Below are 53,351 nucleotides of genomic sequence, written 5' to 3' on the forward strand. Positions count from 1 at the left end.
ATGCGCACGTAGATAACTCTCTAGTGCGTTGCTAGTTGTTGCTGTATCTGAAAATCTGGAGTTTTTTGAAGAGGTCCAATAAACCAAATTTTTAGTTTTGCCTCGGTTTTTGCTTTTGGGTGCCCCTGACTCAAGGTGGTTTCAAAAACTGGACATTTGGTTTATTGGACCTTTTAAAAAAAAAAAACTCCAGAAATGTTGTTTGAATAGCGAAAAACAGTTACTGCAAAAGTGATGGAAATAGGTCAAAAGGCTCAGTGTGACGAAAATGGGTTTTGTTTTTGTGTGCTCGTTTTGATATGGATATTTCGACTTTCGAGTGCATTCGCAGAAGAAGGTGTGCCGCCGCCACAAGTTTTAGATCACTTTCAAAGTGACAGCTCAGGCATCACACCACCCAACAAATCGCCGCCCACCCGCCCACGCACCCCACTTTTAATCGATTGCTCTCTCTCACTAAGCTCTCTGCCTACTAGTAGTCTTGTATTAGTGGTTCAGTTTTCTTGACAGGTGCTTATGCTGCAACATCTCGCCATCGTCGTCTTTCATTCGCTGTGTAATTCACGGGAGGAAACCATCAATTAAGGTCAGGCTCAAAGTGTGATAAAAAGTGCTTGTGCTGGTTGGATAATCGAACTTTTGTTCTAATCAATTGCAGTGCGAAGCCAGAAAGATGTCGTTCAAGAAGGATGTGATCCTTCTCATCAAGCCCTACTATTGGGTCAACATTTTGATGTCGATTTCGTACATCTTGGCCAAACGTGCTCCGATGATTTGCAACTATTTATGGACTTATCTGTTCAACCAGGCGGACCAGTGCGAGCTGGATGGGCGCGAAACGGAGATTCTGTTCTTCCTGCTGATTGTCGTGATGATCCGGACCCGGAAGACGGGCAGCGTTACGATGATCAACTATCTGACATCCAGCTTTACGTACACGAAAATTGCAAATCTCGGGTTGTGGTTCTACAGTGACATTCGTCTCGGGTTGATCTACGGAGTGCTGTTCATCCTGGTGGCCCTGCTACTGCCGGAACCGACCTATTCCGGACCGGAGAACGTCGTGTACTTCCGGACGGAAAATGGCCTCGACGAGGAGCTGGAAAGGACAAGAACGTCAACTGGTTGGTCACGTTCTACACGGTTTGGAATCCAGCTTGCGTCAATTTTGCGCCGATCTACTCGGAACTGTCCGCCGAGTACAATCTGCCTAATCTGAAGTTTGGCAAGGTGGACATCGGACGGTTCCCGAGCGTCGGCAAGAAGCACCACGTTTCGGACAGTTCGTTCAGCCGGCAGCTGCCCACCGTGATACTGTTCCGCAACGGGAAGGAGTCGGTCCGCCGGCCTTACGCCGACGCCAAGGGCAAACTGGTCAAGTTCTTCTTCTCGGCGGACAACTTCAAAGCTGCTTTCGATCTGAACAACCTGTACAAGGAGTGCAAGGATAACCCGCTGAAGGTCCCAAAGGCGATCTCGGCCGCCGAAAAGAAGAAGAAGAATTAAGCCCCCGCGAATCAACCGGGACACGGCGTAGTCATCGTTAGTGCAGCATTTACCAGTATAAGAAACAGCACTTATCTTATCATCCTATCCCGATTGGCACACGCTCTAAAGCGAAATCGATCAAAAGTTATTATCTCATCTTCACAAGTGCAGTGTCGTTTTTTAATGTCGCAACAGAGCCGGGTCGTCTTTCTGTTTTAGTTAGCGTGATAGTGTTAAGAACTTGTGAAACGTGCGCGTCATTCGTCTTGTCTCTTTGTTTTAAGGTGTTTTTAGTTTGATTAGGCGCGATTCGTCCAGTTTTGTGTTGCACGCGTTATGAGTATGGTTTAGAAAAGACAGAAGCACGCAAAAGCAGCCTGCGCAGAGAATACACATTAGGAAATCCAAAAAAGTGAATTACCAAAAGCAACGCGGTATAGTCAATAAATTTAGCAAAGGATTTGAATCCGTGGGTGTTTGAAAGTGCCCGATTACTGATCCGAAAAGCCGTGGATTCTGGAGCAACATTTGGCGCATAAGCATTTTGACAGCTGCGACTATTTTGTACCAGCCTAATCATTTTTAGCTAGATTTAACCAGCCCAAACCAAAATATATAGTTTTTGAAAATTACTTTCTTTCTTTATAGAAACAGATCTGTATTAGATTATGAATGTAGAATTTTATTCATTTGTAATAAGTTTTTCTTTCTTTTCATCCTGTGGTCAGATTGTGTTTATACTAAAATATTTTTACTTTATTTTTGCTTTTCAAATTTAGCTACACATAATATTTTGCTTTACTGCCTTTCGTTCCCTCCCTAATTTTTCTCTATATAACGCCCAGCTAAGTTGAAGATAAGCTCCATGTGTGTGTGTGTGTGTCCTCTGGTTCCTTTAAATTTAAACTCACTTTAAATCGACACACAACACAACACACGAAGCCGTTTGCGCAGTTTTGCGGTACAAATTCAGTCGAACAAACGCGTACAAAACGTAAGCAATGAATTACACTAAGTTGGGTTTTCGTTATGTTGGATAAGTTTTTGTAGTAACTTTTATCTTATCAGAAACTGAGCAGAAGATGTACATTTAAGTTTTCTATTTGTTTTGCCGTTATAAAATTGATACAAAAGGAATCACACTGTCTGAAGACGATCACCGTTTTTTTTTCTCTAACACAAAAACAAACTTCAAAATATGCTCAGACCATTAAAAATTAGAAAAAAAACCATCGATTAATTTGTGCTCGCATCGTCTCAGAGGCTGTGGAAGATGTTGGATCATTGCTTGGCAATGAAATTAGGCTGTTTTCTGTTTCTTGGTCTGGAAAAAGAAGAGCAAAAATCGATCAGTGTGGGGTGGATAGGAATACTGCAACTATTGGATTCAACTAAACGTAGCTCTACTGTCGTAAATGCGGATGTGCGATTGTGTGTGTGTGTGTATGTTTTAAACAAGCGAGCCTTTCGTCACTAAATGAATATTCTAAAGACCTGATCAGATTAAAACAAGCTCCTCTTCAAGCATGCAGAATGGTTTTTTGTTTTGTTTTGTTTTGTAAAACGTTCTTTCTGTTGCAAAAGTTCCAGTTAGCACTTTTCACACGCAAACACTCAGTTATCAGTTAATCAAAGGGTCTCTTTTACTTTACCAAAATTTATATAAGAAATTCCAACACATAAAGCAGCACAAACATCAGTCTTTTTCATCGTACATATCCAAAATTTCTTCTAACAAACACGTGACTCGCGCCAACAGAGTGTCTCCCCTTTATCTTTGTAGTAACAATAAATGCAACATATCGTTAATTAATCTTTAGCAAACCTACCTACTCCTAATAGAATTCGTAAACGTTTTAAATGATTAACTACAATAAATTCCGAACTCAGAAGTCACCCCTCTTACTCGGGAGCTTAAAATAGTCGCGTAAACTTCGTAAGTAAAGACTATTTGTTTAAACACACTACAAGATAACAGGCATAGATAGTTAGATCGTCGATAAAAACAAAACTTAGACTAACAATACAGAACAGATAAAATAACATTTTTGATAACACTACTTAAAAAACCCAAGTAATTAGAGTGCCTTTTAATCAGACGCGGATTGATGCAAAAGCTAACGGATTGATACCAAATTATCACATGACATAAAACGAAAATTGAGGAAAAATAACGCTACACTATAATATAGGAAACGCAAAACAATACATAGAAAGTAACATAAGAAAATAAAACTCTGAACAATCTTCGCAGAACGCTGACTTTCCGCCTCGAAAGGTCCTACACTTTTTGAAACTGCGCGGCGACGGTCCTACTCTTTATCGCACTTGCAGAACACAGTATACCTATATAGGCAAACAACACTTCTATTTACAATTTAAACAGAGAAAAAAGACATTTAATACTGTAGGAGTGCACACACACGCGTATATGATTGCAACGAAAAGCTGCTGTTGATGGTCAAACCAGATTATTTTGTTTGTGTCTTTCCGATAAGTAAATTACAACTCATGCTTAAACTAGAGAGCAAAACACAGAAAAGTTACACAGAGAAATAAACAAAATGCGAATTATTGTAGTGTAACGTGTAGAAAATAGTCCGAATAATCGTAATTTATTGAAACCCAGCAGAATTTAACACACGAAGAGAAATGTAAGGAAAAAGCCTATGCTCAAGAATTGAAATAAATCTTGTCTGATGAATATCGAAGCGGTTATTTTGTTGTTGATGGAACATAAAAGAAATTTCAAGAAAAAATATAATGCACATCCACAGATTTTTTCAAATTTGGATTCCGTTTTCATCTTAAGGGGTTACATACACGTAGAAAATCACAAAATTTCATATACAGCCATCCCTCATATTCGGAACAGTTTACAGATCGGTCAGTGTTCAAAAAATCATATCAAATCGATAATTGAACATAATGATTTGCTTTTACCTTCATGTGAAAGCTTTTCTTGAGATCTTTCGAATGCTGTATCGAACATCTGCAAATTTTAACTTTTTATCACGTTTTTTGAAAAAATACTTTGACCCTTGAAATCCACAAATTCGGAACACTTTTTTCTTACGGATGTAAACAAACTTTGGTTCTCTCCATGAGTACATATTTTTTACAAAATAATGACTTCACGCGCTGAAACCAATGAAATTCAAGCTAAGATATGTTTTATGAATAGTCTGATAATTTTTTGTGTGAAAATATCAGTTAAATTCAGGTGTTCCATAATTGTGAGAGGCACAATAACACCCATCCGGCAGCTATTTGTATTGATTTGACGTTTGCTGAGGGTGCGGAAAAGTTTGGTTATGTTCTGCTTGAAAAGACAATGATACAACCAAATGTCTTCAAATTTGTTTTGTCAATAGATGAAAATGTTTATTTTAATGTCTTCAAAACAGATTTAACAAAAATTTTGAAGTGTGTGCTCATACCGACCTATGACTCTTTTGCCGATTTACATGTATGTAACCCTTAACCCTTTCAAGCCTGATGGGTCATATATGACCCAAAATCAAAATTTTCAAAAGTTGCCTATAATTTTCGTATGGTCCTCAGAACCATTTTCCCATCACTAACTTAAAAAATATTTTTTTGAAAATTCAGGCTTGAAAGGGTTAAAGCGTTATAAACACATCGGAAGGAACCGGTCAAGAGAGCTTTATGACGTTTCGCGTACACACACTAGCGCACCATTTGATTTTGCTGGCCGGACAAAATTTAACCTCAATCTTTTTTGTGTACGTACACGCAATACATGCGCACGTAGATAACTCTAGAAAAAATTCAAATGGGCAGCAGCGGTAGCGAAAGCAAGCCAGAGAGAGAGTGAAGAAAAGCCCGAAGAAATCATTAGGTCTATTCCCGTACCTGCAGAATTGCAGAATTTCTGCAACTTCTGCAGAATTCTGCAGCCAGCATAAGTCATTTTTAGCAGCACGTTCCCGTACTTTTCAGCTCGCTCTCTTCATCTCTCTCTTTTGCAGAAGTTCTGCAAGGAGAGAAGCCACAAAACTTTTGCCTGGGTAGCGCGTTCCAGTACTTTTCTGCAATATTGTACACAGTTGAGTGGATTTACTCCAATTGGGTATTAAAGTTTTTATTATTTAAAAAAGGGATTGACAAAATTGTAATTTGTAATGGAAATAAGTGTACCTCTAGAACGGTGACTTATTTTTTATGCAACTCAACATTTTATTTTAAAGATGCTTATGATTAGGTAGACATTTAACATTACAAACAATTATTTTTTTTACATCAGGTTAAAAATAGAAATGAGAGTGGCAAAAATGACAAACAAAGGTTTAATTTAGAAGAGATCATAAATACTTGTTTTGATAGTAGAGCATTTGAAGGTTGTTTTTTTAAATTCAGGACATAACATAACAAAATTATGGATGTCACATGGAAGAACAATGGTGACGCAGCAAAATTGAAAAATATTAGAAAGTAATTGAATCAAAGCTCAAAAATATGGTAACACATAGATTACGAAATCATAACTAAAAATATATTAAAAAAAAACTAATATTTTTAAATTGAGTAACTAAAAAAATCAGGTACTTGAGAAATTTAAAATGCAAATATTTATAGAAAAATAAAAACATAAATTCAACGCTTCAAAACTTCAAATAATTAAAAATTAAGTAATTCAAAATGTTTAAAGTTTAAATAAACTTAATATCAAAACTTAAAATTAAAAAATTAAGGTTGAAAAATACAAAAGCTCAGACCCAAAAATTCAAATATTTGGAATTCGAAATAAAAAAAATCAAAAGTTTGAACTTCAAAAACTCAAAATCCACAGTTAAAAATTTCAAAGAAATTATAATTTAAAAAACGTAAAATTTAAAAAATAGTGAATAAAAAAAATATTATAATTGAGTTTCAATTATATAAAATAGAAACAGTTTGTACTCTATTATCCGACGACCTCTTCAAAATTTCTAATCTCTAAATCTTCTAAATATGCGTTTCTAACCTAGAATATGACTGATATGTGTATTTTTTATGATTTAAGATGGCGGCATTTAAGAATTTAAGAATTGTGGTGTAGAGTTTACCGTATAATTTTTAATAAAATTTATATCAATTTTAAATAATATAAAATATGATGTGTTAACAACGTAACTTATGTTCCAGCAATAATTTTATGGTCATCAATTATATATTCAATTATATTGATTATTTGTTTGGTATAGTCTTATACCTTTTTTTGATTCCTTCATTGAAAGTTCAACAAAATACTTTTAATATTTTGGTTTAGTAGCACCGTCACAGGTACAATTTATAATTTGTCAATTAGATTTACCTATTATTTTAACACACATATTTAGTCTGTTCTAAAACAACTGAAGATCAATAATCAATCCTTAAACAAATATTTATTTGGAATTTATTCAACTCAAAAGCAATGTGTCTTTTAATAGTTTTTAAAAACAATTTGTTTTTATGAAACAAATTGTTTGATGAGTTATTAGCCGTGCTGTAATACTGGATTAACTTAACAACTTTTGATCAGGTAAAAATACTAACACTGAAAAAGTAATAAATTTGCTATACCATTACATTCATGAACTAAGCCTGAAATTGTTAACATAAAATATCGTACTCAATAAAACCAGACATTAAAAAAATATCCCAAAAACCATCAATTTCAAATATACAAACGTCCCTTCAAAAAGACTACCTAAATTTAGTAATAATACAACATCAAATTTATTGCAACTACATAATAATAGGATGCTTGATTTAACCCAACTTGCAAATTTTATGTAAGCGTGTACTCACACCAACTTGCAGTTACTTTTCAACACGAAAGAGAAGAGAGAGCTTGCAGAAAAGTACGGGAACGGTTTTGCTGCAACTTCTACCTCTCTCATTGCAGAAGTTCTGTCTGAGAGAAAAGTTACTTTTGTTGCAGAAAAATACGGGAACGCTCTGCTGCCAATTTCGTGCAGAATTGCAGAATTCTGCAGTACGGGAATAGACCTATTGACTCTCCTTTGTGCTGCTGTCCACAAAGGCATTTATTGCCACTTTTCTTGGGAGGTGCGTATGGAGTTATCTATGCGCGCATGTATTGCGTGTACGTACACGAAAAAGATTGAGGTTAAATTGTGTACCTTCTAGCAAAACAAATGGTCCGCTAGTGTGCGTGAGAACGGGCTTAGATAACTCTATAGAGTTATCTAAGCCCGTTCTCACGCACACTAGCACGCCATTTGTTTTGCTGGACGGTACAAAATTTAACCTCAATATTTTTCGTGTACGTACACGCAATACATGCGCACGTAGATAACTCTCTAGTGCGTTGCTAGTTGTTGCTGTATCTGAAAATCTGGAGTTTTTTTTGAAGAGGTCCAATAAACCAAATTTTTAGTTTTTGCCTCGGTTTTTGCTTTTTGGGTGCCCCTGACTCAAGGTGGTTTCAAAAACTGGACATTTGGTTTATTGGACCTTTTAAAAAAAAAAAACTCCAGAAATGTTGTTTGAATAGCGAAAAACAGTTACTGCAAAAGTGATGGAAATAGGTCAAAAGGCTCAGTGTGACGAAAATGGGTTTTGTTTTTGTGTGCTCGTTTTGATATGGATATTTCGACTTTCGAGTGCATTCGCAGAAGAAGGTGTGCCGCCGCCACAAGTTTTAGATCACTTTCAAAGTGACAGCTCAGGCATCACACCACCCAACAAATCGCCGCCCACCCGCCCACGCACCCCACTTTTAATCGATTGCTCTCTCTCACTAAGCTCTCTGCCTACTAGTAGTCTTGTATTAGTGGTTCAGTTTTCTTGACAGGTGCTTATGCTGCAACATCTCGCCATCGTCGTCTTTCATTCGCTGTGTAATTCACGGGAGGAAACCATCAATTAAGGTCAGGCTCAAAGTGTGATAAAAAGTGCTTGTGCTGGTTGGATAATCGAACTTTTTTGTTCTAATCAATTGCAGTGCGAAGCCAGAAAGATGTCGTTCAAGAAGGATGTGATCCTTCTCATCAAGCCCTACTATTGGGTCAACATTTTGATGTCGATTTCGTACATCTTGGCCAAACGTGCTCCGATGATTTGCAACTATTTATGGACTTATCTGTTCAACCAGGCGGACCAGTGCGAGCTGGATGGGCGCGAAACGGAGATTCTGTTCTTCCTGCTGATTGTCGTGATGATCCGGACCCGGAAGACGGGCAGCGTTACGATGATCAACTATCTGACATCCAGCTTTACGTACACGAAAATTGCAAATCTCGGGTTGTGGTTCTACAGTGACATTCGTCTCGGGTTGATCTACGGAGTGCTGTTCATCCTGGTGGCCCTGCTACTGCCGGAACCGACCTATTCCGGACCGGAGAACGTCGTGTACTTCCGGACGGAAAATGGCCTCGACGAGGAGCTGGAAAAGGACAAGAACGTCAACTGGTTGGTCACGTTCTACACGGTTTGGAATCCAGCTTGCGTCAATTTTGCGCCGATCTACTCGGAACTGTCCGCCGAGTACAATCTGCCTAATCTGAAGTTTGGCAAGGTGGACATCGGACGGTTCCCGAGCGTCGGCAAGAAGCACCACGTTTCGGACAGTTCGTTCAGCCGGCAGCTGCCCACCGTGATACTGTTCCGCAACGGGAAGGAGTCGGTCCGCCGGCCTTACGCCGACGCCAAGGGCAAACTGGTCAAGTTCTTCTTCTCGGCGGACAACTTCAAAGCTGCTTTCGATCTGAACAACCTGTACAAGGAGTGCAAGGATAACCCGCTGAAGGTCCCAAAGGCGATCTCGGCCGCCGAAAAGAAGAAGAAGAATTAAGCCCCGCGAATCAACCGGGACACGGCGTAGTCATCGTTAGTGCAGCATTTACCAGTATAAGAAACAGCACTTATCTTATCATCCTATCCCGATTGGCACACGCTCTAAAGCGAAATCGATCAAAAGTTATTATCTCATCTTCACAAGTGCAGTGTCGTTTTTTAATGTCGCAACAGAGCCGGGTCGTCTTTCTGTTTTAGTTAGCGTGATAGTGTTAAGAACTTGTGAAACGTGCGCGTCATTCGTCTTGTCTCTTTGTTTTAAGGTGTTTTTAGTTTGATTAGGCGCGATTCGTCCAGTTTTGTGTTGCACGCGTTATGAGTATGGTTTAGAAAAGACAGAAGCACGCAAAAGCAGCCTGCGCAGAGAATACACATTAGGAAATCCAAAAAAGTGAATTACCAAAAGCAACGCGGTATAGTCAATAAATTTAGCAAAGGATTTGAATCCGTGGGTGTTTGAAAGTGCCTGATTACTGATCCGAAAAGCCGTGGATTCTGGAGCAACATTTGGCGCATAAGCATTTTGACAGCTGCGACTATTTTGTACCAGCCTAATCATTTTTAGCTAGATTTAACCAGCCCAAACCAAAATATATAGTTTTTGAAAATTACTTTCTTTCTTTATAGAAACAGATCTGTATTAGATTATGAATGTAGAATTTTATTCATTTGTAATAAGTTTTTCTTTCTTTTCATCCTGTGGTCAGATTGTGTTTATACTAAAATATTTTTACTTTATTTTTTGCTTTTCAAATTTAGCTACACATAATATTTTGCTTTACTGCCTTTCGTTCCCTCCCTAATTTTTCTCTATATAACGCCCAGCTAAGTTGAAGATAAGCTCCATGTGTGTGTGTGTGTGTGTCCTCTGGTTCCTTTAAATTTAAACTCACTTTAAATCGACACACAACACAACACACGAAGCCGTTTGCGCAGTTTTGCGGTACAAATTCAGTCGAACAAACGCGTACAAAACGTAAGCAATGAATTACACTAAGTTGGGTTTTCGTTATGTTGGATAAGTTTTTGTAGTAACTTTTATCTTATCAGAAACTGAGCAGAAGATGTACATTTAAGTTTTCTATTTGTTTTGCCGTTATAAAATTGATACAAAAGGAATCACACTGTCTGAAGACGATCACCGTTTTTTTTTCTCTAACACAAAAACAAACTTCAAAATATGCTCAGACCATTAAAAATTAGAAAAAAAACCATCGATTAATTTGTGCTCGCATCGTCTCAGAGGCTGTGGAAGATGTTGGATCATTGCTTGGCAATGAAATTAGGCTGTTTTCTGTTTCTTGGTCTGGAAAAAGAAGAGCAAAAATCGATCAGTGTGGGGTGGATAGGAATACTGCAACTATTGGATTCAACTAAACGTAGCTCTACTGTCGTAAATGCGGATGTGCGATTGTGTGTGTGTGTGTATGTTTTAAACAAGCGAGCCTTTCGTCACTAAATGAATATTCTAAAGACCTGATCAGATTAAAACAAGCTCCTCTTCAAGCATGCAGAATGGTTTTTTGTTTTGTTTTGTTTTGTAAAACGTTCTTTCTGTTGCAAAAGTTCCAGTTAGCACTTTTCACACGCAAACACTCAGTTATCAGTTAATCAAAGGGTCTCTTTTCTTTTTGCTTTCTCAATTTGTTTGAATTTGTCTGGTTGTTTTGTTTTGCACAAAATTGCAAGCCTCCCGCCGCCGTCTATTTTACTTTTTTAGAGTCCTTCTTCTTGGTTTCCTTTTTCGTCTTGGTGGAGGCGGCGGCGCTGGTGCTGGACTCATCGCCGGAAGACTTTTCCGATTTTTTGGCATCCTTGGTCTTGTCCTCGGGGTGGTCCTCGTAACTGGAAGAATATAGAAGATTTTTTCAAGTTAAAATAATAATTTAGGTTTTTTCAGAATTTTCATTTTTCACAACTCTGCACTGCCGTTCTCCGCATAATTGTCCCATGTCATTTTTGGTCGAGTCTGACGTTTTGTCATTTTTATGTTTAGTTTGTCGTATACTTTAAGAAAAACACATAAAATCTAGTACTTTGTTCTGAAAGTCATTAAAAACAACATCCAGTCTGTTTGTCCCATCATGACACTTCTACGCATAATTGTTCCACTAAGTATTTTCTTTCACGAAGTCATTAGTTTAACTGAGTACTATATCTTGTTTACCTATTTTATAGCAAGAGGATCACAACTAAGAGTGATAAACTACTAACTGGGGCGATTAGGACAAATCGGGACCTCCGGGACCATTTTTGCATAGAAACACAGAAATCGATCAAAAAATTTCAACCGCGTTTTTCTCAGTTGCACATTTTTTCAACATGGGACAATTATGCGTAGAACGGCAGTGCGGTCAACTGTAACTTTTCATTCCTAAAATAGTCTGAAGAGTTTTCAATAAAAACAGTTTTCTAAAGCTCGCCTGACTTCATCAGAAATATCATCATGAAACTTTCAGGAGTGATTGAAAATAATTTTTCAAACGTATTTTTTAAATTTTCTGCTTGTTTGTAACCCCTTAAATACTTAAATATAATTTAAAACATTTTTTTTTATTCAAATGTTAAAACTATGGCTCATTGTTTCAATTGTTATACATTTTTTTCCGTTGTCTTATTTTTGACAGTTGAGTACTCTGAAGTGATTTAGAATTTTCAAATCCTAGATGACGGCCAAAATGGCGGTGATAAAATATTGAAAAAATGCATTTATGTATTTTTTTATTTGACTAAAATAAGGGCGCAGAATTCCAATTTTAGTAGGAAAATAAAGTAAAACAAAAAAAAATGTTGGTGATTCGATTATCCAAGTCCTATAAATATAAACTATCGGATAATTGAAACACTGTCTTAGGAGATTTCATTCATAGGTCCAAAATTTCATTAATTTAAACGATTTTTTAAAAGAAATATCCTAGAAATGAAATATTTCGATTCTTCCCCTAAAGCAGGCCTGCCCAACGTCCGGCCCGTGAAGCCATTTCATCCGGCCCGCGACGGCTTTTCAAAAATATTCTATAACCGGCTCTCACTAACATTCTTCTAGTGCGTCCATCCCGGGAATTCCCGGGACAAAAATCCCGGGATTTTTCCTAAACCGGGAATTCCCGAATCCCGGGACTTTCTATAATTTGTCCCGGGAATTCCCGAAATTGAAAAAAAAAATCATATTTTGGTCTGGAAATTCAGATTTGGTTGTGAAAATAGTAGAACAATAAAATGAATTAAAATTTGTATTCAGCAAATCTCAGCATTTAATTGGCATTTAAGGAAAAAATATTATAATTTGAATTACCAGGTCCGCAAAATGCCTAGTGCTTTACATTTTTTCTCTTTTTTTTTTTTTTTTGAAAAACTGGTTATATTTACGTATATTTTCGATTTAAAATAAAAAAAAAAATCTCATATCAAATTATTTATAATCAAACACCGGCATCTAGGGCAAATACGTACAAATGTAACGAATAAATACAGCTATTAAAGCAAAAAATATTTGCATGACGTTTTGGACTACTTCGGTTGAAACAGTAATAGAACAAAACAATTTATACTTCCAAATGTATTGCTCTAAAATCTCCTGTACCTATTTAGACTGTAATTCTGATTTTCCCTCGGTTGGCGGTAGTAACTTGAAGATAATTTGTAAAATATGTTTTATATAAAACAATGAATTCAAAACTTATCTAAAATTTTACATTGACTGGTATCATTTTATTTATTGTCGTTGTTTGTTTCCTAGCTGTTTTAGTCATGTCATATAAAATATGTATAAAAGAAAAAAAAATATGAAAGAATTCCAATGTTTTTTTTGAATAGGTCCTATAAACATATGGAAAACAAAAGCTTATTGGACCTTTTCAAAAAAAAAAACTCAAGAATTATGTAATTTGATTCGCAAATAAAAAAATGATTAATCATACTGGAATCAAAAATAGTAGTTGATATAAAATTCTAAACACCACAAAGACATATATAGACCTTATGTCTATATATCAATATTTGTAATTGTCTGCTCTACAACTTTGTAGAACATTGTTACACTCTAAAAAATAACCCTGCAAAGTTAGAAAAAACACAAAATTTTAAAATGAAAAATTTTGTTCTAAATGAAAAAATTACCCTTCTGGGTCAAAAAAGATTCGAAAAGTACATTAAATTTCCCATAAAATGACATGTTCCAAAAATTTTTACAGTCGAGTAACGGAAAATGGGAGAATTTTTAAAACTTTTTTTGTGTTTTTTTCGATGAAAAATACGTTTTTTCGGAATTCTGAGTACGCCATCAAATCGGGCGTCTAATTTTACATAAAAGTCTCTTTGACACCAAATTTCTATCTCATCACCGTTTCAGGCTGCAAATTATTGAAAAACACCTCTTTTTTCGCATGTTAAAAAATGGAAGGGGTCGTACCGCCCCTCCGTCACAAGATATCAAAAAACGGACCTCGGATTAATGATCAGGGACAAAAGTTACCGCTTAGGACAAAGTTTCACGCAAATCGAAGAGGGGTCGGGGCAACTTTTCCCGATTTCATGTGAGTTGGTAGAGAATTACCCATGTATGTAACCCCTTAAATCATGAAATATCTTCATGAAACTTTCAGGAGTTATTGAAATTCATATTTTAAGTGGATTTAATCAATTTCCTGTTATTTTTTTTTGATTTTCTACATGTTTGTAACCCCTTAAAAAACAACTAGTTAAATATGAATGTTTATGCCTTAATTTTTTACTAATTTTTAGATTAATTATATCAGGGTATTCAATAGCAATCAAAAAAAAAGTTATGATTCTTATTGGCAACACTAGATCATTCATTTGATTACATGAAAAGTACGTCATCTGGGGCGAATCGGGACTACAGTCTAAATAGGGACAGCAGTGTTTAGAGCACTTAAAGATTTAAATTTAGAAATGGATGTACACATTTTGTTGGTCTGAGTCTGTTCTATCTGAAACCAACCAGAAAAATCAAAATATTGTGCTCTAACATAGTAAAAACTGCTGTCCCAATTCGCCCCAGTTGACGGTACCTAATAAGAATAATTTTTTGAAAATAAAAGTTTGCTTTTTAATTGTTTTATCAAACACTGGTTCCGGCCCGTCACTGCTTCAGAAAAAGCAGACCTGGCCCGCAGGGCCAAAAGGTTGGGCACCCCTGCCCTTAAGTGTTGGGAAAGAGCCCCTCTTTAACCCTCTCCCGCCCATGGTTACTCCAGAGCACCAAAACTTTGAACTCAAATATCTCGGAACTGACACAACTTTTCATGGTGCTTTAAGTTGCAGGTGTTCATGTAGAATGTATACTAACATCTCCCCAAATTTCATCAAATTTGGTTAAGCACAAGCAAAGTTACAGTGTGAAATGTAAACAAAAATGGGCCAATTTTATGGAAATAAATAAGACCTGTTTTCGAAAGCCCGTAAAAATTACCAAACATAAAATTTTATGAAACAAAAAATGTTTTGCTATCATTTGAACCTTGTACAAGAACCCCTGTGAATAACATTGTGAGTTTGGACCGGTTTTAAGTGTTTTTCAACCTTTTTCATTTGGTGCACCAGAGCACCACCTAGGCATATGAGCAACTAAATATTCAGGAGCACTTTTTTCTAAATTACAGAAAAAGCTTTTTTTTATCAAAACAAAAGTTTATAATCGTTTTGACTATTCATAAACAAGACAAAACATTGTTATTAGACCGATAGTTTTATTATTTTCCTCATTTTTCATGAAAATGGTTGTTTGTGGGTTTTGAATGAGCCAATCAAAGAAACCTGAAAATGCAGAGATTTTATAATTTGTAGTTAATACTTCAGAAATATGGTCTTACAGCAAAGAATAAGTAGTTTTTGACACATTTCGAAGCGTTTTCAAACAAATGAACCAATAGATATGAAGAAAACGAGATTTTGTGGTTTAAAAAAAAGTTGCTCATCTTCCTGATGGTGCTCTAGTGCACCACTTCAAATTCTACTTTTTTGCCCCAATTCGATGTTTGTGGGTCAAAGTAAAGTATTTCCTGCATTATTGCACCAAAATTAAGCCATTTACTATTTTTACGATAAGCAAACAGCTCTGGGCGTTAGAGGGTTAATGGTGCCACATACAGACTTGCCGATTTTTTTTTAAACTTATGTTTGTTTGACGAAACCATGTGCTAGCAGTACTAAACTTGCTTGCCTATTAATGCGTAAGAAAATCTGAGTTGAATTCAAATCATCGCAATCCCAAATTTTCCCATTGCAAATCCAAAGTTGTTTGAACAGTTGGAAAAGAAGATGTTCCGTCATTTGATAAATTTTAATATTTTGAGATCTAGGCTAGGATTTTATTAAAAAGCTCTTTGTCTATTGACGAATTAAATACTTTGGGAATAAGTAAAATTACTGTTAAAATTAAATTCAAATAAACTATGAATCAAACAACACCGCCCATGAGGTCACTCGTGATAAGGGCAAAAAAAAATCAAATCAACACTCACGCAAACAGCTTCTTGATGTCGCCCTTGAGCAGCGCCAGCAGCAGCGGAGTTCCCAGACAGGCCGGAACGAGATAGAGCAGCGCCGGCTGGGCATGCTTGAACACGTGCATCACGAAGATGGTGGCCAGCAGTCCGAAGAAGTACGCGGTGAACGTGGCGTAGAAGTAAAAGTTGCTCTTGCGCTTGAGGCTGTTGTCAAAGCGGAGCAGCAGTGCGATAAAGATTCCGGGGATGACGATGTCGCCGAGGCCGAGCACGGCAAAGTTGGACGCCGACAGGCCGTTCGTGATGATGTCCTGGGGGAAGACCAGCTTGATGGGGGCCTCGAAGGAGCGCGCCACGGTCACCATCACGTTGGTACCAAACACCCAGAAGATGTCGTAGAAGAAGAGACCTCCGAGCAGGATGCACCCGGTGACGATGTTGTTCAGGTGCAGCAACTCGACTCCGTTCACGGCGAAGGCCAACCCGAGCAGGTTGTTGGCGATCCAATGCTTCTGCAGCAGATACCACACGCCAATGACCAGAGAAATGATAAAGCAGACGATGTCGTGCGTGGTGAACTTGTAATCGATCAGGTAAGATTCCGTTTCGTCCTTGGAACCCTCGGTCGGGCCTTGTATGAAAGAGAGATGGTACGGAATTTTCGGGATCGACGCCGGAATCAGCGAACTAATGACCGGCGAGAGCAGATGGGCGAGGGCCATCACGCCGAGGAAGAAAAAGTATCCCGTCAGCAGGAAGTTGATGTTGTCCTTGGAGAAGATCTTGAAGAACATGTACAGCCCGAACAGCGCACAGGAAGCCATAATCGGGAACATCATCGCATCCTTGGACGTCATCGTGTCCGGTTTCTCGCCGGTCTTCTCAAATGCGGTCTAAAAAGGGAAAGAATCGTTAAAATCAGCAACTTCCCCTCAACACACAATCCGGTCTTACCGTCTGTTCCCTGTGGTGCTTCACGGATCGTATCGAGCCGAAAAAGATGGGCAGCATGGCCATCACGACCAGCGTTCCGTACGCCAGCGCCATCCCCTCCGGGGTGGACGGAGTCTTGGGGATGGTTCCATTGATAGTTGCCGCGTTGGCGGCTTCTGTCAGGTTCTCCTGCACCTGCTGGATGACATCCTCCACCACTTCGGCCATCACTCACCGCAAAACTAAGTCAACCTTCTTTCGTGTGTGTATTTGGCCACTCGAACGACGAGGACCTGTGCTATTCCCCGGCGGACACGGACACGGCAGCAAAATTAGAAAGGCGGAAATTTGTTTAACCCAACGCCACCCGAAGAAACCCGTCGCCGTACGTGTTTGGTTGCGTTTTCTGACTGCGTGTCAATCTGCGCTGGCCAGATAAGCACGTCAAATCGAACTGTCAAAGCCGAATGTGATCTAAAATCTGTGCTGCTGCAACTGCAACGTTGAAGAAGGTGTGCCGTGCAAAGCTGGAATTAGGAAGGAGTCCGCTCCCGGGATTTTGCTGAGCATATTTTAATATTGGATGAAATTAATTATTATTGGATCCAATAGGGTCCTGAGGCCCTATGTCAATTTTCATGTACAGTCGTCCCTCATATTCGGAACAGTTTACAGATCGGCCAAAAAATCATAACAAATCGATAATTGAACTTAATGTTTTGCTTTTACCTTAATTTAAAAGCTTTTCTTGCGATCTTTCGAATGCTGTATCGAACAACTGCAAATTTTAACTTTTATATCAAGTTTTTGAAGAAAAACTTTGACCCTTGAAATCCACAAATTCGGAACACTTTTTTCTTACGGATGTAAACAAGCTTTGAGTACCCAAATCTCTCCATGAGTACATATTTGTAACAAAATAAAGACTTCACACTCTGAAACCAATAAAACACATGCTTAGTAATGTTTAAGGAATAGTCGGATAACTTTTGATGGGAACATATCAGTTAAATTCAGGTGTTCCACAATTGTGGGAGGCACAATAACATCCCACAATCATGGAACACGCAATTTGGAGGCAGTGTTTTGCTGCTCAGGATAAAATAGTCTTGAAAATGAAGTTTTTTGTTCAAAAAGTACTACTTTGACTAGTGAAATAGCAAGAGAATGTCCAAATAAAGGACCTGAAAATAGTAGGGTCAAGAAAAAAGCTGCATTTGACATGTTATTGACAAATTATCACAAAAGTGTTCCGAATTTGTGGGTGTTCCGAATATGTGGGATGACTGTACACGTTTGAAACTATTTTAGTTGGTTGGTTTGTCAAAGTCCAACTAAAAAGTATCATCAATACAAACGTTTGGTAGTGTATGTGGACTCCGTGTAAAAGGGGTTGTTGGGACGGTGTGTAGTTTATGGACACGTCCTTATTGTGTACATTCTGAAGAACAATACGAATGTGAACCTTTATGACGAATAAAGATCTGACGATCACTCTCTTCTTCATCCAGCCACCGTCCTAGACGGTTGGTCTGAAGTGTAGTGCAAGCTATTGTTTTATTTTTGCTGCTATCCGTTGGTCATCTGGGAACCTGCAATCAATCAACACAACGTACTATGGGTCCTACTGCTTTGCGCGATCAGGGGTGTCGAACTCAAAAGAGACCCCGTTCGTTTGACAACAGTTGGTGTCAAACCATCGGGGTGGGAGTGTACAACAATAAAAAATACGACTAAAAACCAATTCTGATTACTTTTTTTCCTCATTATGCAAATAAAAATAAATTGACTAGACATTTTTTTTTCGATCACGCAGAAAAAAAGTTTTGTAGAATCAGCCTGTACGAGGTTTGAATCAACAAAATTTTTGTTGAATATAATCAACGTCGATTTTGCGTTGAAACAAACCTTGATTTTCTCGATTACACAAAAATCTTTTGTTGTTTTGAAAAAGCTGCTTTGACGTTTAGCGTTGAGTCAACAAAAATTATGATTTTCAAATCAACAAAAAAAAAAATGTTGATTCAAATATGCCTTATTTTTCAACTATGGTTCCCTTGGAACGACAAGTAGGACCTTTTCTTGCATTTTCTGTCGAGAAGGGCCGCGAAGTTATTTTTTTCAAAATTGATAAAAAAAATCCATTGTAAACCTTTTGTGGTCGATCAAACGGTCATTTTGGTCAGAAATAAATATAATCTTTATCGTTGTGGACAATATTATCAAAAATCTAAGCTTAATTTTAGGACACTAGGTCCTACTTGACAGCTCGTTCCAAGGGGACCATAGTCGAAAAAATGTTGTCGATTTATTTTTTTGCATTAAAATGAAAAAAAGTCATTAGAAATGGCTTTTAATCGTGTTTTTTAACGTTGTACATAATAGTAGTTTATGCAACAAGTTGCAAAAAGTGGATTTTTTCAGCACGAGTCGTACATTTATCCAACGAGGTTAACCGAGTTGGATAAATACGAAGAGTGCTGAAAAAATCAAGTTTTGCAACGAGTTCCATACAACATTTTTTGCAAATCCGAAAAACACCCATTGAGTGAAATTTTAAGTCAAATTTTCATGTATTTTGTCAATAAATCGTTTAAATCAAAAAAATGTTGAAAAGTGTTACTTTTCGAAACAAGTGCTGAAAAGTTCAACTTTTCAGCACCCATTTCAGTGCTGAAAAGTAGAACTTTACAGCATTTATTTTGAAAAGTGTTGCTATTCGATTCTGTTATTTTTGGTACAGAAAAGTAGGCTATTTCGTCGTTCAAGAATGACAGGAAAAGTAAGTAGTTTCACGGCGGAATTGCAAAAAAATTACATAGGGCTTTATGCACGCTTTATGACACTAATCAATGCTGTTAATCGTTGAAATCAACGGCGTTTATATCATCGATGTCGATGATCGTTGATTTAAACGTAATCGTAATCGCAGCCATCGTTGATTTAATCGTCAACGTCAACGGACTCGTTGATTTAAACGGCGTTGATCAACGCGTTGATTATCGATAATCAACGAGTTGATCAACGGCGTTCTTTTATAGTTTTGTAGAGTTTTATGAGGAAAGAACGATTTTTTCATAAATGTTTTGATTGAGAAACATTCTCTAATTGATGTGGCATGGTTGTTCGGGTATCCGGGTGTACCAAGAGGACCGAAGTGACCGGATTTTAAACGTAATTTAAGCCCTAGCTAATTGCTGGTCACTTCCATCTCCATTTTGGTTCCCAAGTCCAACCAGGATTTTCTTGTGTAAATGACAGCGAGAACGGACAATGGGGAACCGAGATATTGTCGGATTTTCACCGGAATTATTGTTCCGGCGTTTTCAGTAAGAGTCTCGCGTGGCTAAATATCGACACAATTTGTTTTTCTATGATACAATACTGAATTGACCACATGACCCATGTTCCAGAACCCAGATTAAGATTGGCCAAGATGTCAAACTTCGTGACAGACCGGAGTAGCCTACTGTGTGTGTTCAATGAGTTTCGATCGAATCCCAAGAGATAAATCTTTCGCGTGGTGTCGAAAACCAATCGCAGTAGGTCATAAATATTTTGTTTACTTATTGATCAATAACAGTAGGCTACTCCGGTCTGTCACGAAGTTTGACATCTTGGCCAATCTTAATCTGGGTTCTGGAACATGGGTCATGTGGTCAATTCAGTATTGTATCATAGAAAAACAAATTGTGTCGATATTTAGCCACGCGAGACTCTTACTGAACCCGCCGGAACAATAATTCCGGTGAAAATCCGACAATATCTCGGTTCCCCATTGTCCGTTCTCGCTGTCATTTACACAAGAAAATCCTGGTTGGACTTGGGAACCAAAATGGAGATGGAAGTGACCAGCAATTAGCTAGGGCTTAAATTACGTTTAAAATCCGGTCACTTCGGTCCTCTTGGTACACCCGGATACCCGAACAACCATGCCACATCAATTAGAGAATGTTTCTCAATCAAAACATTTATGAAAAAATCGTTCTTTCCTCATAAAACTCTACAAAACTATAAAAGAACGCCGTTGATCAACTCGTTGATTATCGATAATCAACGCGTTGATCAACGCCGTTTAAATCAACGAGTCCGTTGACGTTGACGATTAAATCAACGATGGCTGCGATTACGATTACGTTTAAATCAACGATCATCGACATCGATGACGTTGATTCAACGATTAACAGCATTGACACTAATAGCTAAAATTTAGCTGAACAGCTCCGAAAAATAGGTTTAAAAAATTAATTTTCCCGGGAGGAGGAATCCCTTTTTTAAACCGCGAAAATACGTAAACATGTGCAGTTTGCAATGCAATCTCAAAACGTTTGACTTGTTTAGCAATAATGAAATTCTAGATGAAATTTACCTGAAGTAATGTTTCTGTAGTTGACTAGTGTAAAGTGACCACTCTGTGATATTCCCTTCTAACCCGTCATGCCCAAGCAAAACTCCAACCTGCGCCTCCGAATCGTCCGGAACGCCGAAACCGACACCACTCAACCGTCCACGAAACGCGCCCGTATCGCGGTCCGGATGCACCACCCGAACCCGCTGTTCGAACGATGGCTCCAGGAGATGATCGCCAAGGCCGAGGAGCGGAACACGATGGGCCGGATTCCGCTGCAAAAGGCGCTGGAATCGCTGCGGATGTTCCCGCTGCCGTTGGCCTCCGGCCGGGACTGCTTCATTTTGGCGCACTTTGGCCGAACGATTTGCGAGGCGTTGGACCAGAAGCTGCGAGCGTACGTGGCGAATGGTGGGGAGACGTTGGGAAGCTGCCGGGAGGTTGTGGAGCGGGTGCTGAACGATCGGGGGCAGGGGCATTACCGGGAGTTGGTGAGGGTGTTGGGAGAGGAGGAGGAAGTTGTGGCTGCGGCTGAGATGGAGTACCAGTTGCCGGAGGATTTGGATTTGGGCGATACGGAGGACGAAATGGAACCGTGTCCTGGAACGAGTTCAGAGCCTGCGGAGCAGGTTGTTAACATTCGGGATCCCAAGGTGATTCTGCTGGTGGACACGGCGGAAACGATTGGCAAGTCCAAGAGCAACCTGGATCGAACACTTAAAGCGCTGCAGCAGAATCACGTCGAGCACGAGGTTCGCCGGCTGAGCGTTGGGGACTTTTTGTGGATTGTCCGGGATGACACTGGCGTGGAGTTCGTTCTCCCTTACGTCGTGGAACGTAAAAGGATGGACGATCTGGCCAGCAGCATCAAGGACGGGCGCTTTCACGAGCAAAAGTTTCGCCTCAAGCAGTGTGGCCTCGCCAATGTAATATACTTGATTGAACACCTGGGAAACAATCGGCAGGTTGGAGTTCCAGCCAGTACCTTGTCGCAGGCGGCCCTAAACACGTTCGTGCAGGACTTCACCGTGAAGTATACGGAGAATCATCTGCACACGGTGCTGTATCTGGCCACGATGACCGGCTTGTTGGGCAAGAATGTGAAGAACAAAACCTTCCAGAACATCACCAACCTTCCCGCGGAACAACTCGTCGAAGTAACGAAAGACTTTAACCTCAGCCAATCCACCATCCCGCTCATCGCCTTCGAAACCTTTAACAAACAGTCGTCCAAGACGCGCGCCTGCACGGTGAAGGAAGTCTTCATGAAGCAGCTGCTCCAGGTCAAGCTGCTCACAATCGAGAAGGTAAACGCCATTGTGGAACGCTATCCGACGCCCCGCAAGCTGTTCCTCGCCTTCGAACGCTGCACCAGTGAAGCCGAGAAGGAACGCCTGCTGAACCTACCCTACGGACCGGCCAAAAGGAACATCGGATTGAAGCTGAGTAAAATCGTCTACCAGCTGTTTATGAGCGATGTCTACCAGCGGTGATTACGGTGTTGAGGTAAGTCAGTTTTTATTATCCATTCTTAAAATACAAGATTCTCAATCCACGAGATGTACGCGTAAACGCGCGAGTAAACTCCCGGCGAACCGGCCAACCCGCAATACTTCCCAAACGAGGTCACCCCAATAATCGTGTACGTGCAGTACACGTTCTCATCGTTATAAATCTGCAACGGCCCACCCGAATCGCCCTGGCACGTGTCCTTCGAGGAGTTCCGCGACCCGGCACACATCTGACTCTCGCTTCTCAGGCCCTCCTTCAGCTTTCGATTCGCCTCGAACATGGGCGCGCACTCCTCATGCCCGAACATGTCCAGCACCACCTTCAGCAGGATCGCGCTCGTCGCATCCCCATACCCGATCGTTCCCCACCCGGTGGCAATTGCCCGCCGATTGCCCAGTTCCGCCCCCATTGGCAGACAAATTGGCCGGATGTACGGGGAAAATATGACCCGCCGGTCCAGCTTGATGAGCGCGATGTCGTTGTACTGCGAGGACTGCTTGTACTCCGGGTGGGGGATCAATTCGGCGACGGCAAAGTCCTCGGGGAAGGCTTCGTCGTTGGAGGAGTCCAGTGCGAGCTCGCCCAGCCGGACGACGGTGGCGGGACCGCTGGAAGTAGAAGAGGGAAATGAAGTCAATTAAATAATAAATTCCCATTCCCATCGGTCTAAACGGGTGTGTAGGAATGATGCTCGATAATACAGTATTTTCCGGGAAATATACTAAAACCAAGTACACCAACCAGTTGAGCAGCTTATTATGAACAATTCTGATTCTGATTCTTACCAAAAGTTATTCCTATTACTTTTAAAAGCATTTTACAAAAAATATTTTCAAAGCCTGTTCTCGTCCCAGTGGTCCACACAAATGCTATTAGGGCATCCCACCGCAGTAAAGCAAATTTGGCACCCCAAATCTCGCAGATACTTTTGAGAATGCTGGGCTGTTATTTTTTTTAATGTCGCGTTGGGGCAATGTTTGTTTCTATTTCCGGTTTTGCCGGTCACCACATCGAGTGATGTTCTGCCGGTTATGCAAGTAAATAAACAGTTCTAGAGTTTTTTTTTTGAAAAGGTTCTATAAACATATGAAACACAATAACTTATAGGACCTTTATTTATTTTTTAACTTTAGAATAAAACTCTTTGTGTTGATTTAAAAAGCAAGACTGTAATTGGAAATGGCACAGCGCACATACGTTGATTTATTTTCCAGATGTTTCATTAAATTATTGGTAATACCAACCTTAATAGAATGAAAAAAAAAAGGGTTTCCAATTATTTCAAAATGAAATCATAAAAAGATGAAAAATTAACAACTGAAAAAAATAAAAATAAAATATCTTTAAAAATAAAACCTCGTCCGATTGTCTTTAGATTTGTTTAATTCTGGAGTTTTTTTTTTTTTGAAAAGGTTCTATAAACCAATTTTTAAATTTTTGCTTTTTGGGTGTTTTTAGAACCGCCTTGAGTCAGGGGTATTCAAAAACACCCAAAAAGCAAAAAATGAAAATTTGGTATATAGGACCTTTTAAAAAAAAAACTCCAGAATACATATTTTGAAAGGATAATGAATACCTTGATCACATTGATGTAATTTATTTGAAATTGACTTTATTTCATATTACAGTACTCGTTCGGTAACTGGGCCCGTCCGTTGCATTCGTTGCCCAGTTACCGAATGCTACTCGCTAACTGGGCTGAACAAAAATTGCCGAGGATGCATTTTTTTATAAAATATAAAAATAGAAGTGACGTAGATTTGTGTCAAGAGCTTATTTTCTATGTTTCCTTTAATTGTTACTTGAAATTTCATGAAAAAAAAACTGAACAACATTTTTGTTTATTTTTTACACTTGATTTTTGCATTCATTGACCCCTCGGTCATTTTGGTTTGTTTATGTTTTTGACGTTTTGTTTGCTTTGTAAGTAGGCTACAGCCCAGTTTAACAACGCCCAGTTACCGAACATGTACTGTTTTTCAAGAGTCGTAAGAAAAGTGTTTTATAATGCATTTTACATCAGTCTAGTTGTTTTACAAAAAAAAAACGTTACTTAATCCACCTTAAGTTTGTTGGTGCCTTCCTCGCATTCATGTTGTATTTTAGGTGGTATTTACAAATTAATTTAAGAGTTTTTTTTCTTATTTTTTTGATTTTTTTTTTCATTTGTTTTTTTTTTAATTATTGATTTTACTTGAAGAGCAATTTTCAATTCTTTTTTTTATCAACTCTTCAAAATAAAGGCTCATAAGTTATATATTTCATTAAAAAGTTCGTGTAAATTTTTGTCGAGACAAAATGATGCAGCAACATAATTAATACAGATTTTTTCCAGAAGAGACGCAGACACTGCTTAAGCGATGTGGCAACCGGGCGATACGCATGCAAGGGGGTGTGACTGCCAATCCCCCGCATGGTCAAAAAGTCAAAAAAGCAAAAAGACCCGGCCTTTGAGGTTATGCAAAAATCACCCTTTCTTGTAGCTACAAAAAAACTTTTTCTTGGCATAACTTTAGAAGTACTTCACTAAACAGAATAAAATTTAATAGGGTCTTAGGGGACCCCAAAACGAACAGAATAAGGCGGATCCGGCCAAAATCAGTTCAGCCAGTTCTGAGATAATCGTGTGGAAAAAGATCATGTCTACACACATCCCCACAGACATTTGTTCAGAATTTGATTCTGAGTCGATGCAGGCCAAGTGCGAATGATGCTGATGATACCTCTTCAGTTGACGCTCAGGCGAGGAACATCCTGGAAGGAGCGTCACTGACTACGTCCGTAGTCCTGTTAGATCATACTTGATCAAGACAGTATAGCTCTGGTTCCTTGCAAGTGTCCTATTTTCTTACCTCCACGTTGGCTTGGTTTTCATGATGACCTAGCTGGTGGCCTGTGGAAACGGATCGTAAACCTTTGACCAAAGTCAAAGTCGAGACGGCTAAAAGAAAGGGGCGCGACAATGTGGGAAAGGGAAGTAATTTGTGATTGTAGACGGTATTGTTTTGATTCGCAGTATGTTGAGTCAACTGCTGTGGATGTACCTGAAACATCGCACAACGGGGTTTCTCTTCTCTTCATTCTCAGCTACCACCTATCTTCTGTTTATTTTGTTTCACTGATTTTCTAACGCGGCTTCTGTTTACTATCCTCCATTTGATTTCGATTTTACTCATTTGATTCTCTTATTTCTCAACGCTTTTTCACTCTATTTTACCAATTGATGCTGCTGTAACATACTTTCTGCTTTCCCTTAATTTGGCAGCGATGTCAATTTTGTTATCATCTGCCTTTTCTTTATTTATCTATTTGAATAATTTTTCATTTGCCCTATAAATTGCCCTCAATACAATCTAAGCTTGTTTGTTACCACTATTTATTAATTATTGTTAATTTATTTATCTACTTCATAAATTACTATCTTTCTTTTACTATTGATTCTTCAAATAGTATATTTCTTTCACTGTCCATTGTTTTCAATCTTCACCCTTTTCTTCAAACAAATGAGGTTCGAGCCCTTACTCAATTTTTGGAGTGATCAAAGAATAAACACAAATATTACTATTGTACTTTTGAAAAACTTTTATAAAATGCTTAGGACCAAAGTTGTAACAAAACACCGCGACAAAAGAAATAGCAACATAAAAACACGACTCAACACTAGGAAAGATTTCAGGAGAAAACAAAACACAGTAAAATAACAACTAGTTTTTGAATTCAAACTAAAAATAAAACAGTTTTTGCTTTAATGAAAGTTGATAGGCACACTATAAATGGTTAGGCGCTTATACTTACATCAAACCCTACGTAATGTACCACCCCCGGCCGAGTTAAAATGCGTAACCGGAAAAGAAGGTGTGCATGCCTGGCACGAACACTCAAAGCGTGTTCTAGCGTGCTGCTCGTACTGACTCAGAGCAAGGGTGAGATGTAGGTGTAAGGGCAGTGCGTGTTCGTCGGGAACCTAGTGCATAAGATCGGTCAAGGCCCGTTCTTACACTGAAAATTGCGAATTGCGAATTGCGAATTTGATTCTGAGTCGATAGGTATACGTGAAGGTATACCTAGGAGACGTATTTAAGAGGTTCATTTTTCGAGTGATTTTATAGCCTTGCCTCAGTGAGGTGAGGAAGGCAAAAAGGTTTTCAAAATACGATAATAAAGATTTTCTCGACAAAAATATGATTATAAACGCTGGAAAAGGCATTTTATTTTTTTCCAGTTGATTACACTTCTATTTTCATTAAAATTTGGAAGTTTTCAGAAAAAAAAAGTTTTTGCTGATTAGTTTGCAATATGTCGTAATAACCATCCCGACCTCCGACCTTCTCTGAAACAAATCAAATTTTCATTGTTTTTCAGTAGAGAGCATCTAACGATGAGCAATTTGAAGCATTTTTAATTTTGATAATTTATATATTGATCGAAACCCGATCAACAAATGTTTTTTTTTACAACTGGCACTTAGGTCCTTTTGAAAACTAATCCTTTCAATTTTTGAACTTTCGAATGTTTGCTATTTTGAATTCCTCAATTTTTTTATGTTGAATTTTTTATTTCCGAATCATTGAATTAGAATTTTCGATTTTTCAAATATATCAAATATATATAGTATGTAATCAAATTTATAATTTTTGAATATTTCGACGCCAACATTTCAAAATGCATCATGTACAAACCATGCGTTTTGAGAAAAACGCACTTGAATGTTGAGCATAATTTTTCAATTCTCATTTTAATATAAAAGCAAAAGAAGATGTTCTAATGATAACAAACGATGAAAAACGGTGCTTTTATTGATACATGATCATAAATTTTCAATAAAACATTATTTCCGTCATTATATTTAAGAAAAAGAAACATAACTTCTTTTGAAATCCCCACTGTTTCTATCACCCTGCTGTCATTTTAGGGGAAGCTTTGTTATGATTGTCACTTTTTTCAATTTTCAATGTGATTTTTTATATGAAACATTTCATTTTAATTATGATCTAATAATTTCAATGTGCATTAAATGCGTTTTCTTATCTGAAATGCCAAAAATATTGACCAAATAAGGTCTGCAAGTCATTGAATGGGAGCGGAGTTTTTTTCATAAATCTGCTCCTTTCGTTGTCCCGTCACGAAAAGAAATGGCTGGCAAAAACTCAAATCTCAACCAAATCTTTCAGTTCATGGAGCAAAAGATTCGTTTTTCAATTTGTGATAATGTGTATAAGGGCAAAAGTTTTAAAAAATCATTCTGGCAAAACTGTGTCGATTTTTTTGGTGTGCCTTTTAAAATTCCAGTTTTACGATGTTGTCCCGTCACGCTACATTTTCATTTCAGGAGAAGCACAGGTATAATATTGTTAATTATGCATGTCATTTCTATGTTGGAAAATCAATTATCTTTTCAAATATGTATTGTGGATTTAGCTCGTAGCTGGATTTTCTGGCATCTTCTCACGGTCATTGGAAACGGTCGTGGATAGACCTAGGGGTTCCCAGTTGGAGTGAAAAAATTCAATTTATAGAAAAATTATGGATTAAAATGTTGCTTTTTTATCACTTCTCCGACATCAGGAATAATTGTTTGAACATGCTCACAATTTTTTTATTCGGTCGGAAAAATATTATTTTTCTGGAAAAAACATTCATTTTTAATCAGATGATCACCCCTAATTCTGGCTCGATGCCGCCATCATGCGACCGCGTGCTCCTTTTGTTTGTCAACAAAGCTGCAGCTGGATGGTGAGACGAAGTGAGGGGGGAAGAGATTTTGACATTTTTATGCCCGCATCTGGCCCGCCGCCTATTTCCTCGGTCACTGAGTCGCCGGTCGTTTCCAGTGACCGAGTCCAGCTAGGAACTGATCGTACAATAATAACATTGGGGGGTTTCTTCTTTAAGGCTAGTATGCAGATCGGAAGGAAAGGGGTCACGAAACAGCTTTACGAACAGCAGAACAAAGGAGAGGGAGCGATTTCTTGGGGCTTTTCTTCACCCTCTCTGACTTGCTTGCGCTACCGCTGCTGCCCATTTGATTTTTTTCTTGACCAGTTCCTTCCGAAGTGCGTATACCGCTTTAATTGTGCCACTACAGCCAAAACGCTGAAAAAAACTTGGGAATTTTTTGAAAAGGAGCCGAAGAATCGGTCATGTAGTCTTTTATTTGACAGGTTGACAGGGCTATATAAACAGGCACTGCTGATGTCAGAGATTTTGTTTATGTTACTTAATTTAAAATCATTATTAAACAGACTTTACTGAAGCCACTTTTGCTCATTTTTGGTGGAGAGGTAGCTAATTAGGAGTACTTTCGGTGTCAAAATGTACATGATGCCTTTTGAAATGTTGCCGTCGATTTGAGTTCGCTTTCACGACTTTGACATTCTGCTTTAATCAGTTCACACACGAATGATTGAACGCGACGCGAAGTCATCCACATCACAGTCATTTGACTCTCGCAACCTCTCGCATTCGCTCGTTCGGTTGAATCTCTACAGAAATTTCTATCATCATCCCATGACTGCATTCAAATGACTGCTGTCACCACACTTGCCCGCACAAGCAAGAAAGAGAAAGGAAAAGAGAGGAAAAGCATTTATTGTTGTGTCGCCCGGTTGTCAAAAATTCGCATCCAAAGAACGATAATGACTGGCGCTGTCAGTGAACATTCAACGATCGGATCGATGATGATAGCTGACTCTCTTGACCAAGGGAACGGTGGAAAGAGAGGAATCACAAATCCGTATAAATAATTTCAAGATTGTTCAGGTGTAAACCGAAAACGCGACCAAAAATTCAAGTGAAAGAATAAGGCTTTTAACTGCCTATTTAATTGTCGGTGTATAGGACGCCACACTGTTTAATCATTTTCTGGCGTACATTCAATTTTAAAGTCAAAAACCAGTCATTGAATTGGAAAAATAAAATTATTTTTCAAATTAAATTTTCTTGAATTGTGTGCACCTACGTCGAAGACCAAAGGGCTTTTGTTAATTTGATTTGGTTAACCGCGGTGGATTTTCTTGAAATAATTCGAACTGTCAAAAATCCACCAAAGCATCTACCACATTGATCGCACAAAAATCTGTGGTAGAAAAGTATCCACCGGTAGATGCTTTGGTGGATTTTTGACAGTTCGAATTATTTCAAGAAAATCCACCGCGGTTAACCAAATCAAATTAACAAAAGCCCTCAAGATTGTTAACTTTTTGCTCTTTGGTCTGACAGTCTTGGTCTGACAGATTTGGTCTGACAACTTTCTGCCTTTCAATTTAGTGCTAATTAATATTCTTTTATTTTTTTCTGCTGATAAAATTTCTGTTATTAAACTTTTCTGTCATTTAATGTTTCTAATTTTAAATTTGTCTATTTTGTTTTCATTTTTCGGCTTCTAAATTTTCTGCTTGTTGACACTTTCTGCCGATTGACCTTTTTGCTATTTAGTTTTCTACCGATTGACTCAACCTTGCTCGATTCTTTTTCTGTCGTGAGTGTTGGTATCAAAATGGATATCTTTAATGGGAGGTGTTAATATCCACCTTCCAGAATTGGCTATTTAAAATGACCCAACTCGTCACAAAGCCACAAAACAAAGCAATACTTACTGTTCCTGCGAGATGATACAGTGGCCGGCCGTCAGCACGAACCGGTCCGACACGAGGGATCCCCCACAGAGGTACTGCACCGCCGGCACGCCCCCGTACCCAATCAACGCCATGTGGGGAAACTCGCGCGACTTGGCCGCCTCGCCGTCCACGATCAGCTCGACCGCCTTGTGGCCGCACTTGTCTAGCCGCTGCAGGCGTGGTTCGTCGACTCCGAGCGGCGAGCTGACGTACTCCTTGGAGTAGACCGCCTCACCGTACTCGGCGCATTCTGGTTAAAAGTCGAGTGGTTAATACGATACGACTGCTCATAGTTGGACTCTATACTCACTTTCTGCGATTTTCGGATGGCTGTTCAAGGTCGCCGTAGCGGACGTTGTGCTGCTGCTGGTTGTCCTCGGTTGAACTCCGTCCGGACAGCACACGACCTGGACCTTGTTGATGAAGCCACACTTGGTGGGATTTCCACGCCGGTTCCGGATATCGTCGATGACCGAGGGACACTCCGCAACCGGACGACAAATCCCGGGCGCGTTGGTTCGCTGAACGACGCACTCATCACCTGGAATACGAAGGAAACACGATGAGTCAGCTGCTTTGCAGGGAAATTCCCCAATTAGCGCAGAACGCACTTATACCTGGCTCAGTCTGGCCGTCGACTTCGATGACCCGGAACGATAAACAACAAAGGGTGAGAACCGCAGCCGCGGATTGCACGCAGAAACGCATCTTGACCGGCCGAGCTTTGCTGAGCGAATAATCTTCTCTCCAAAGCAGCGTTGATTCTTGCCTTCTAGTTCGGCTTATTAATTAGTGTGCGCGTTCGAGTTGAATAATGCTCTTAACTCGCTCAGCATCACCAACACAATGCTGTGACTGTCGGGTTCACGCGATGTGCTTAGAATGAAACAGTCGAATCGCTTCAAGTTCGGGGACTCGCGTTATCAACAAGAGTGCAACTCAACGGCTGGAAGCGACTCTGCGTTCGCGAACGAAGCTGAACGACCCTATTAATTAAAAGGAGATGGGAACGTGCTAAAGTCGGACGTCATTAGAACAGAACGGACAACGAAGACACACTTTTCGTATACACATTGAAACCGGTTTCAGTGGGATCCACTTGGGGTAGGAGGGATTCTTCGATGTTTAAACATGAAACGGCAAACCAGAGTGAACCTTTTAATCAATGGAACATTTATCATTTACTGTTTGTTGTTCGGGATTCTTTCGATGAGTCTTTCATAAACCTTTGAAAATAAGACAAAAAACGGGTCGCAAATTGGTAATTCTCCACCAAAACCGGGAATGGATTTTATTTATATTTTTTATTTGACTCAGGGCCTTTCCTATGACTTATTTATAAAGAAGCTATTTTGTGTCATTGGTTCACCCATACAAGTCTCCATACAATTTTGGCAGCTGCAGTTTTTCGATTTTTAAAAATAGTGATCATTAGTAACAATTTTTGAAAATATTATAAAATATTATTATATAAAATTGTTGAAGAGACATTAAGGTCGTAGAAGATGTCCTTCACTTTTGGGGCAATGACTTTCAATTATGGTTCTGAATTCATGGTTCAGAAATAGTAAATTGAAATGAAAAAATAATCACGATATGTAAAATGCGTCTACTAACAATACAAACAAAACCAATTTTTGATTGATACATTCTGAATCAAGATTTGAATGTTTTTTTTTTTCTAAAACAAAAAAGGCCGCCAAATGGCCGATCTGGAATGATGCCTTCCAGAGCCTTAAAGATTGGAAATCTGATTGCTGAGATACAGCGGCTTAAAAAAAGAAACAGGAAAATTTAAGTTTTCTAAGTCTCAACAACTAATAGTCCGATTTTCAATGTTAAAACATGAAACATTCGTGAAATTTTCAGATCTTTTCGCAAACAATACTTAAAAAAAATTAGTCACGACTAACATTTCAATAGTGCATTAAACATTAAATATTATACCCTTTTGAAATGTTAGTCTTGATTGAAAAAAAAAATAAAAATATTGTTTCCGAAAATATCGGAAAATTTCAGCAAGCAACTCTCCATTGTTGATGCATCTGAAAATGTTGATGTAATAACGAAAAACGGCATAAAAATACAAAAATCATTTACTAAAACTGATTTTTTGAAAAGTTGTCTAAACGTTCAAATTTTTTAAAACCGATAGTGTGAATCGATTTCCCACAATCCGACAATTTTACATATAAGTCTTCATATTGACCATTGTCCTATCTGCAATCCTTGTGAAGATACATTGGTTTTAAAATTAAAATTGATGAAAAATATTGTTTTTATGGTTTTTGGGCATTTTTGTATGACAGACTTGATTTTTCAGTCTCGTAAATGAGCAATTGCCAAATAGGGAATCGCCGATTTCAATGAAACTTTGTTGGCATGTTATCCTAGGCATACATAAGCCATTTTTGTTTATATGGAGCCAGTTAGGGACCATCCATAAACCACGTGGACACTTTTTTGGGAATCTTTTACCCCCCCCCCCTTCGTGGACAATTGTCCATACAAAAAAAATCTTTTTTGTATGGATCGTGGACAATCGCCATACCCCCCCCCCCCTAAAGTGTCCACGTGGTTTATGGATGGTCCCTTACACTGGATAATGATGTTTGAGAAGAGCGAAAGTGTTTTAAATATTTTGGTATTTCGTAATTTAAATATTGCTGTATCTCAAAGCCGTTGGATCGTATGAAAAAGTGGTCAAAGACAAACTTGTAGGAAATTTTACGGGCTTTCCGAAAAAAATACACTGAAAGAAAAAAACACTCCACTTTTATGAGATTTTTTGATTTTAAAGTTTAAAAGTCAAATTTGAAGGTGAGCTCACGATTTTTTTCGTTCAAAATTTTTATGAAAATAGCCTTAGATGTTACAAAAAGACAGGATGTAGCCACTCACCTAAAAAAATACAAAAATCATTTACTGAAACTGTTTTTTTAAAAATTGCTCTAAATGTCTAAAATAGGTTTTTTGATGGTTTTGGCAATTTCTATGTGACAGACTAGATTTTTCAGTCTCGAAAATATTTTTACCGGAAAGCTCGTCCAATTTCCCATAAGTTTGTCTTTGACCACATTTCAATTGGATGTATTGGCTTACAGATATAAGCTAATTACATTGCTCATAATTGAAAACATAATATTTTTTCAGTGTAGTTCAGTGTGTAAATTGTATGGAGACTTGTATGGGTGAACCAATAACACAAAATAGCTTCTTTGGTCACAGGGAAAGCCCTACAAACTTGTAGTAAAATAAAAAAATACAAAAATAAAAATGGTTGAAATTCGTAGAGAATTGCTCACAACCAAATCAATCTGATCTTCTACAATGACAATGTTACGATTCTGTACTTAAAATGCAGGACGCAGCTCGCAAGTTCTTAATTTTTTTTTTTAACTCAAGTTGTTAACAGTTTGTTTATTTGGATTTTTTTCTCCATTTTGTATGTAGATTTTTTCGTATGTAGTTTTTAGTTCGTTACTTTTGAATGAATGTTTTTGGGCATTTTTTCCTCCTTTTTTAAGATTCTGCAAAAGTTGGGATTTTGAAAATAGAATTTAAGTGGCCAGTAGAGTAGATGTTGAGACATTTTCAGACTAGTTTTAAAATCGGTTACCTATTAGGATGTAACAAAAATGACTTTTTGGCGGGCATTCAGGGGTTTGTTCCGGTGGGCGTATTGAGCCCAAATCCCAAATATGAGCTTGATTGGACGTAACAGGAGCTAGCGCTCCGCCCTTCAATTTTAAATGGGATTTAACCCATAAAGATACTTTTTTGCCTTCCTCACTGAGGTAAGGCTATAATCCTGCTCTAAAAATGAACTTTTTATTAAAAGCTCGAAGACCCACCTTCATGTATACATATCGACTCAGAATCGAAAACAGAACAAATGTCTGTGTGTGTGTATGTGTGTGTGTATGTGTGTGTGTATGTGTGTGTGTATGTGTGTGTGTATGTATGTATGTGACCAAAATTCTCACTGAGTTTTCTCAGCACTGGCTGAACCGATTTTGACCAAACCAGTTGCATTCGACTTGGTTTAGGGTCCCATACATCGCTATTGAATTGTTTGAAGTTTCGATAACTAGTTCAAAAGTTATGTATAAAAATGTGTTTTCACATATATCCGGATCTCATTTATATGCATGTAAACGATGTCCGGATCCATCATCCGACCCATCGTTGGATAGGTAATCGAGAGACCTTTCCAATGAGTCCACAACATTGACGATCTGGCAACCCTGTCTCGAGTTATGACCACTTAAGTGATATTTATGAACATTTTTGAAGCCGGATCTCACTTAAATGTATGTAAACGATGTCCGGATCCATCATCCGACCCATCGTTGGATAGGTAATCGAGAGACCTTTCCAACGAGTCCACAACATTAAAAATCTGGCAACCCTGTCTCGAGTTAAGACTACTTAAGTGATATTTATGTACTTTTATGAAGCCGGATCTCACTTAAATGTATGTAAACGATGTCCGGATCCATCATCCGACCCATCGTTGGATAGGTAATCGAGAGACCTTTCCAATGAGTCCACAACATTGACGATCTGGCAACCCTGTCTCGAGTAATGACTACTTAAGTGATATTTATGTACTTTTTTGAAGCCGGATCCATCATCCAACCCATCGTTGGATAGGTAATCGAGAGACATTTCCAACGAGTCCACAACATTAAAAATCTGGCAACCCTGTCTCGAGTTATGACTACTTAAGTGATATTTATGTACTTTTTTGAAGCCGGATCTCACTTAAATGTATGTAAACGATGTCCGGATCCATCATCCGACCCATCGTTGGATAGGTAATCGAGAGACCTTTCCAATGAGTCCACAACATTGACGATCTGGCAACCCTGTCTCGAGTTATGACTACTTAAGTGATATTTATGTACTTTTTTGAAGCCGGGTCTCATTTAAATGTATGTAAACGATGTCCGGATCCATCATCCAACCCATCGTTGGATAGGTAATCGAGAGACCTTTTTAACGAGTCCACAATATTAAAAATCTGGCAACCCTGTCTCGAGTTATGACTACTTAAGTGATATTTATGTACTTTTTTGAAGCCGGATCTCACTTAAATGTATGTAAACGATGTCCGGATCCATCATCCGACCCATCGTTGGATAGGTAATCGAGAAACCTTTCCAATGAGTCCACAACATTGACGATCTGGCAACCCTGTCTCGAGTTATGACTACTTAAGTGATATTTATGTACTTTTTTGAAGCCGGATCTCATTTAAATGTATGTAAACGATGTCCGGATCCATCATCCAACCCATCGTTGGATAGGTAATCGAGAGACATTTCCAACGAGTCCACAACATTAAAAATCTGGCAACCCTGTCTCGAGTTATGACTACTTAAGTGATATTTATGTACTTTTTTGAAGCCGGATCTCACTTAAATGTATGTAAACGATGTCCGGATCCATCATCCGACCCATCGTTGGTTAGATAATCAAGAGACCTTTCCAACAAGACCACAACATAGAAGATCTGGCAACTCTGTCTCGAGTTATGACCACTTAAGTTATATCTGTGTACTTATTTTTCTGGATCTAAAAAAAATAGCTGAAATATGTGTCTATATCACTCATATTACCCATTGTTGGTAAAAAGTGAGGAAGGCATCAACCACATAGGTGGATTAAGGTAGTTTTTTCATAAATGTCTATTTTTAAGGCACTTTGGACGCCAATGCGTTTACCAAAAACATCACATAGGCCACATCCTTGCGCATCTTTTGGTATATATAACACTGAAATTTGGAGCACCCTTGAGCTCGATACAGACCTTCAAAGTTTGGCATTTTTTCGAAAAATCGGCCCCGGCAAAAAAGATATGCGTCGCACCTCGCGACGCTCGAGACGCCATTTGATTTTGCCGGGGTCGATTTTTCGAAAAAAATTGCCAAACTTTGAAGGTCTGAATTGAGCGCCAGGGTGCTCCAAACTTTAATGATAGATGTGGCCTACACGACAGTGATGTTTTTGGTAAACGCATTGGTGGCCAAAGTGCCTCAAAAATAGACATTTTTGAAAAAAATGTATCTTTACGAATTAAATCCCATTTAAAATTGAAGGGCGGAGCGCCAGCTCCTGTGACGTCCAATCAAGCTCATATTTGGGATTTGGGCTCAATACCCCCACCGGAACAAACCCTTGAATGCCCGCCATAAAGTCACTCTATTACCTATACTTATCTTTATTAGGGGGTTTTACCTTTACCTATTGTATATTTAAACCCCAAACTGAAAAAGCAAGTATTCAGAAAGTAGCATAAAGTTTAACACTGTCATCCCTTTCCCGTTTAATTCCAGAAAAAAACTCAGACTTGATGAGGCTTATAGAGTTTAACTCAACAGTTCAGGTAAATCACTTTATGTTCACCATCTTTTTACTAAAATCAACAATAACGGCCAATGACGACAAACACAAGCACTTGATGGCAGCGAAGGAAGGTTGGAGGGTCATCTTCCCACTTCCCCGAAAAGCAATGCCGTGTGATTCCATTAGTTTTCAATCCGAGGCCAGGTGCAATACCCAGTTTGCAAAATGATGAACGTTCAGGTCGCTAGAGTCACCACAGCCGGGGAGGTTGATTCCAAGAATATCCTTCCCCTTAACGTTTGATTCGCTGATCTGGCTGATTGCTGCTGCCAATATTGAACCTTTGATTGACTTCTGTCGTGGCGATAATTGCTAATAATGTGCTTTATTTCTTTCCAGGAAAATTTCGGACGTACGGACTCAGACAACAAACAAACATCGCTTTTCACTTATGCCATTTTCTGCGGTCTTTGGTAGCCTTTATTTACGGGGGTCTCGCGAGTGCGGGTCTGCGGCTCACGGGGTACAAACCGGATGTGATACATGTCTACACTTTTGAGACTAAATAATTGAAGCAAAAATAAAAACACTCTTCTCCACTTGGAGCCCATTTCTGCCATCCACGGCGCGTTCACTTTTGGTTGCACTCCAAAATTTTCTGGGCTTCGGTCTGCCGACGGGGGAGGGAGGGAGACAAAATTAGCAACCGTAACTGGATACTGGGTATAAACGAGGGCTCACCTGGATCATCCGGTAGATGACCATCAGCGAGTCAACAGGTGTTTTACAGCTGTCCTGGATGCCGAACGAGTTGGGCAGGTTCATGGCCAGCGGTGCCGCGGATCGTTTGCCCCAGGATGGCGTGAATGTGAGCTGCATTGTTATTTGTGTGTGTGTGTGTGTGTGTGTACGTGTGCGCGGAAGAGAGAGTAAATGAAAAATGTATTTACGCGAGATGGGTAATGGTGCACTTTAGAGTCAGCATAATGGGTTCTAATTATAGATGCAGGATCATCGGTGTCCGTCGGGAAATAGGAGCTCCCGTCCAGGAGTAAGCGAAGGTACTGATTAGCAAAGGATAGCACTTTGCGAAATCAATTGCTACATATGAAGTGCATAGTACTGTTTGTCATTTTCAGAATTTCAAAATATTGAAATAACGGATTTTCCGCTCCGTAACAGACACAGTTGATAGACAATAAAATAACACCCCTCATTTCTCAAATCGTGTCTTGGTTGGTTGTCGATCTGATTACGATTAACCAATTTCAAAAATATTTTGAGATTGCTCATATTCAAGTCAATATTTTTCCAATGATTGGAAATTAATACCTTTCAATACCAGTGCTGAAAACTCGATATTTTTTGTTTTGAACAATTCACTTACTTAATAACTTAACATTCCAACTCCCAAGTCCTTAAAAAAGTTGGAACGGTAAATTCAACTCGCTGGTTCTCGGTTTGGTAGAGAAAAGTTGGCCGTTTCGTCACTTGAGAATGACAGGAAAAGTAAGTAGTTTCACGACGGAATTGCCAATAGTAGTTTATGCAACAAGTTGCAAAAAGAGGATTTTTTCAGCACGAGTCGTACAAAAAAAAATACGAAGAGTGCTTAAAAAATCAAGTTTTGCAACGAGTTCCATACAACATTTTTTTGCAATTCCAAAAAACACACACTGAGTGAAATTTTATGTCAAATCTTCATGTATTTTGTCAATAAATCGTGTAAATCAAAAAAATGTTGAAAAGTGTTACTTTTCGAAACAAGTGCTGAAAAGTTCAACTTTTCAGCACCCATTTGAGTGCAGAAAAGTAGAACTTTTCAGCATTTATATTGAAAAGTGTTGCTATTCGATTCTGTTATTTTTGGTACAGAAAAGTAGGCTATTTCGTCGTTCAAGAATGACAGGAAAAGTACCGTAAAACGGGGTGACTTTGATAGCCGGGGTGACTTTGATAGGTTTGCGATTTTTCCGCAAAATGAAGAGTACAATTAAAATACGTAAGGAATAGTTCAGAAACATACTGACCGTGGTAGAGAAGTGTTCAAAGTACCTCATGACCTTCATAAGTTTTTGAAAAGTTTATAAAGTTAGTTAACTATAGTTAAGAAAATGTGGATGAAAGTCATTATTTTAAACTTCTCAAAGTGTCATGATTTTCTCAATGAACATGATTTTTAATCGGAAAACGGAATGCATTTTCGGATTCTTTGGACAATTTTCCACTAGGAGAAGGTTAAATAAGTTTGTAAATAATAAATAATATGTGTTTATGAAACACAATTAAAAAAAATCTCCAAATTTATAGGCAAATTCAGTTGAACAAATTTCATGTAAAATGTGAAAACTTGTGATTCGTGCTTCGAATTCAGTTTAAAATGCAATATAAATCGATAATTTTATAAACAAAACTATTTTTAACAAATTTCAGGCAACAATTTTACTTAAAATTTATATGTATTTTGTTAAAAAGCTTATAAACTTAGTTAACATTGATTTTTTTCTTACAAACTATATCAGCTACTTTAGTGATGGTACATTTAGGGTACAAATAAAGTTTGAACATCTTAAATATGATTTTAACAAGAAAAACTATCAAAGTCGCCCCGGAATTAAAACCAAGAATTTTTAACGTAACTATTTTTCTAAACACTATTGAAAAAACTTTTTTTCCAAAATAGTGCATGGACTTTGTGTGGCCTACCCCAGTACATGTTTTAAAAATAATAATCTTGAGAAAAACCTTACCTGTTGGAAAATATTCTAAAAACAAATTGAAATCCTATCAAAGTCACTCCGGTTTACGGTAAGTAGTTTCACGACGGAATTGCAAAAAAGTACTTTTCAGTATTGTTATTTTTGACAATGAAAAGTAGACCGTTCCTTACAAATCCAGAGTCTTACCAAATCAAAGTTACTTGGGCATCCAGCACTAAAAAAATCATAAATAGGCTGTAAACCAGCATTCCACAGCTTATCTGCTGTAAAACAGCTAATGTGAGAGCAAATCAGCTCTAAATCAACTGCTCTAGCATGAGCTGAAATGCAGCTGATTTCGTGCAGGTACTAGCAACACTGCTCCATTTTTCCCATTTTACTGGCATCACAGTTAAGAAGTGAAAGAGAAAGATTGATGAAAACCAAAACAAAATATTTCTAGCTCGCTCATCCCTCACCAAAACAAACCAGCTGAGAAAAAATGAAACGGCTTTCGGTCGCAGTTAAGATTGAGTAGTTTATCTGACAAAAAATATGTTTATGCTGTTGCTGTTGAATTGCGGTGTAGCTGCAAAATTAAAAAAAAAAAACGATCCTTGGAACAATCACTTCTGCTGGACAGATGTCTCGAAGGATGGAGGTTGGCATTCCATGAGCAAGTTTGGTATCCAACGCAAACGACAGTTGCCGATGTTCACTTATGGATTCCCCCGTGGGAACCACAATGTCCCGAAAAGTGAATCTGATTCAATCAACAATTTTGATACGGTTCTTCATTGAGAAATGAGCATGCTGTTGCGATTTTGTAAACACATTAGAATAGGTCTAGACCGGAGTGACCGGTCACTTTTGATGAATCTGACTGTTTGGCTTATAAATCAATGATACACTGAAATAAAAAATAGTACGAAATTCCTTTATTCTAGGAATTTTGCCTCTTTTCCTTATTTAGTAATCTGGTTTTTTGGATTACTTAATAAGGAAAGGAGCCAAAATTCCTAGAGTTTAGGAATTTGGTACTTTTATTTTTTTTCAGTGTAAGCTCCAGCCTAGGCTCAAGCAAAAATGAGATGCATATTCCAGCACGAAAGGCAACATTTAAATACTACTGAAACTGCGCCCGGATGCCACCACATATTTAGGCGTGACGGCAACGCTGCATGATTCGACCAAGAAAACATCAACCCGATCCTGGCATCAAGTCTCCAACACCAAGCATTTCATCAAATAAATTGTTCCTCCTCTCAGCCGTTTCCTCCCATCAGCTGTGTCGGTAAAGAAGTAGTAAACAAACCGAAAATAGAACTGGGGTAGGAGGATGAGAGAGAAAGAGATAACAACATTTTTGCATCCCACATTTTTTGACGTTTTGCAGGGCCGGATCAACAACAGTAGGGGCCCAGCTGTAAAACAGAAATATAAAGTCCAAACTCAGCTGCAAATCAGCTGTAATAGCGCATTTCCAGCAATTTCCAAAACAATTCAGCTGTTATTCACTGCAGGTAAAGCGCTGTTAGTGCTAGACAATTGCTACTTTTAGTGCTGATTGGTTACTTGGCATGATGGCTCTGACAACGTATATTAAAAACTTCATCATCCCGGTACGAGAATCGAACTCACGACCTCTGGATTGGAAACCCAGCACGCCGCTAGTCGAAACCCATCCCCTACCGGTCAGTATTCCCAGTGAGCATATTTACTCTTTAAAGGGATCTGACTTTGCCGAGCCAGACAGGAATCGAACCCATCACCTCCCGCTTACAAGGCGAAACCCGTAACCTCACGGCCACGGAAGCTGTTATATTGCAAACTAACCAGAGATATGAGGGTTTTATTTTCTGGGAAAATTGTGCATGGGGACGCGAGGTGGTTTACTTTTATACCTAAATTTTGGTTTGATTCGCCGGATGTAAAACGAAACGCTGGATTTGCAAGGTGCAAAATAACACCCAATAATATACTATTCGTAACAATATGCACTTCTCGATATTGAAATCTAAATGCCACCGGAAGTCATAGTCGTTGAGCAGTTTTAGCGCAGCGCGGATGTTCTCAATCATATGGGTGAACCTGAACGCGGTTCTAAATCTGAACCCCAAGTGGAGCCACCGGGAAATGCATGCGCTATATCCATCACCGGAAACGCTTCCCGTCAAATGCAATCGGATTTTAATTAAAACTCTAATTAACGTCACTCCCGGTTGTTACCTGTGCTTCACAGACGAAGATCAAAGCGGCACAGACGAGCAGCACGCTGAACAGCTTCACTAGATCCATTACGAGGGCGTTGGGTTCTTCTGGGCTTCTGAGCTTTTGGAACGTGGAGCACTTGTTGTCACTTTGGTGTTTGATCCTAATTGATTGCGGAAATGCGGAGCTCGGATGGCTTTTATATGTTTGTGCTGGGTTTTTCGAAACGCGCTCGATTTGCTATGGTTTCCCCCGCACAGATTGTGTTCGATTGATTAGATGGTTGGCCTGCAAGGACCAAAGAATCCTTACAAAACAAATGAATGCATTATGAATGGTTACTGTCGTCAATTGAAATTCAATTTTGATGAGCCTGATCGTCATAATCATGGAATGAAAATGCGTTTTCGTCATAGAATATTTTAGATAGCAGGCATGTAATACTTGCTAACAACTCTCAGTTATTATATTTTAATACAGTTATGTGATATTTTACATACGGAAAGGGGATCCATCATCAAATCAGCAGGAACATTTTCCTGGTTTGGTTTTGCTGATAGTAAACCAATATTTTTGCCTTCCTCACCTTACTGAGGAAAGGTTTTCCAGACTTTTAGGTGAAGATGGCGTCACGAAAGGTGCACGCCCAAAGCAGTGAGCAGTGAGAACTTCGTAAATTTGCCATGCTCTCTTTCATCAACGACATTATTTCTCAACGCATACAGTCAGCAGCATTATTTTCCGAAATACGAAATAGAATTCCTGAACCAAGCCGTACTCTTAGACATTCACCACTTTTTAGAATAACTGCATACATGACAAGTGATGCGCTTTTATAATGAAAATTCTCAGTACACACATTTCGACATGTCCGGAACTACGAAAAAATCTGTACAATAGAAATAATATCTATAGTATGTAAGAAAATTGTAAGTAGTCTACATAAGCTTGACGAATAAACAATAAAAACTAAAGTTATGAGCATATGGAGTCATGTTAGGAGAATACCTGTAGGAAAAAACTTTTTGTTTTACTAAAAATAAAAAAAAACTTAAAAAATGTGAGGACGGCATTGATTCGGTAACGCTTGTTTGCGTAACCCAAGCTAAACCTAGCAGCTGAGCAACATTAAAACCAGCACCTTAGGCTTGTTTCATATTCATAAAAACAATGCACGATTACGTGAATTGATTTCATGAAACATTAATGTTAAGGGGTTACATATGTATGTTAGAGTGTTTCATCCAAACAAAAAAGTTCTCAAAATCAGGCAAACCGAGGTTCCCCTAGTAGAGGATACCCATAGGGACTCTCATGCCAAATATCAGCCCATTTGGTTGAGAATTGGCCTGTCCCCAGCGGTTTAAAGTTTACATGGAAATTACTATGGGATTTTTGTGCTTTTCGTTCAATCGTTCCTACAGGTCTGGGGACAACATGGATTCACTCGGAATAAAGACAGGTGTGTAGGGGATGGTCCAATGAACAAACTCCAGAAGGAATTAGGGTTGTCCATTCTGTCCCCAAGGTGCGCATTGGATCGACGTCCGGTGTCTCCAGAATCAACGATTCCCCCTTCAAATGTACGCATTGTCCTTAGTATGCTATGACGGCAAGCTGAAAATTACGACGCCCCATATCAGACGGTGAACACGTGGCAGAGCATACACTCAAGTTTTGGCTCAGAAACATACTCTAAAGCAATAAAATTAAAATTTTTGATGTTCCTGTAACAATTTGAACTATTCCAAATCACGTAACATGATGATTTTGTAATAATAATGCAATCGATGCTTCCCCACGTGTTCACCGTCTGATATGGGGCGTCGTAATTTTCAGCTTGCCGTCATAGCATACTAAGGACAATGCGTACATTTGAAGGGTGAATCGTTGATTCTGGAGACACCGGACGTCGATCCAATGCGCACCTTGGGGACAGAATGGACAACCCTAATTCCTTCTGGAATTTGTTCCTTGGACCATCCCCTACACACCTGTCTTTATTCCGAGTGAATCCATGTTGTCCCCAGACCTGTAGAAACGATTGAACGAAAAGCATAAAAATCCCATAATAATTTCCATGTAAACTTTGAACCGCTGGGGACAGGCCAATTCTCAACCAAATGGGCTGATATTTGGCATGAGAGTCCCTATGGGTATCCTCTACTAGGGGAACCTCGGTTTGCCTGATTTTGAGAACTTTTTTGTTGGGATGAAACACCCTAATGTATGTACATGTATATCGGCAAAAATGTCAGGGGTTGGTTTGAGCACAAACTTAAACTTTTTTTTCAATTTGTTTTCAGGACATTGAAAAATACATTTTCAACTGTTCAGCGATTTCAGCGATGACCTATACATGTTAGTGTACCAAAAGTTGCGTATTTCAATTACGAAAATTGTGGTACCCTAACATGTATAGGTCATCGCTGACATTTTAAAGTTATCGCAGTTTTAGTGAAAAAAGTCGATTTTTTCTCGTTTTCCTCATTTTCCCATTTTTGCGCGTGGCGCGTCTAGAACCCAGTTGTTATTTTCAAAAAATCGTATCTCAGAGTATTGAAAACATAATTTCACCATTTTTTGATAAGTTATGTAAAATTTTCCGATAAAAATATTTTCAGACATCGACCAAAGACTCGATGCCTTCAAAACAGCATTTTAAGTTTTCATACGACCTTTTCAAATGTTAGGCTACATTTTTGGAACTTCTTACTATTTTTCCCAAATAGCCAAACTAATCACCTTTCTTTTGCGTCTAAAACAGCTAAAATCGGATGAAATGGCGCGGAGTTATGATTTTTTGAAAAAAGTGGTTTTTGCGAAAAATGACGAAAATTGCCATCTTTGGACCATCCTCACACGGCGTAGGTCACCCTAATGGCCAAACAAAAAAATACGGGTCCAATTATTTCGGCCAAGGAACCCTCAGAAAAAAATTGATCCCGATCGGAGAACTTTTTTTTCGAATCATGCTGTTTTCGTGGGGAATTGCTGTATTTGAAGTTAGCAGTTTAAAAAAAAAAACGGGTGCCTCGATATCTCAACACTCCCTTGACCAAATCGGCTCAAAATTGTGGTGAAGACTCGTTAAACCGGTTCCGTGTGCATGACGAAGGCCCATTTTCATAAAGTTTATTTAAAAAAAAAGATAAAAATATTAAATATTTGTATGTTTTTCATTTACAAAATCGAATGTTTTTGATTTTTGTAATTTTTTAAAAATGCAAAATTTCAAAATCGTCATGCACACGGGATATGTCTTGCGAGTCTTCACCCCAAATTTCAGCCAATTTGGTCTATCCTATATCGAGATATCGTGGTACCGTTAAATCAACTCGGTGTTCAGAGAAAAACGCTCGCAAAGTTTGACAGTTCGCCTTGCGCATAGCAAAATTTTCAGCTTAAATCGTCTGTAACTTACTTTAATCATAACATTTCTTCATGAAACTGTCAGGAGTAGTGGGTGACGATTCTCGAGATTTTCAATTTCCCGGGAATCGAGAGTTAAATTTGGCCATTTCCCGGGGATTCCTGGGACCCGGGATTTTTAAACTATTCTAATAGTACTAATTGTTTAAAAAGAAAAGTAATAAATTTGTTTCTTTTCAATGAATTAAGTTACATTTAATTCATACTTATTCAATGAAACGTTTATTTTGGTGAGCAGAGTGGCAGGTTGGTCGGATTTATTCCGGAGAAAAACGCATAGTTTAACAAAACTAAAATGGAGGACTTTATTGACACGTGCTGTTTTCAACGGATGACGTAACGGATGTTGTTGTTTTGCAGCTCTGACAGCTGCGCATGAGGTCGACAGGGGGTTCGGACAACTAGGTCGACTCGATGACGACTACAGGGCACTATGGGCCATCTCCATACAAACAGGCGGCCAAATTATTTTTTTGCTTTTTAAATGTTTTTTTGATACAAATTTAGGTAATTGTATGGTATTGAAATGATATACGTCGATTTTTATGACTTTTCATGTTTTTCAATAGTTGATTGTTTATAATAAATAGTCTTTTCATACATTTGCAAGTGAAACAGAATTGCATATATATTATATTGCAAGTTTATATTATTAAATTATGGATAAGCTCCCACCCCACTTTAAGGACACAACCCCTCCCTCCTCTTTCTTTCACCCCCTCTCCTCCTCCCCACCAACAAATTTTTGTTAAGCGTAATAAATTCATTTTAAGTCAAATATTTATTATTTCCTGTTGTGTGTTTCTTTTTGTGAGTCCATGCCGTATAACTTGAGACCACCCCCTCCCACCCTTATGGGCATAAATTGCGAATATTTTAATTATTAAATCAAATAACAGAAAAATTAATTTTATCCACAATATTAATTATGAAGTAAAACGATAAAATACAAACCATATTCTTAAAATTCATTTGATTATAGAGTTTGTGACAGCTTCAGGATATGTTAAAGGTACTTTTTATGATGTTTTGTACTTACCAACATAGAACTTAAATGTGGATCAGTTTCATGGATTGATCGCAGAAATTCATCATGCTAAGTCAACATTTTGCTGAATACTTTTTTCGGTATCAAACTGAGATTCTCCAGTTTCGCTTGAGAAACTTCGGTACGAATACCTTATTTTGACTAAGGTACTCAATTTTAAATGTAGGCAACAGAAAATTCCAATAAAGTCATTTCGAACTTCATGAAACCAGGTATTGATTTTTGAAGCGACGATGCCCACGAAGTAGGTGGCAAAGCAAGTGAAATAAACGGGCGCATATGTAGATTGCAGCAAATTTTGATAAAACGTAAATGTTCAAAATGGCATATCTCCGAAAACGCAAAAAATCGCAGGCTGGAAATTTCAGCAATGTTAGATTATAATCCAATCTTTCAAGTGATCTTAGTTTCATGTTTAGCATCGGTTAGCAAAAAAAAGTACTCGATTAACAAACACAAAAAAATATGATTTGTCAAAAAAATGCTCCAATTATTCGATGAAAACTTCAGTTTTTTGTTTGGAAACAACATTTTATCTCTTAATAGTTTCAAAGCTTACCTTTCCAACGATGTATAATTGTCCTAATAAAATATTTAAAATGGCTGAGCTATGTTAAAATTAAACAATCAGCCTTTTTTACGAAAAACGCTTGTTTTTTACTCCATTTTTTGACTTTCAGCTTGCGTATCTCCGTAATGAACAAACTTAGAGCTTTGAAAATTTGGATTTTTCTTAGTTAGAATGTTTACTTTCGAGAAAAAAATAACAAAAAATATTGGAGAAGGTCACTTTTTTGAAACTTGGCCACCCAATGTACCATAGTGCAGGGTTGTTCATCTCAAAATATTTAAGTTTCCTTATTATTTGAAGTAACTATTTCTACCATTTGTTTTTTTATATGCAAATGCAAGATCGTTTCTTGAGCATTTTGGGACTCAACATTGTATGTAGTTTTAATATGTTTACGAATCTTCCTCGTATTGAGTGATTTTTTTATTAATTTGAACTAACTTGTTAAATGGACTTGTTATTAAATTTATGTGGAATAAAACATAGCTATTATAGTTAATGATACTGGGAAATTGTATTGGGATTTTGCAACATAATAACAAAACAATTTAAAGATGTTTTTCTCATGATTAGGTCAACTGTACATATAAATTGAAGAAATATTTACAGTCATCAGGAAAACCTTATGTTCACAATTGGCGGATCATAACTTTGCAAAGATAGCCAAATTTTTTTTCTTCCAAAATATAATTTATTATTGAGGTTGATGCGGAACACAAAATGACTAATTGACATCAAAAAATTAAATTACTTTGATACAGCGAAATTAACTTACCAAGAATAAAAAAAAAGATTATGAGGATTGCTATGCTCGAGAGAGGATATAAAAATTGATCTAATCTTGAGAGACAATATTTAAAAACTTTAGTTTTCATTTCTGGGGTATAAGCTGCTAAGTATGTTTCAATGTAAATGTAAGGATCCGCAGTTTTTTTTGGCTTCTCTCAATTATAGTTATTGAAATTTTTGAAAAGTGAAAAAAAGTGAACCCTTTGAATGCGAAGATTAGAGAAGCATTGATTAATTTAATCTTGAAAGTCAACCATTGAACATCCACAATTTCGAATTGAAAAAAGATATTAAGTTTATATAATTTTACTTCGATATTCGATAAGTATAAAATTTCCCGGGAGTCACGACCAAATTTCCCGGGAATCGAGAGGTCTAAAAATGGTGGATTTCCCGGGAATTCCCGCTCGTCACCCTCTAGTCAGGAGTGATTGAAAATCATCTTCTAAGTGAATTTTATAAATTTTCTGTAATATGAAATGTTGTGATATTGTACATGTATACAACCCCTTAATGTTAATTTCTGTGTCTATTTTAGCGTAAAACCCGCTGGACCAGCACATTGTCTTCCGAAACAAGCAGAAAAATTTCCCCGTTGATGTTTGAATTCAGCAGCTCTTCCTGACCCAGAGAAAAAATCGCTGATACTAGGGAAACTGATCAGTGATTTTTACTGGTTCGGTCAAATTTGAGCGGTTTCGAAACCAGTGCCAGTGAATTAAATTAGCTGGCACTCTCCAATTTTTTTGGAAAACATATGGAAGAAGAAAAATAAATACCCCCCCCCCCCCCTCCCCATCTAAAGATTCTACGTGGTTTATGGGTGACCTTGTTTTATTGAATTTCAAACGTAATTTCGTTACAATATTCGCCCTTCCTTTGATGCAATGAAATATGGGTGAATTTTACTCAGCGAACACCGTTCATCCGCGAGAAAATTCATGCAATCACGTCTCACGGGAAATATTCCAGCTTCCCCTTTCGAAATTCTCGTGAGTATTTTGCAAAAAATCTCTCTCTCTCTCAGTTTTCTCTTTGCCATATTTTTAGGGCTCAAACATAAACAAACCTGGCTTCAAACCTGGCTTTGCTGCGTTGTTTTTCGAATCTTTCTCTCCTTTGAAAAGTTGCAATTTACCTCCTCCACTGCTGGGTGGCTCAAAGAGGGTGGTGATATTTCAAGTTCAAGTTTCCTGTTTCTCAGAGGTTTATGCTGGCAGAGCTGGGTGGGGTGGTATCAAACAATCTCTCCTGTCCACCGTTGGTTGGTTCTTGCCGACAGAGGAAGAAGCGTTGAACGATGCGAGAAAATCCTTTTGCTTGCTTCCTTATCTTGCTGAGACGACGACGATGATGATAGCAGCAACTAATGCTCTAAATATACAATGTCTTGACTTTTCTACGAGGCGAGAAGAGGAAAAAGTCCGACGACAAGCGGATTGAAACGTTTCCAAGTTTATCGGGCAATTTGTAGGAAAACTTTCCGACTTAATAGGTCCTGACATGGGGCTTGGCGTTCCATTTCCTGTGGGCGGCTATTTTGAGTGGTCTGGAATTTCCAATAAGGTAATTTAAATTAATTTTCCGTTCCATTATTGTTGGAGCAACAACGGGTAGGGGGATTTTTATGAAAAGAAGGTTAATTGTTTAAGGCTAATTTTAGGTTACTTATTTCCATTTTGAACTTTTTGTCAAAGCTTGTTAAAAAAGTTCTCTTTTACAGTCGAATCGATTCTGGTTAATTAGGTCATTCGAATCAGCCAGAACACTTGAATGTTTACTGCAGGTGTTACCCCATCAGTGCACTTATAATTGCCTCATGCAACTCAATAATGCCTTTCGGTGGCCATTTATGTATTAATGATTCATTAACATGCATCATCCATCAGAAGAAGCGTTGAATGAGTTATTCCGACGGTAAGGGAGCGTTCTTTTATTACGTAACGCAGTAGGGGGGGGGTGGGGGTCGGAGGCCGTGTTACGCTCCATACAAAATTTTAAAAATTTGTATGGAAATTTTGTTACGAGGGGGGGGGAGGGGGTCTAAAAGTCCGATTTTTCGCGTTACGTAATAAAAGAACGCTCCCTAATTGCATTTATGATAAACAGCCAATATAGCCCAAAACCTTGCTAGATGGTGGGATCCGTCAGGACCAAGGATCCGATTTCTCGTTCCCCAGATGAAGGCAGCAATGTGTTCGTTGAGTGAAGTATCTATCCTGATCTATCGATGTTTTACTTTCACGGTGCACTGTATATGAAAGCAAAACTGTCTTATTTATTATTAAAAATATTTGATGGTTTGAAACATCATATAATTATTATAAAATAAAATACAAACTCCTTAACACCTTAACTAATATTTTCACCCTCAACAGATATTTTTTATTATTTTAAAAAGGCTGGTGAAAAATGTATGGGACAGTAATGCTCCAACTCTGGATAAAAAATATATGTGTAGGAAATAGCTGCTATTTTCTGTAACGATAGGTTAAGTCTTCGTTCGCCGTCCCCGTGTGCCATGCTTGTCGGTGATTGCAATCTCATTACCCGGGCAGACGGTAATAACAAAATTAATAATATTTTAATAACAAATCCTGTTAAAATAACAAAAAGTGTTATTATTTTATCCTAAACTTCAACTTCAGGAAGAAAAAATAATAACAGTTTCTGATAAAATAACAATATTTGGTATTAAAGTGATATTATATTGAAATTTTTTAATAACACGCTAATAAGAAGAAATGTTATACATTTCAAAAACTCTCCTAATAACAAGATTTGTTATTCGGTTGGTATTCTGACTTAGAAATAAAATTACCATAAATCGCACAAACGGAAATGTTTCTAAGTGTCCATAACACAATCTGTTATTATTTTTTCCTTTGTTAAATATGTTTAGATCTTTGGCAAAATTTTGTCTAATTTCGTCGGGGTCATTATTTTGGCCATGAAATGGGGTCCTTAGGCTGAAATTATTCTGAAAAGTTGAAAATTTTGAAAGTTGATTTTTTAAATTATTTGATATACCCCCTAAAGGACTTTGTTTAAAATGGTTATAACTATGGGATAATTTTGACCAATTTCGTCAGGTTCATTATTTTGACCATGAAATGGGGTCCTTAAGCAAAAATTATTCTAAAAAGTTGAAATTTTGAAAGTTGATATTTTTAATTATTTGATATACCTCCTAAGGGACTTTGCTAAAATTGGCTAGAACTATGGGAGAATTTTGACCAATTTCATCGGGGTCATTTATTTTACCATGAAATGGGGTTTCAAGCTAAAATTAATCCGATAAAATTAACTTTTGAGAGTTCATTTTTTTTTTATTTTATTATATTCCCTAACGGAATTGATTTATTTATTGAGAATTTTTGAAGTGTGAATAACAAAAACTGTTATTATTTTCACAGAGCCAGGAAGTTGGAGCTGACGTTGAAGTTCGAGCTGGATACCTCGGAGACTGCATCGGATTCAGCAAATTTTCAGCAACTTTTACTTGGAGTCGGAATCTGTGAAGTCGGGTATTTTTGGAGAGCTGAAGTCGTCGTTGACGTCATATCCTGCATCCAGAGTCGGAGTTGTCTTCAAAGTATGGATTCAAAGTCGCTTGGAGGTACCCGACTCTGCAGCCCTGACTAGTACAGAGGGGTTATGGCAACTGCAGGTTTATTTGCAAATTACAAATAAACCAAAACAATAACTTTTTTTGTTATGGAGACATACCAGTTCAATAACATTTTTTGTTATTATGCTGCTCCACCTCTCCGCACAAAATAACAAATCTTGTTATTCCTTCATGATTCCTTCTGTGTTATTGGTTTGTTATTGCAATAACAACATAATAACAGTTTAAGTTATTCTTCGAACAAATCTTTGTTATTGATTTTTGTTATTTTAACAACTAATCCGATCATCCCAATAACATATTTTGATCTTCTCACAATATCAAAAACTGACCTTCCCAAGTTATTTCCGTCTGCTCGGGTAGCGATATCAAAGTAATTTTGTTGCTTTATGCGCTAACCAGCCAGCCGGAGCTACCAGAGAATATGATGAGAAAAATTAATGTTGCAATTTGTTGTAACGTCCATGGGTGCTTCTGGGCATTACTTTTTTTTGGAATCCCGAGCAGACGGAAATAACGCGGGAATAAAATTTTTTGATATTGGAAAATACTAGGCCAATAACATTTTATGTTGTTTATAACAAGATTTGTTATTCGCCGTTATGTTTTTTTGTTATTGGATTGTTATTGTAATAACATACTAATAACATTTTTAGTTATTCTTCGAACAAATCTTTGTTATTATTTTTTGTTATTTTAACAACTAATCCGATCATCCCAATAACAGTTTGAGGTATTCTTCCATAACAAAATATGTGAGCAATTCTCTACCAAAACCGGAAATGGATTTTATTTGTATTTTTTGATTTGGCTCAAACTTTGTGGGGGCCTTCCCTGTGACCAAATAAGCTATTTTGTGTCATTGGTTCACCCATACAAGTCTCCATACAATTTTGGCTGCTGTCCATACAAAAATGGTATGTAAATATTCAAACAGCTGTAACTTTTGAGTGAATTTTCTGATCAATTTGGTGTCTTCGGCAAAGTTGTAGGTATTGTTGAGGACAATTGAGAAAAAAATAGGTACACGGAAAAAAATTGCAGATTTTTTTATCAACTTTTTTTTCACTAAAACTCAATTTCCCAAAATACGTATTTTTTTATTTTCGAGATTTTTGATATGTTTTAGGGACTAAAATCCGCAACTTTTGAGCTATCGAGAAACATGGTCAAAAAATCTGCCGCCAAGTTATGAATTTTTGAAAAATAGTGATTTTTGGAAAAAAATCCAAATTTCATGCAAAAACAAATTTGAAGTTATTTTTTAATGCAAAATTGAAAACTACTCTACAATTTTTTTGATAAAGGGCTTCGTTTTCAAGATATAGCCATCGAAAGTTTGATTTTAGCGAATTATTTGCAGTTTTTCAATTTTAAAAAATAGTGACCATGAGCGACCATTCCTAAAAATATTTTTTTTGAAAAGTTCAGAAAATTTGCTATAAAATTGTCAAATAGACATTGAAGATTGGACCTCGGGTTGCTGAGATACAGCCGCAAAAAGAAAAAGAATTACGAAAATTGAAGTTTTCTAAGTCTTACCAAAACAACCCACCATTTTCTAATGTCGATATCTCAGCAATTAATGGTCCGATTTTCAATGTTAATACATGAAACATTCGTAAAATTTTCCGATCTTTTCGAAATTTTTTTTTGAAAATAAATAAATCAAGACTAACTTTTTAAAAGGGCCAAACAATGAATACTACGCCCATTTAAAATGTCAGTCTTGATTTATTTTTTTTCAAAATATTTTTTTCGAAAAGATCGGAAAATTTCACGAATGTTTCATATTTTAACATTGAAAATCGGACCATTAGTTGCTGAGATATCGTCATTAGAAAATGGTGGGTTGTTTTGGTGAGACTTAGAAAACTTCAATTTTCGTGTTTCTTTTTCTTAAAGCGGCTGTATCTCAGCAACCCGAGGTCCAATCTTCAATGTCTCTTAGACAATTTTATAGCAAATTTTCTGAACTTTTCAAAAAAAAATTTTTAGAAATGGTCGCTCATGGTCACTATTTTTAAAAATCAAAAAACTGTAAATATTTTGCTAAAATCAAACTTTCGGTGGCTATATCTTGAAAACGAAGCCCTTTATCAAAAAAATTGTAGAGTAGTTTTCGATTGCAAATTCAATTTTGTGTTAAAAAATAACTTCAAATTTGTTTTTGCATGAAATTTTGATTTTTTTCCAAAAATCACTATTTTTCAAAAATTCAAAACTTGGCGGCAGATTTTTTGACCATGTTTCTCGATAGCTCAAAAGTTGCGGATTTTAGTCCCCTAAAACATATCAAAAAATCTCGAAAATCAAAAAATACGTATTTTGGGAAATTGAGTTTTAGTGAAAAAAAAGTTGATAAAAAAATCTGCAAATTTTTTTTCCGTGTACCTATTTTTTCTCAATTGTCCTCAACAATACCTACAACTTTGCCGAAGACACC

At 37.8% G+C, this 53,351-nt stretch overlaps 6 protein-coding genes across 7 annotated transcripts; 3 read left to right on the plus strand and 3 right to left on the minus strand.

The window, feature by feature from the left end:
• Positions 1-406: 406 nt before the first annotated feature.
• Positions 407-1,958, plus strand: LOC6031788 (thioredoxin-related transmembrane protein 2 homolog). Its single transcript, XM_038256713.1, is given in 3 exon segments — positions 407-586; positions 659-1,100; positions 1,103-1,958. Coding segments are annotated over 2 exon segments (831 nt in total). The 5' UTR covers positions 407-586; positions 659-673; the 3' UTR covers positions 1,507-1,958.
• A 6,232-nt stretch (positions 1,959-8,190) lies between these two features.
• On the plus strand, positions 8,191-9,743 carry LOC119767661 (thioredoxin-related transmembrane protein 2 homolog). The gene is made up of 2 exons (XM_038256712.1): positions 8,191-8,369; positions 8,444-9,743. The coding sequence occupies exon 2, from the start codon at positions 8,459-8,461 to the stop codon at positions 9,290-9,292; it is 834 nt and encodes a 277-aa protein (XP_038112640.1). The 5' UTR covers positions 8,191-8,369; positions 8,444-8,458; the 3' UTR covers positions 9,293-9,743.
• Positions 9,744-10,028: 285 nt separating this feature from the next.
• On the minus strand, positions 10,029-17,137 carry LOC6031787 (minor histocompatibility antigen H13). Its single transcript, XM_001842443.2, has 3 exons — positions 16,719-17,137; positions 15,780-16,657; positions 10,029-11,139 (listed from the first exon to the last, which is right to left on the minus strand). The coding sequence occupies exons 1-3, from the start codon at positions 16,923-16,925 to the stop codon at positions 10,998-11,000; spliced, it is 1,227 nt and encodes a 408-aa protein (XP_001842495.1). The 5' UTR covers positions 16,926-17,137; the 3' UTR covers positions 10,029-10,997.
• A 3,838-nt stretch (positions 17,138-20,975) lies between these two features.
• On the plus strand, positions 20,976-22,551 carry LOC6031786 (crossover junction endonuclease MUS81). The gene has a single exon (XM_038254348.1). The coding sequence runs from the start codon at positions 21,135-21,137 to the stop codon at positions 22,536-22,538; it is 1,404 nt and encodes a 467-aa protein (XP_038110276.1). The 5' UTR covers positions 20,976-21,134; the 3' UTR covers positions 22,539-22,551.
• LOC6031785 (venom protease) lies at positions 22,539-31,079 on the minus strand. Of its 2 annotated transcripts, none has more exons than XM_038254349.1 (4): positions 30,785-31,079; positions 30,484-30,714; positions 30,153-30,423; positions 22,539-23,165 (listed from the first exon to the last, which is right to left on the minus strand). In XM_038254349.1, the coding sequence occupies exons 1-4, from the start codon at positions 30,879-30,881 to the stop codon at positions 22,577-22,579; spliced, it is 1,188 nt and encodes a 395-aa protein (XP_038110277.1). In that variant the 5' UTR covers positions 30,882-31,079; the 3' UTR covers positions 22,539-22,576. The 2 variants fall into 2 exon arrangements, with proteins under 2 accessions (XP_038110277.1, XP_001842493.1); XM_001842441.2 differs by having other exon boundaries at positions 30,791-31,077.
• Positions 31,080-36,962: 5,883 nt separating this feature from the next.
• Positions 36,963-41,607, minus strand: LOC6031784 (hypertrehalosaemic prohormone). The gene is made up of 3 exons (XM_001842440.2): positions 41,453-41,607; positions 37,266-37,397; positions 36,963-37,194 (listed from the first exon to the last, which is right to left on the minus strand). Exons 1-3 carry the CDS (start codon positions 41,519-41,521, stop codon positions 37,156-37,158), a joined length of 240 nt encoding a protein of 79 aa, XP_001842492.1. The 5' UTR covers positions 41,522-41,607; the 3' UTR covers positions 36,963-37,155.
• Between the last annotated feature and the right edge of the window lie 11,744 nt (positions 41,608-53,351).

The sequence above is a fragment of the Culex quinquefasciatus genome, chromosome 2, assembly GCF_015732765.1.
Source record: "Culex quinquefasciatus strain JHB chromosome 2, VPISU_Cqui_1.0_pri_paternal, whole genome shotgun sequence".
Classification (NCBI taxonomy): Eukaryota; Metazoa; Arthropoda; class Insecta; order Diptera; family Culicidae; genus Culex; species Culex quinquefasciatus.

What these genes read in the sequence shown, in the direction of transcription:
- LOC6031784 (XM_001842440.2), bottom strand. Translation starts at nt 41,521, where the DNA reads ATGGATCTAGTGAAGCTGTTCAGCGTGCTGCTCGTCTGTGCCGCTTTG. An exon ending in TCTTCGTCTGTGAAGCACAG is followed by an intron (nt 37,398 to 41,452) that starts GTAACAACCGGG and finishes ATAACAATGCAG; the next exon opens with CTCACATTCACGCCATCCTG. An exon ending in TCATCTACCGGATGATCCAG is followed by an intron (nt 37,195 to 37,265) that starts GTGAGCCCTCGT and finishes CCCCGTCGGCAG; the next exon opens with ACCGAAGCCCAGAAAATTTT.
- LOC6031787 (XM_001842443.2), bottom strand. Translation starts at nt 16,925, where the DNA reads ATGGCCGAAGTGGTGGAGGATGTCATCCAGCAGGTGCAGGAGAACCTG. An exon ending in AGCACCACAGGGAACAGACG is followed by an intron (nt 16,658 to 16,718) that starts GTAAGACCGGAT and finishes TTCCCTTTTTAG; the next exon opens with ACCGCATTTGAGAAGACCGG. An exon ending in GACATCAAGAAGCTGTTTGC is followed by an intron (nt 11,140 to 15,779) that starts GTGAGTGTTGAT and finishes ATATTCTTCCAG; the next exon opens with TTACGAGGACCACCCCGAGG.
- LOC6031786 (XM_038254348.1), top strand. Translation starts at nt 21,135, where the DNA reads ATGCCCAAGCAAAACTCCAACCTGCGCCTCCGAATCGTCCGGAACGCC.
- LOC6031785 (XM_038254349.1), bottom strand. Translation starts at nt 30,881, where the DNA reads ATGCGTTTCTGCGTGCAATCCGCGGCTGCGGTTCTCACCCTTTGTTGT. An exon ending in CCATCCGAAAATCGCAGAAA is followed by an intron (nt 30,424 to 30,483) that starts GTGAGTATAGAG and finishes ACTTTTAACCAG; the next exon opens with AATGCGCCGAGTACGGTGAG. An exon ending in TGTATCATCTCGCAGGAACA is followed by an intron (nt 23,166 to 30,152) that starts GTAAGTATTGCT and finishes TTCTACTTCCAG; the next exon opens with CGGTCCCGCCACCGTCGTCC.
- LOC119767661 (XM_038256712.1), top strand. Translation starts at nt 8,459, where the DNA reads ATGTCGTTCAAGAAGGATGTGATCCTTCTCATCAAGCCCTACTATTGG.